General features: G+C 37.4%; 1 protein-coding gene across 1 annotated transcript; it reads right to left on the bottom strand.

Moving 5' to 3' along the window:
- Positions 1-10719: 10719 nt before the first annotated feature.
- On the bottom strand, positions 10720-28346 carry lmo4b (LIM domain only 4b). The gene is made up of 5 exons (XM_056459792.1): positions 27989-28346; positions 25285-25525; positions 19407-19503; positions 18911-19066; positions 10720-11648 (listed from the first exon to the last, which is right to left on the bottom strand). The coding sequence occupies exons 2-5, from the start codon at positions 25518-25520 to the stop codon at positions 11640-11642; spliced, it is 498 nt and encodes a 165-aa protein (XP_056315767.1). The 5' UTR covers positions 25521-25525; positions 27989-28346; the 3' UTR covers positions 10720-11639.
- Positions 28347-61428: the final 33082 nt, after the last annotated feature.

The following is a 61428-nucleotide window of genomic DNA, read 5'->3' as shown; positions in this document are numbered from 1 at the left end:
CTATTCACAGCCCAATATATCACTCTCAGCACCTATCAGAGGAAAATCCTGCTGTGATTTTTTTCTCTCTCTTTTTTTTATTTCCTCTTCTTAATCCTTTCTCTTTTATTCTGTATGTACTCTGTCTTCAACAAGCAAGCTGTGACCTGTTCAAATATCACAGCATTACAGGCCCAAACATGCCAAACACCCATTCATTCGCTGCTAAGAGATTCTCCTCACATCTGTTTTATTGTCTCCATGTATATCCCAATATACCGTTGTTCAAACATCCACATATAAGAAACCTGGCCAATAATTAGACTCTTTATCTGCTCTGTTCAGCATAACTAACAGAGATTTGTGAATCAGAGGGAGGTTTTGTCTGACCTGTTTCTCCCTGCGCTGTAAAGTCATTTGTGTGGCTGTGTTGTGGTTGCTGAGCTCCATTAACTCGCCTTCTTCTGGTCCACATCAAAGCCACATCTGACATATGGATTATGAATGTAGAAATGACGTTTCTGAAATATGTCGCTCACTATCTTCCATTCATTGAGTTTTGCTCTGGGAGTGGAAAACATTAATATTTCATGGCAACATTCTTCATTCATATGACACTGGAAGTAGAGTGATAAAGGCAGAGGTAGAATACAATCAAACATGAAATATAGACGTAACTCTTTATATATTAAATTTTAAGTATATTTTGTGCAGTCATATTGTTGTAGATGTTACAAATAATTAACATTAAATATATAAATCTTATAAACCTTACATTTATGTATAACTTTTTTTAAATACACACATACTTTATCATTTTTAGATAGATGAAACATCACATTTTTGACTTGTTTATGAATCAATCAAATTTTGAAATGTATTTCAAAATGTATTTTATATCCTTAATAAAATGTTTTTAATATGCATTTGTCAAGAATATTTTAGATTATGTAGAAATAAAGATCACACTTTATTTTGATGGTCTGTTTGTTGAATTTAAATAACATTGCAATTAATTCTCATTAAATTATAGACAGTTAGGTTGGGGTTAGGGCTGGGGTTAGGGTTAGTGTAAGTTGACATGTACTTGCAAAGTTTCTTATAGTCAGTTAAATGTCTGTTAAATGTCTGTGTCAACAGATATTAAGCAGACAGTCTACTAATACTCAAATGGACCATAAAAATAAAGTGTTACCGAAATAAATACTAATATTAATCAATTTAGTAGTACACAGTTAGGTCCATAAATATTTGGACGTCGACACAATTCTAACATTTTTGGCTGTATATACCAACACAATGGATTTGAAATGAAACAAACAAGATGTGCTTTAACTGCAAACTGTCAGCTTTAATTTACATCCAAATTAGGTGAACACTGTGGGAGTTACAACAGTCCAAATGTGTCTCCCACTTGTTAAGAGTCCAAAAGTAATTCGACAGAATTAATCAAACTTTCACTTTTTTAATACTTGGTTGCAAATTCTTTGCAGTCAATTACTGCCTAAATGTGGAACACATACAGTGCATCCGGCAAGTGTTCATAGCGCTCACTTTTTCCAAAAAATTTTTTTATGTTACAGCCTTTTTCCAAAATAAATTCATTTATTTCCTCAAACTTCTACTCTCAATACCCCATAATGACAATTTGAAAAAAGATTTTTTGAAGTTATTCAAAATCACATGTACATAAGTATTCACAGCCTTTGCCATGAAGCTTTAAATTGAGCTTAGGTACATTCTGTTTCCATTGATCATTTTTGAGATGTTTCAGCAGCTTAATTGGAGTTCACCTGTGGTAAATTCAGTTGATTGGACATGATTTGAAAAGGCCCCATGGTTGACAGTGCATGTCAAAGTACAAACCAAGCATGAAGACAAAGGAATTGTCTATAGACCTCCGAGACAGGATTGTCTCCATGCACAAGGCTGGGGAAGGTTATAGAAAAATTACTGATGCACTGAAAGTTTCAATGAGCACAGTGGCCTTTATCATTCGTAAGTGAAATATGTTTGGAACCACCAGGACTCTTCCAAGAGCTGGCCGGCCATCTAAGCTGAGTGATCAGGGGAGAAGGGCCTTAGTCAGGGAGGTGATCAATAACCCGATGGTCACTCTTTCTGAGCTCCAGCGTTCTTCTGTGGAGAGAGGAGAATCTTACAGAAGGACAACCATCTGTGCACCACCAATCAGGCCTGTATGGTAGAGTAGCCAGATGGAAGCCACTCCCCACCTGGAATTTGCTAAAAGGCATTTGAAGGACTCTCAGACCATAAGAAACTAAATTCTCTGGTCTGATGAGACTAAAATGGAATTCTTTGGAGTAAATGCCAGGCGTTACTTTTGGAGAAAACCAGGCACCGCTCATCACCAGGCTAATACCATCCCTACAGTGAACCATGGTGGTGGCAGCATCATGCTGTGGGTATGTTTTTCAGCAGCAGGAGCTGAAGGACTAGTCAGGATAGTGGGAAAGATCATTGCAGCAATGTACAGAGACATCCTGAATGAAAACCTGCTTTAGAGTGCTCTTGACCTCAGACTGGGACGACGGTGCATCTTCCAGCAGGACAATGACCCAAAGCACACCACCAAAATATCAATGGAGTGGCTTCACAACAACTCGGTGAATGGCCTTGAGTGGCCCAGCCAGAGCCCAGACCTAAATCCTATTGAACATCTCTGGAGAGATCTGAAAATGGCTGTACACCGTCGCTTACCATCGAAGCTGATAGAGCTTGAGAGGTACTGCAAGGAGGAATTGGCAAAAATTCCCAAAGACAGGTGTGCCAAGCTTGTGGCATCATATTCAAAAATACTTGAGGCTGTAATTGCTGCCAAAGGTGCATCAACAAATAATTGAGCAAAGGCTGTGAATACTTCTGTACATGTGATTTAAAAAAAAATATTTTTTTATTTTTTTATTTGCAATAATTTCAAAAAATCTTCTTTCACATTGTCATTATGGGGTATTGTATGTAGAATTTTGAGGAAATAAATTTATTTAATGCATTTTGGAATAAAGCTGTAACAAAAAAAATTTGGAAAAAGTGAAGCGCTATGAATACTTTCCGGATGCCTTGTAGACATCACCAGACGCTGGGTTTCATTCCTGATGGTGCTCTGCCAGGCCTCTACAGCAACTGTCCTCAGTTCCTACTTGTTCTTGGGGCATTTTCCCTTCAGTTTTGTCTTCAGCAAGTGAAATGCTTGCTCAATCGGATTCAGGTTTGGTCACCACTACACTTTATATGTTAGAGATTATCATTTTTAGTATTGTACATTCATAAACTTACATTTTTAAAATATTAAACAGTTCATTGAATTATACTTTTTTGTTTATTAAATAATATAAAACATTAATTAAATGCAGATGTTAAATTACAGTATGTTTCCCAGTGATGGGTTGCAGCTGGAAGGGCATCTGCTGTGTATTACATATGCTGGATAAGTTGGCGATTCATTTCACTGTGGCGGTCCCTGGTTAATAAAGGGAATAAGCCGAAAAGAAAATTAATGCATGAAATTACATTATAAACTATAAAATACACTAATATATATATATATATATATATATATATATATATATATATATATATATATATATATATATATATATATATATATATATATATATATATATATATATATAATCTAATGTATTTACCCCATGCTTTTAAATCTGTAATAGACACCGCACATACAGACACACAAAATATATATAAATATAATGCAATTATACAACAGTCTTTCCACGTGAGGACATTTTAATTGGAAAAACATGAATGCTGAAAAAAAAAATCTTGAATTCATTTCCATTTATTAGGATCAATTTACTCCAGTAATTGCTTTAACATTAGCAGATAATTGTCACATACAGGGCCCTCGTGTTTGCAGTTAAAACACTAAATTACTTGAACAGATGTGAGGCTGACCTTTGTTCCAGTGAAACAAGCGAGCCGCGTTCAACTATCTCAGCTATGTTGTGCACAGTATACCGACATTAAAGCGTATCTATATATATATAACTGGAAAGACAACACATTATAATCAAGTAATTATTATCGCAACTGTTTCTTCTGCTGAAATGAGGAGAGTTGTTGTTTAACACCAGCTGTTGCTGGACTACAATCACCTGTTGCTCATAAAAGTATTTGGGAGATCCTGTATCCGTTACACATTATACCGGCACCACAAAGTAAAAATAACCAGAGGACGCTTTTAAACTTGAAGGTTAGATGAGCATTTGATCACTGGACAACTGTTATGGTTTCACAACAAGACATTGTTTTGTTTTAACTCGCACAGAAAAGAAAAGAAAAGAAAAACGTCTTTGGAGCTCTGTGATTTTCCCCTGGAATCGCTTTGTTGAGAGTTATTTAAATGTACTTTAGCTCGGTTCTCTCTACAAAAGAGACCAAAAGACATTCCTTGAGTTTTACAACTGAGGCAAACTCTGCTAAAGCGTTCAGGAGATGGCTGTGTTTTTAGACCGGCTAATTTGAATTCCTGATGGTCTGAGAAAAAAAAAAGGCAAAGCCTTGCACCTGTTATGACTACACTCTCCATGTTGATTTAATAAAGGCATTTAAAAAGTGTATTTCCAGAAAATAAATGTACATAGTCCATTAAGACAGTGCAGTTCCAGTGTCTGACAAAAAATTTAGCAATATTATTATGAATGAAGATGCCAGGAACAGCCTAAAATAGCACCATATGAGACACTTTGAACATTTTAGTTTTATGGTGTGAAGTCCATTTGGGTAATCTATAAAACATTTTGGGAAATGACATGGTTTTGTGGATATTAAAGGTTCTTTGTGGAATCATTGATGACAATAAATAACCTTTTAAAATCTATCTTGGGTGAGGAATAGGAATGGAGAAAGTTAAAGGCCTAGTGAAGTGCTTCAAAATCTGCAAGTTTTTATTCAAAGTTTGATGTAATCTCAACTGAAACATGAAGACTGGGATGTACAGTAGCTCCTCCCCTTTTAAAAAATAGTCAATAGTATTTTGTTTGATCTCGGACAGTGGGATTGGTTGAGCTCAAGTGCATCAAAGGTGAAGGCTGTCTCCGAAATTGCCTACTACTCATTAGATACTGCATTTGAATTTGAATTTACTACTCAACTGTTAGAAAAGTACATTCTATACAGTATGAATGGGAGTAGTAGGGTTGCACGATTTATCAGTACTTTGGTAGCATCGCCATACTATGACTCCAAAATACTGGTGGTACTGGTCTGTAAACAGTAGTATTGTCATTACAGTTGTGCCAGAAAATAATCAATAGACAACTTTATTTTACTTTTATTTTAACTGTCTGCATACGGGTCGTAGTTGGCTGCTGTCATGACAGATCATATGGCATGATCAATAATTTATTCATTTAGTTAGTCTATTATTATTATTGCAATAACAACAAAAGAGTCACAGTATATACAAAAAAAAACAAAAACAGAAATGTTTACCCATAACTGTTATTCAGATGTACAAATAAATCATTTAAGCCTCCTAGTCATTGACTTTTACTAAAATTGCCTTATTTACAATTCCCAGATTTTAAAAATAGTTTAGATAAAAATAGATTAAAAAGTGGGACATTTATACCTATAAGCTCCAGCGTTGGTCAAATTTACTATCTATAAAAAATGCCTGTATTTATGCACTGCTTATTTTTTTAATTACTCACCAATGACTTTTACTTTCAATTTTACTCACTGAATTGGTGGTTATAATAAATTAATAAAGTCACAGTGACTAAAAGAAGGCAATTCGTAGAGCTATTAAAAATGCAAACAGCAATAAATGATGGAGAGTCTGGAGAAAAAAAGCTATGCATCAGAGTATAATAGCTCAAATTGAGATATTTTTAACCTACTCATAACCTACTCCTAAAATAATCTTGTTATCCTGAAATAAGTCTAGATACTTTTTGTTAACTGACAAAAAGCTGTGAAATAGTATGTTTGTTTTTTAGCAATTTCTAAACATTCAAAAACAATATGCGAGATCGAAGTAGTTGGATGACCTACTACTTCTGGAAAAATTCTGAAGTGCGCATTCAATGGGTGCTATGCTATCATATGATGTCACGTGAGAGAATTCATGAATGGGAGTAAATTGAAGCAACTGGGTAGGTCAAGTGATCATGACAAAATGGTGGACATGGTAAATCCAAATTCCTTTACCACTCACATTCATACTGTGTAGAACATACTTTTCTAACGGTTGAGTAGTATGTAGTATGTTCTAATTTTAATAGTACTATTAACATTCATAATATATAGAACATACATTTAATTTACTCAAAAAGTAAAGTCAAATTCAAATGTAGTATGCAGCTATGATGTCAAAAAAAAAAAAAAGTTGATCTGTTTAGGTGAATCTGCAACTCATTTGGATGTTTATTTCTTCTAAATGGGAATGTTAGCACTGTTTTGGAGAACACTTGCTTATAGATTTCCTGAAGACAAACATACCGATACTAACATAAAAAAAAATGTGGACCTTTATGTGTACCTCAGCATGCAAATGAACAGTAAGATGAATTTCAGCAAAATACACATTTTCACGTCAGGTCAGTAAAGATGTAAGTTTTAGTTTTTTTCAAAGTTACTTTCTTAGGGATATGTAAAGTCTGTGTAAACCTGAATTTGCTATACTTTTATTGTGGAAACATGCACAAAAGCCTGCTCAACAAAAAGTACAAAAATTATTCATAAATGTAGCAACACCAAAGCTCAAAAAATATAAATGTATTAACTTTAAAAAGGATGTTTTCATCTGATGAAGTCTGCTCAAAACGTCATTTTTCAAGTTAACAAATTAATGTTTTTGGAGCTTTGTTATTGCCACCCCTTTGAATAATTTTTATACTTTTATTGGGTAAATAATGTTCTGTATATCATTTTGTAATATATTTCATTTGCTGACTTAAAGTGCCACTTTTTCAGTCTATATGAAAAACTAGTTTTGTGTTTTTTTAAAAAAATGGGGGGCTCAAATGCAAATGGTGACAAAATGAAATGCACATGTATTTGATGGTCTGTCTAAAGCACGTATCAGTCACACAAGTTCAACAATTTATAGACTACTGGACTGTATGTGCACAGGTTTGTAGTGTTTCTTTATAAATTAACATTGCCAACTAGTGTCCTGGCACACATAATACACAGTTTTTAAATTTTTGTCAATATGAATTGATATAACTGAGTATTTGTTTTTGTGTGGACTGTGTATTAGGTGCAAACTTTTTTATTAAATTGATTTATTGTTTATCTATTTATTAGCTAGTTGGCAAGAAAAGATTTGTCATGGTCATTTGGTTGAACTTGATATTTAATAATAACTAAACCTAAAATAAAGTTAAAGTTTTCAAAATAAAAAGTAACAAAAGTTATTTCTATAGGAACCACTCACTACAACATTTTTAATGAACCTAGAATACCATCTACCAGTAATACAACTAAAAGTCACTGTCAGAACGTTCATTTTTAGGACCATATAAATAACTAATTATTTGCAGTTTATCAAAGATGCAGTTTTAGACTAGTTTTAGCCACAAGCTATATAACGCAATTTAAAAAAGAAAAAGAAATGATGGATATGATGAAAGATTGTCACCATGCTTCTTGTCCACCTGTCTAACAACTGAGTGCGGATTATAGCAGGGCATTCTGGGAATGCAAATCAGGCCCTCTTCATACCCATTAAGTCGAGCAACAGCTTCAAACGGCGATTTGTTCTGCAAATAGCCCATTCAGACCAGGCCCAAAAAGCTGCAACACCTTTCTCTCCCCCTTCGGTAATTGAATCTTCAAAGAGGGCATTTCAACCCCCCCACCCAGTCCTCCGTCCTACAAGCACCGCCGAGTGAATAGCATGTTCATATGAAAAGGGAAGAAAGTATACATGTTTATCCATGTTCAATTAGCCACCCCATCATCTGCATTCATAATTGCGGCATAAGAACACGCAGACACACAATTAAGGAACAGATAGATGGCACTGCATTCATCAAAAAAAAACAAGCATAGTTTTGCTAATGAGCACTGAAACTCGGCGAGATGAATTACAACGAACATACAATCCCCCTTTGGTCTCCTGAAGGAAAATTGGACGTTCTTTGAGATTCTGTATATGGTTCATATTGAGTGATTTGAGAAAAGAACACCTGTAAGAGATTCAGGACCAACCCAAACGTACATAAAGCTGCTTAAGACAAGACTCTGCAAGAAGAAACAGACATTCACTTGTCAATTTTGAGTTATCCGCTTGTTAAGTCGTGATGTATGGAATACTGTTTTTGGGTCCAAGCCACTACTCATTTGAATAGACCCTGTTCACATTTCTGAGTTTCTCAAGGGTGGAAGTCGTCATAGTTGGGTAAACTTAGAGCGCAGTGAATGGGAGAGTACAGCAAATAATTTTTTACAAACTTATTTGCTGAAATAATAAAAGAAAAACTCCTTGATGGTGTTATCAAGACTTTCAGAAAAAGGAAAAAAAAAAAATAGTGTGAGACTGATAACGTCAGCCAGAGGAGAGAATAACACCAAATTTACTCTCTGCCCCATAGACGTCGCATTAGAAACACTTTGCACAAGCGGTAATTTGTTTATTGTAATTTGAAGCAAAGATTATGTAGTACATTCATAAGTGCATATAAATGTTCATGTTTTTTTTTAATCTAAATTATTTAAGAAGTAAAAACAAAAAACGCGTCTTAACAGTCTTGTGAAAAGGGTCCATTGAGGAAAAAACTCATTTATGACCAGTTTTTAGTCATATCACATAGTCATACCTGCCAACATTTCTCTTAAAATTTGGTAGACCGGAAAGGGGGAGGGGGTGGGGTGTTCGGGGGTGAGGTGTCTGAATAATACTGTTAAGAACCGGGTTGATAACTATACTGTGGTGTTATTAACTGTACTATGGAGCGTGTTTTGGGCGGCCGCTGCTATCGGATACTATACCAAAGTTGGCGACCACTTTCTGGCCATCAGATATTAGGCATGGATATATATATTGCAATCATGATTTTTGAAAGTAATATATCAATTTGTAACAGTTTATTACCATTTGTTGAGACTCAATACAGTTTGATGTGTGACGTCCCACTTAACAAGCAGATTCTGGCATGTTTTGTTTTTAGTTCAATGGTAAGAAAATGTACAAATTACAATTTTAAAAGTAGCTTCTGTGGCATTTTATTTGTTTTATCTATTGTCTGTAGATTAGGCTTGGGCAGTAATACAGTAATATGGTACACCGCAAGATTTAAAAATAGAAAAGGTATCAGTTTCAATAACGTTATACCGTCACAAAAAATGCACTTATACAGAAGACAAGGATTAAATATTAAATACAATTTATTTAACGCCTTAAAATGCATAGGCGTGGTTGTCATCACAGGACAGTGTGGAGAAGGAGAGAGCTGGTGATAAATGGTGAGTCGCACACCATGTAACCTGGTCTAGAAAAAGAACACAACTTCTGTAGTTTGGCAGTATTTTTGGCTTCGACCAAATGAGATGGGAGAGGTGGTAAATACAGACGAGGCAATTTTCAAATTGTGCAACAAATAGGTGACCACGAGAGATGGAAATACCTTAAACCCAAGCTCGCATTTACGAAACCACCATGCTGCGAGGATGGACCAGAGTTCACTTAGTGCAACTGTTTTAACGCCTCCTGATGCAGGACCAACAACATCTAGGTCCACCGCCAGTATATATGCAGCCGACAATAATGGGGGCCTTCGGTAAATAAAACAAAAAAGTACAAAATGTACTATGTCTATTGGAAAATCTGTACTGATGCATTGAAAATATACTTGGTGCAGGAAATGGTCTCTTTCCACACAGTGGAAAAACATTCTGTCTGAGCCTTACGACATATATTTTTTAAATTATTCACGGTAGTACCATATATCGAGGAAAAATAAGGAGGAGGTTTTGACGGTATCTAAATTTGCATTCCGCCCAAGCCTACTGTAGATTTAAATTAGATAAATATATATGTATTTTTATAATTATAATGTTTATAAAAGCAGTTTTTTCCAATTTAGTTTTTTTTCCCATTTGCAGTGTGTCATAAACATCCACTTCGGCAGTACACCAAACCTTACAGTATTTAAACCTTATATTCTAAAGATTTGTACAGAGCGATACGTTCAAATGCACTCTGCCTGATTATACACACAGCATTTTATTCTACAAAAAACAAACAAACAAACAAAAAACAAACAATTGGAGGTAAAAATAAATAAACCTGGCTGTTTGCAATTCTGAAATATGTCCCAACTACCTCTGTAAATATTTTGTCAAAATTAAATAAATAAATACTACTAATAATAAAAATAATAGTAGCAGTAGTAATAGTAGTAAAAGTAATAAGATAGCAATATCATCATCATCATCATTATTATTATTAACTTGTTAGATTTTAAATATTAACTTGTTCATTATTATTAAGAATATCATTATTCATAATAATAGTAATAGCAATGACACTAATAAATAAAATAAACAAGATTTCTTTATCCAACGTTCAGACTTTTGTGCTACAAAATATATGCAAATGAGTGCATACATAATGCCTTGTATGCATATTACAGAAAATGTTTTACCCTAGTAGCCTGCAGTGCCTTTAAACACATAATCCACAAACATCACAGAGCATAAAGACTCATTTGTTTGCCAGATTTCAAGAACGTTTGAGACAGAAACACAAGATTTATATAGGATTAAAAAAGGGATTTTTTAATCTCATTTTTTTATTAATTAAATACACCATATTGGAGCAAATGTCTCTGGAAAATATCACAAATAGATTCTCTCTCATTCCTCATTTATAGATCGACAGCTATGAGCTTCATTATTATTTTTTTTTATGCTTGTTTGTTTGTCTGCGTGATTTTTAGGTTCGAAAAGGGAAAAGGAAACAGGATTAGCTGCTGTGTAGTATGTACGGTAGCCACAATGGGACAAAAACATTTACATGCATACATACTGTACATGGTAAGTTTTACAAATACACCAAGAGTGTTCATGATTTGATTTTTTTCCACAAAAAAAGCCACGGATACTTCTTTGAATCCAGTCCTCGGGATTTTTATATCATCCGAAATGAAACACATTCCCTTTACAACATCTAAAATATAGAAAGAGAAGATACCATGTTGTGAAGAAAAGGAGAATAGACAAGGTAGGAGAAAAAAATAATAAAGAAAACATCAAAAAAAAAAAAAAAGAAGTTCAGTGTTCCCCCACTACATTTTCAAACAGGTTTTATGAAAGCATATTTCAAAAAAACGGCTTTCTCGTTCTGTCTGTTTTTACCCCCGAAAAACGTCCTCCGTCTTTGAGTCGCTCGGGATCAGAGGTCTCTCTTGGGTCAGTTCATGGAGTCCTCAGTTTTCCCCCTCCAGGGCCTCATGGGTATTTTTCATCCATGATTCAGGAGTTTTAGGGGTAAAGGGTGACTGTTGCAGGTCTGCGGTAGAGCTCAAGCCTGAGATTGGCGCTCTGGTTCGGAGTAGCGGAGCATTAAGAAGTGGGATGAGGGTCCAATCCGAAAAAAAAGTCTTCGGTGGCAATGAGCGAGGGGCTGAAATGAAGGCACACATCCTGCTTGGAGCAACACCTACGTCCTAACACACCTAAAAAACACAGAGAGAGAGAGACTTGTTAGACAAACCAACACTCAAAAAAAGATTTTTGCTGCTTGTTCAAACTACAGGCTGGTTTATACTTCTGTGTCGAGTGATCATCATGACCCACAGTGCTTGCCTTGCGTGTTCCCTAGCATTTATATTTCTGCATGCTGTTTGTGTTGCTCTGCATTAACACTTCTGAAATGCTAGCTGGCAGTAGGTATTTATATGTTCCACCATGTCGAGTTTCTTCGCTGGTGTTTTGTTTTTTCTGAATGCTACCTTAATGTACAAGTAGCTAAAACTCGCTCATTCAGGCAGGAACCAGCAGATGTGCAACAACTTTAATCATAAGGTAAACACAAAAGAAAACTTTCCACCTGGAGCTCCTTCATGGGACTCCACACTTGTAAATACTGGTTGTCAACACTAAGTTGTCAATTAATAAGAATATGTCAATAACTCAATTTTGACAAAAATGTCAGATAGAACCTTATAATTCTAAGGTGATGATTTGTAACTGTATTTTGAGGAGCCACTAACATTTCCTCAGCAAGTTGATAACAGTTTAGAGCAGTGTTTCTCAACCACATTCCTGGAGGACCACCAACACTGCATGTTTTGGATATCTCCTTCGTCTGTCACTCCCATTACAGGTCTTTAAGTCTCTGCTAATGAGCTGATGATTTGAATCAGGTGTGTTTGGTTAAGGAGACATGGGCTGTTTCTCAATAGGTGTTCTTCAGCGTTCTTGTGTTCACTTGTCATGTCATCATCAACTGCCAAAGTTCAGTTACAAATCTCAAGACCATAAGAAAGGAGGACGCGTGAAATTTCCTGGATGTGTTCTTGATATCAAGGATGCATCAATGAAGAAGTCCCAGAAATCATGAGGTGGGAAGCACAGCATTTTATATAGATGTATTTATTTAAAGTTCAGAGACATAATTTATTTATCTCAGAAGATTCCCTAAATGAGACTGTGAATGTAAACATTAACATGGAAAATCTTAATCGAGGCATAAACACATTAAGGGTGTTTATTTGCTGAAATTCATATTAAAATTAGTTTAATTTGTATCGTACAAAGTACATTTATATGGTTTTCATGCATAGTATATATTGTGGAAAGGGGAAAAACAATACAATTATGTATGAATGCTGTAATGTTTAAACAACTTTCTGTTAAAAACGCGTGAAGGTCATGTGACCACCAGGAAGAATGCAGCATCTCATTTCTAACAGGACGCGTTCTGTGTTCTCGCAATCTCCCGAGTTCGTTCTTCTGAGGAAACTTGGCAAGAACGATCTCCACAAGAACACCAGTCCGTTTTCAGTGTTTATGGAATTGAGAAACAGCCATGGAAAAAGTGCAGAGCTGGTGGTCCTCCAGGAACGTGGTTGAGAAACACTGGTTTAGACCAGTCATTTTAACTATAAAAATCTGAAGCACAGCACTGTCATCTTTTTAACATGATCCAATGATGATAATAGTGTTTTCAGTGTTAAAGCTTCACGATTATTCTTATCATAAAATATATTTAATAATTATATGTTCTGTATACAGTGTGATATTTTGCTACACGAAGAAGATAATTAGCTTTGAATGCTGGCCTTGACATAATTATGAAAATTAAATAACTACAAAATTATTACATTAATTAAAAAAAAAACTGCTTTAAAATCTATCATTTTATTAGTCTAACAACTTATATAAAGCAAAGAAATATCAGTCAAAAACAAATGTCAAAAAAAAGCATGTCCTTTTAAACCCTTCAATTTCTTTTGTCAAACGAAGACCGCCCGCTCTGCTAAAGCCCCCTGCTTAACTTATTGATCAGTAAGGCTTTCCAATCCATCTGCTGCCCTATTTCCTCAGCATTTGAAGCACATATTGTAAAGTAAGTCTCTTTTGTGTCTCATTTCTAACAATGATGTGCCACAGTCCCCAGGGTGCTAAGTTCTTGCGCAGCCGACACAATTATCCCAATATCCAAGTGCTGCTTTCACAGACAGTTACGGCAAACTTTTTCCCCCCTAACATTCTCCTTCCTTTTGTTTTTTAAACATTCTAGGGGGGCAATTAGTTACTAAGGGGTTTCAGACTACTGTAATAGTAATTGCAAGCCCCCCACGCCACCCCACATTGGAGGGCTAATTAAAGAGACGGAGGCTGTGAAGGTTTGGATCCCCTGGGTTCAGGCTCAGCATGAGAAAGGTAATTTGTCTGTCCTGAACAAAGAGATTAGGAAGAAGCCGGGGAGCTACTTAATAAATGAGCATCAAATGTCCTCAGCCGTGGACACGGACAGCACCAATTATGTCACCATGAAATTGCACATAATAAAAACAATGGCTGCCGGACGAGGCCTCCTATCTGTCTGGGGAAACGTTCAGTCGCTTCTCTCCCTCTCTCTCTCTCTCTCATACACACACACAAACGCAAGCGCCATTCTCTACTGGTTTACCTCAATTTCCAGCTCAATTTTAATCCACTTTTTTCAGCATGTGATTACTGCATTTCAAATTACAGGTTGCACATTCAGTTTGGGAGACTTACATTCAAAAAGAACTGAAACAATCACTTCATTTATAAAGGTTGTGCTACAAATAATCCATAATTGTGGGGAAAATGGACTTTGTATCACTGCACAGTAGAATTTGATGTAGCAAGGGGGGATTCAGGTGATTCGGAAGACCCACCCCTCACTGACAAAGGTTCAGAATATGTCTCATACATGAGCTCATTTGTCCTATTTTCACTGCTATGCCATTAAAAATAGTGAAAATTTTCAATTGAAAAAGGCTTTAAGACCAAGCGGAATCCTCTGTTGGCTGTTGTGACTTCAGCTAATCAGTTTTGTTCAATGCAAACTGTTATTTTTCATCAGTCCAACATCCAGCAGTACAAGACAACATACAATCGGATGTAAGTGAAGTCATCTTTCGCTACTGTATTGTTCTTAAATTTAATTTAAATTGTTCTTAAAGTAACTTTTATTAAATCTTGGACCTTATTCTTGAAACAAAAAAATGACCAATAAAAGGCCCATATTAAAATTAAGTTGAACACCAATTTGACTATTGTTGTTATCTATGAATTTTCAAATGTACTTTTTTTACAAGAGAGGCTCATTTATTTTTTCTAATGATAACTGATATGATAAATTAGTATTTTAAAAATAAGTATTGTATTCATATTTCTTTATTCGAAATATTTAGGAAACATTTTTTGTACATGAAAAAGTTTGGTTATGATGACCATCCGACAAGCTAATCCGGCTTAATGTCACTAAAATGCAATATTTAAAGCTCATAAATAAATAGAAAGGTTACACTTTTTATTTGATGGTCCATTGGACAACTTACACTATCCCTAACCCCGACCCTAACCCCAACCCCAACCAGTCTACTCATAATCTAATGAAAATTAAATTCAACAAACAGACTAAAAATTCAACTTAAATTCAATCAAAATAAAGTGTGATAACTGCAAAAATCATATGAACATTTTCATATTAGTCAATAATATTACTGAAAATAATTTAAAACTGAATAAATAAAAGTTACACAAGTAAATAAATAGACTCAATGATGGGCTAAAAATCTGTGGAAATCAGCAGATTTCTGCGTGTGTAGATTGCGTGTGGGCCTACTTATGAGTCATTTAAACTGAAATGACATTAAACTGACTTAAAGGGATAGTTCACCCAAAACTGAAAATTCTGTCATCATTTACTTGTTCCAAACCTGTTTGACTTTCTTTCTTCTGTTGAATACAAAAGAAGATATTTAGGAAAAAGTTGAAAGCCTGTAACCATTAACTTTTGTAGTATTTCATTTGCTGCTATGGAAGTCAACGGTTACAGGTTTTAATCTTCTTCAAAATATCTTCTTTAGTGTTTATCAGAATAAAGACACATAAAGAACCACCTGGTGAGGGTGAGTAAATGTCAAGTAAATGTTTATTGTTGAGCAAACTATCCATTTAAAACAGCTTGTTTTAACAGCTTAAAATTCAAGTTATAAAAAACAAATATCTTAGTTTAATAAGTAATACTTTACATAACTGTTATCATTACTAATCATATCATATTTACAGTTGAAGTCAGATTTATTAGCTCCCCCTTTGAATTTTTTTTCTTTTTTAAATATTTCCCAAATGATGTTTAACAGAGCTTTCTTCTGGAGAAAGTCTTATTTGTTTTATTTTGGCTAGAATAAAAGCAGATTTTATTTTTTTAAAAACAATTTTAAGGTCAAAATGATTGGCCCCTTGGGTTTAATAATTCTGATTTAATTCTTAATTCTGACTATATAGTGCACGATTACCGCAAAACATCACAGGACGTAGAAAAAAACCTAAACTGCCATATTTGAGCACTGCAATCTCAGAAACGATGCACAGCGAATCTTTCACAGCAGCTCGGCATGGCTAAGGTTTCATCATAAGCATTTAAATCTCTTAGCATCAAGCGAAAAGGCGACTGTTTAAATATCTCCCGAGGACACGTGGACCTTCTCCACTCCTGCCGGTGAAAAAGGGCGTCTGGGTGTATTTAAGAACTCTCTCTCTACTATAATTAAAGCAGCGCGGCCAATATTCAGATTGCATTTTAGCATTAATAATTCAGCTGTTTTCACTACAATTGATGTCGGCACATAAATAAACAATGAGGCCTCATATTTACACAGCGCCAGCCGCCGAGCGAGAGCAGGAGGAGGAATGGAGGGACGGGGGCTTAAACAGACATTTAAAATTAAGCTTGATAATGCGAAGGCTTTCAATTTGAAACGCAACACGCTCTTGGAGCTAATTTGTAAAAGTGACGATGCCTTAAAAGGCCTCTAACGGAGCACTGAGCTTAATGGAGCTCTTTCTCCGCTCTTTCATCCAACTATTTTTTTCCCCCTGTTGAAGGTGAAATAAATGTTCACTAGGAGACTCAACAACTGTCCGATCACTCTCTCTCTCTCTCTCGTACGCACTCCCATATCCCTGTTGTCTCCATATCAATACTGATTATGTGTCACTGAGCCGTTATTTTCAGTGCTGCCGAGTGATACAATCGGCTGGTGGCTGACTGCACAATGAAGTCTTATTGCAGACGGTCCCAAAGGCGAGAAGGGGAATTAGGTAAATAATTTGCCTGCTTGGCGTCTGGTTTTGTTTATTTAAAGCTTGCTGTGCAGCGTCAGAGGAGCAAATAGTCAGACAGAACTATGGCGGTGAAAACATGGCTGAAAAATGGAACAGAATGCTTTATGCAAGCTAGCTATTATATTGTTATAGAAGCCTTCTTGTAAAACCAAAACAAAGAAAAGAAAAGACACCATCTTTTTGCTGCATCTTTAGTGAGCATATAAGGGATATAAATTGGTTATGGAAATCTGTGACAAATAATTTTGCATCTGCACATGAATTATATAGAATCGGTACTGAATATGGGTCGTGGTTAGGAAGAGGAGAGAATAATTTTTACTTTGCTTACCTACCCTAGTACTTAAAGACTTACATTAGCTGTGATCTCATTTGAGAAAGTTAGCATTAATAGTGATAAATTGTCTTTTAGCTGGGATGAAATACGCTCGGGCTGCACGGTGATGCAGTGGATAGCACATTCGCCTCATGGCAAGAATGTTTTTGGTTCGAGCCCCAGCTGGGTTAGTTGGCGTTTCTGTGTGGAGTTTGCATGTTCTTCCCGTATTCGCGTGGGTTTCCTCCAGGTGCTCCGGTTTCCCCCACAAGTCCAAAGACATGCAGAATACAGTAGGTGAATTGGGTAGGCTAAATTGTCCGTAGTGTATATGTGTGAATGGATGTGCAGGGATGTTTCCCAGTGATGGGTTGCTGCTGAAAGGGCATCCGCTGCGTAAAACATATGCTGGATAAGTTGGCGGTTCATTCCACTGTGGCGACCCTAGATTAATAAAGAAACTGAGCCAAAAAGAAATTGAATGAATGAATGAATTACGCTCGTCCTCCAGATCTGATTATAGGTTAGGAGCTCAGCATTACATATATTGTTTTTTTAACATATTCTTTAATATTATAAAATGTGTACATAAAAACAAAAGCAATTTAATAGAAGACTGATTCAATGATTGTGCTTGGCTAAATAATGTCTGTGTCAGATGGATTTTTTTTCAGTCAGAACAGTTTTTTCATAAATCAGTGCTGTAACTAAAGCAAATTGTCGGCAAAACCTCAAATCTCTGCCCCATCTCCATTTTGAATAAATTGCAGTTTGGCAGATCACAGAGCTTGTTTGCAGTGCAAAAGTAAATAAAAACTGTTTTTTTTTTTTTCACATACATACAGTGCATTTTTTGTTTTTTAACCTAGAATTTGTCTGCTTGTCACCACCAATATTATCCTATATAAGTTTCTTTCAATAAACTTATAGATATTTTAAGAACAGAAAAACTGGGCACCCATTTTAATACAATGTATATATATAATTTAGAATTAGCAGATCACAAATATATATATATATATATATATATATATATATATATATATATATATATATATATATATATATATATATATATATATATATATATATATATATATATATATATATATATATATATATATATATATCCGCTGTCGCCACTGGCTTGCATGGTTCAGGATCTGTAGAGCTGCGCATCGTTGGATTTGCTCTTCAATATTTGGACTCTCAGTAGTGATTATTAAACCACACTGAACTGAGCTAAACTGAACTGAACTTAAACACTACAAACTTAACTACACTGTTCCTATTTACTGTGACCTTTTATGTGAAGCTGCTTTGACACAATCTACATTGTATAAGCGCTATACAAATAAAGGTGAATTGAATTGAATTGAATATATATATATATATATATATATATATAATTGATATATAGTTGCGGAAAGACATTGGAGTTGCAGTTATTTCTGGATGAATTGTGTGGAGAACAATGCCATCGCGGTGTACCCTGTTTTTTTCTTCATAATTTTTTTTGTCTAACAGAAGTTACTTCAACAATGCAAAAAAACATCTGGTTGTCTTAATTTCCACTGATTAACCTTATGAGACATTTTTGATTTTACATTTAAGCTCCATTTAACTTTGATTTAGGTGAACTGTTATCACACAAGAAACTTTCTGCATATATGTGAAGCCATGCTAACAAGTAGCAGGTTTGGAGTTTTTCATCCAGGAGTGGTATGCGGATATATGAAGTGATTAGAAAAATGTAAGTGTAAAACTTAGATGACAGACTATGGCTCTTACTTTCTGGTCAGGCAGTAGAGGGTTAGTCTGCAGTGAACTCAAATGGCCATTGATGAGTGCTGTGGGTCTGTCGTGTTCGCAAAACAAGCTGCCGTTGATGTAGTGAAACCGGTCACCAGGGACCAGCCGGTTCCGGCAGGTAGAACATGTGAAACACTGCAGGAAACAAAGAATAGGACTATATTACCAACAATCCTCAGCACATTATTACCAACACATAACCTACAGAACATTTTCTCGAAAGGTGGAGCTATTATCCAATTAATTATATTAATTTGCAATTATTTCTGCTGAGGGTTCTACAAGGACACTTAAAACCCTAATTAAAATGTACATAAAATACATTTGATTTGGTATCAATCATAAGCTTATGAAAAACTTTTCAATAGAATGCCTTCAAACAATCAGCAAACTCTATGGAGTGTGAAAGGATTCTGTAATGCAATTGAGCATTTAATTTCAGAGCAGAAGTGGTCACTTCAAGATAAAAGGTTACCTTGAGATGGTACACGTTTCCCTGTGCCCTCATAACCAGTTCACTGGCTGGGATGGACTGACCACATGCACTGCATGCCCCACTGTTCCCAAATAACCTAGAACAAGAAACAGAAAACATGTTAGTAGTTCCAATGCAACATATATCCAGAGCACTGAATATGTCTTAGATGAAATAGCGGACATCTGTGAAATTGTGATAACATGTAAATGACCATCAGCAAAATATGGCAGAAGATATCCATCAATCAATATAATGTCACACCAAGATATCATGACCAATATTTTAAACATTAATGATCCATTTTAATATATATATAACAAGTGTAAACAAAGGCAGTTGTCTGCAAAAACTATTTATTTATTTGCATTTTTTTCCAATTCAGTGACATTTTATAAATAACAAATTGGATGCCGTTCTTTAAATAAACCTACTGTATAAGAATTATTATTGTTATACTACTGTTTGAAACATAACATTAACAACTACATGCACAAAAAAAACAAAACATTTTGGTAGGGCATATATTGCATACAGGCTCCCTTGTTGTTCATTACGAAATATTGCTACACTACTATTCAAAAGTTTAAGTTGTTTTTATTTTTTAAAGAATTTATTTCTGGTCAGGTTAATGTGTAGCTGCTGAATAACAGTACCAAATGCATGTACAAATGCAATTAAAAGTGTATACATTGCATACAGACTGTTTTTTTTTTTTTTTCTAATTTTGGAGCTTAAAAGCTATGGTCACCATTCACTTTCATTGTATGGAAAAGAACAGCATTAGCATTTATCAAAATCTCTCCTTTTGGCTTTTATGTTTGAAAGTCAGTCATTTGGCATAATAACACCCTACTGTTGACTAAATGACAAAACTATTAATTTACTGATGACTGAGATTGAAAATAAAACACAACGGATATGGATAGCGCAGTCATTAATATAATGAATACTTCCATGTGCATCAGCAAGGTTTATTAACCTGTTTGGCCTTGTTTTACTGTAACAATGAAATCCTTGAGCAAGTACAGGTTAAATCATTTCAATCTTGTTCCAGGGCCTCTTCCTCTCCCTCTCTCAGTCTCTCTCTCTCACACGCACACACAAACAGAACAAATTACATCTTCAATATTCTGATGTAGGAAAAATAAAATCATAGTAATATCGCAAACCAAATGAAAAAATCCTGCATCCTGTCCTCCAAAAGCCTCTACCACTGGGACTAAGTATTACCTTTGGTGCTCATTTTTTGCAACCTAATAATAACCTAGAACATAAGCAATCAGGGCCTAAGAATATTTGATTGTACATCTAGGCGGAGACACAGCGCTTTTGCCATTAGGACTCAAGCGAGTGCTCAGTCACTGCCGCCTTTCCATTAGAAACCCTCGGCTACCCGGGTTGATATATAATGTGCATGGGTTAACCTTTTCAATCATGGTGTCAACACTTTAGATTTGCTTCTGCTCATCTCTTTCGTCTCTAACCTTCCCTCTCTCTCTCTCTCCCTCTCTCACTCAGTCTCTTGATAATGAAATGCTTGCTCCTGCTTCCTTTCTATCTGCCTTCTGAGTCCACAATTTAGATTACTTCATCTTGCCGAGCAACAAACTGAATGAAATTTCGATTTGAGCAGAAAGTAATTTACTGGGATCTGGACCCATTTGTCATCATATCTCACTGGCTGTTTGCTCTATCACTGCACTTTTCCTATGCAATCAAATAAGACCACAGCATCTGACAAGCTCCAGAGAGAGGGAGAGAGAGAGAGAGAGAGAGAGAGAGAGGGAGGGAGGGAAATATGAGGAAGGAAGCAAGAAAGAAAAAGACTGTTAAAAGGAAAGAGGGAGGGTAATGGGGAAAAGACACAAAAAATAAAGAAGGAAAGGGGAAGCATTGCGAGTACCTTCCGCATGCACACGGTTACAGATTAATCTAAAAGTTCAAGGATGATTTGGTCCCTTAAGAAGCTTCCAACTGGTAAACGTGCATTGTGTGGACGCTGATACTACATCTGCCACGCATTAGAACATGTGCGTTCCGACACTGAAACAGCTGTCACCTGCGACGTTCTGCATACGCGCGTGGTGTTTACTGAGGCCGCTACACAACGAGCAAGTGAAGCTTCAAGAGTTTCTCTTCAGCGGCGGCTGTAGGGTGAAGGGGGGGAGGGGAAAACAAATTTGGCTGTGGCATCGATTGGAGCAGCTCAATCAAAACTCAATTTCAAACGTAATTAGCTGTAGGCTTGTGACAACAGCGCGGCTTCAATGGCGTCGATGGGCCAGTCATGCTAGGCAAATGTCAGGGGGGGAAGGTCTTTAAAACGCTGCAGTTTGATTCACCTGTAAAATGACATCTTCCCCCGGCCTTGAAAAAGCAATCAGCCGAGCCACGACGTGCACTTGATTCGACAATCCCCGAGCGCTCGCACCTAAATTCGCTTACAAGTTTGCATTATTTGGGATCCGGACTCCCCTTTTAATTGCACCAGTTGTCTTCCAGAGAAAAAGCCTGAAGATTCTCCAAGGCAACCTTTTTATTTTCTCGCAGCTCTGTATACGTAGCAGGTTAATTATTTGAGCGGGGGAAAGCTGCTGATAGCATTTGATTTAAAGGCCTGAAGGTTTTAGGTGCTCAATTAAGTTGCTATCAGTCTGCTCCTCACCTCTAATGGTCTCTCTCACCATTGAACTCCTGTGCTGACGAGGGAAGCGTAGAGCAGCAATATCACGGGTCACCATAATTAAGGCCAAGGGACTCTTTAATTGCAATGACACCACCAGTTTTGGCTTCCTTCTCCTCAAATCAGCCTTTCCCTTTGTTGCTTTTCCCACTTTCTAGGTATTCAGCCTCTTGATCAATCAGAGGAGGAGGATTTTGTCAGCGAAACATTGCGGAATGCTGATTTATCGACTTGCTCGGCCTCGAAAAGGGTGGAATAAAGAAGGGCTACAATCTACGGCTGTCTTTCATTACGAAAGTAAGACAAGAAATCTGTCTGCGCTCCATAGGCAATGTCTAGAGGATTTAATTTGGATACCGACTGTGAAGTAAAATACAACCTAGCAGGGCTGTTTTGGGCCATCTGGCAGAAGCTCTGCCTTTTAAGCGGAACCTTTTGAGTGGAGTGATGTAAGTTGGTACAACAATGATTTCTGCAACACAGTCCATTATAAAAATGCCTCTCAACATTAGCAGGCAAAGCACCTTAAAAGCACTGGGCCATATTGATACTTAAGCAGGGCTTTGCATAATGGCAGTGTTACATTAGGCAGAGAGAGAGAGAGAGAGAGAGAGAGAGAGAGAGAGAGCGAAAGAGAGAGAAAGAGAGAGAGAGAGAGAGAGAGCGAAAGAGAGAGAGAGAGAGAGAGAGAGGGTGGGGTGGAAGGGAAGGGTTGGGTAGGGGGGGATTTCAGGCAAAAAAAGCGGACTGGGTTGGGTGGAGGGGGGTGAAAGCAGCCAAATGACACTCGGTTAATTCAGAGTAACAGATCTAGTCCCAAGTGGATTGAAGGCCTTGAATTAATTCTGTTATGACAAATCAAGATAAACGTTTCCCCTAAATTGCATGCGATTTAATTAATTTCTGAGATCCAAGTATTTCCTGGCTTAATAGTTCACATGCTCCCGTGCTGTCATAGTGCTTGAGTGGGCAGACTTTAAAGTGATATTAAATAACCAACTATTAGATTTACCTAGCACGTTCTATTGGAAAAGTGCCATTTAATTACCTGGCTCTATTCAATTAAAAGGACAGTGTTTTTCCCTACGACCTAACGGTCACATGATTTCTCTCTCCCCAAATTAATTCTCTCGCCCTCCCTCGCTTCACAACAGCTCAGACAAAACATTGGGGATGGCTGTAGGACAACATGATTCGATGGGGCTGAAACTGCTGAAATCTACAACTCACGGCTGTTGCCCTTGTAGTTGGCGCTGGTGGCCTCGAGCTGAGTGGTATCACAAGCCTATCATCCCATGTCATTTTCCTCCCATCTGCCATTAGGGAAAATGGGATGCGCTTTCGTCTGCGCCTTCCCAATCAATCGTTAAGCCTTTTTGCATCAGTGGTATTAATATAATTCTGGATATGTAACTTCATTATTTACACAGCAAGGGCAATTTAATAATCCATTACAAAAATAAGGGAGGCCCCTTTAAAATCCCCTAAGGGGACTGGCCTTCGCAATAATCCCCTCTTCTCTCTCTTTCTCTCCCTCGCTCTCCTGCGCTCTCAAAAGCCAATTTGGTTAATTAAATGTTTTGTTTGCAATGTGGCTCTCATTCATTTCGGACACGTCATTGGAAGCGGATAGGAGCCAGGCACTAGATCTCATTAGATAAAACCCATCAGGACTAAAGGAAAATGGAGGGGGACTCTAATTAAAGCTTTTAATTGTGTGGACTCACTGTCAGATGTTATTTTCCCCCTCTCTCTTATCTCTCCTCAGATCACAGGCTCGGGCGAGCTGCGTTTTAGCTCCGTTCTCCCGCCTGACGCGCTCTCATTACAAGGAGAAAGGTGTAGCTACTTTTTCCTCCCTGCTCATTTTAATTAGGCTCGCAGGCCCGATTCTAGCGGCAAGTCTTGTGGACTTGATCCCTTCAGATCAGGTGGAGTGGAAAGAGTGAAGGCACTCTTCACATTTGGACTGGTCGTCTCAGGTTTGCTCTGGTTGACACCTGTTGTTCCAGCCCGCCGGCAGCAGTGTCAGCACGAGGCTTCGCTGAATTATCCAGGGCGTAGCGCATGCCAAGGTAAATACACGCTAATGACTGCTCTTCTGCCAAAAAGCACTATTTTCCGGCAGGAAGTGTGGAATATATCATGAATACTCCACTTTATGAATTACCTTTAAAATTGGTCTGTCTGTTTTAATAAGAAAAATACAGTTGCTATCAACTATTAAAGTCGCTCACATTGGATTCGCCCATTCCTCAAAACCGAAGAAACAATCCAAGGTGGCTGCAAAGTTTGGAAGCGTTTTCGCTTTGCCCTTGCAGAGGTCAGTGTTCAAGGATGTCAGCCTGTCAAATCAGGCCATGCACATCAGCTGAGTGAGACTGCCAGGACGTCACCCGCTTTGGGTGTCAGACTTACTTGCATTAATATTTAAAAAGGTCTTTTTGCTAATTAAATGGTCTCTTTGTGATAAACAAAACATTCCGGAGAGGATGTGAAAACTCTTTTAAATTCCTGCAGAGTCGAAGGTCAGCTCTGCCTTACCAATCGAGTTTTCTAGCATCTCGTAAAGCAAACACACACACGGTTCTAGCAGCACGGCTCCTTTTGCTTAAGAATGAAATATGGCCAGAGAGACAGACTTGCAGATGTTCTGAAGAAAGAATCTCCTTCGTCTTCAGCACTGTCAACATGTCAGTGGCTTGACCTCTTTTTTAAGAGTGTCCCGTTGAGGGTTTAACCAGCACGTTTTAACGAGGGCCGCTGACGGCACAATCTGAGACACATGTTCTCAATGGAAAATATGCTCTGCTCCGTGAGAAGCTCCATGGCTTGTAACTTTTTCCTTAGTATCTTTTTTTTTTCCCTGACAACCATCACTTCATCTAATCATTACATGCCTAATGTCATTTCATGTGGTCGGTGGACTGTCATAATGTCCAGATGTATGAACTATCTGAAGCTTGGTTTCAAGGACTTTGAAAAAAATAAAAATCAGCCAAACTATTCTCAAAAGCTCAGAACACATTACTGAAGAGCCCATTTCAAATCAATGTCGCAAGCACACCAGAAAGCAAAATCAAACTTGAGAGGATGAAGACAAAAAAAAACCTCACTGCCTCACACCTTTCTCAAACACATGAGTGTGGTTGTGACTGTGACAGATTAAAATCAATAATAGATGTGTCTAACCTGATGTAGTCGTTTCTACATAGGATCATGCCACTCTTGGTGTAGCAGGATGTGCCGATCTCTCCGAGCTGGGCCTGGCAGCAGGAACATTTTAGACAGCGGCTGTGCCAATAGCTGTCCATGGCATAGAGGAGAAACCGATCAGCAATCTTTCCCCCACAGCCCGCGCAGCGCTTCCACGACAGAGATCCCGCTCCAACAGGTGGGGGCTGGGTACTTCCTCCAGGGTTCACCATTGTGTCTGCAGAAACATAAAGAGACAGGGAGACACATTTAGAGCAGTCAGTCAAGAGTTAAGAAGTTTTGTTTTATGCGAGTGCAAGAGTACTAATTTATATTCTAGTTTTGTAGCTAAATACAATTCAAAAGCCCTTTCAAAAATTATATATAGTTGAAGTCAGAATTATTAGCCATACCCCCCCCCTATTTTTTTTTTCCTTTTTTAAATATTTTCTAACTAATGTTTAACAGAGCAAGGACATTTTCACAGTATGTCTGATAATATATTATTCGCCTGGAGAAAGTCTTATTCGTTTTATTTCAGCTAGAATAAAAGCAGTTTTAATAATGATAATAATAAAAAAAAAACATTTTAAGGTCAATATTATTAGCTCCTTTAAGCTATTTTTGTTTTTGATAGTCTACAGAACAAACCATCATTATACAATAACTTGTCTAATTACCCTAACCTGCCTAGTTAACCCAATTAACCTAGTTAATAAATATTTAAATATTATTTACTGCCATCATGGCAAAGATAAAATAAATCTTTTTGTTTTTTAGAAATGAGTTATTAACACTATAATGTTTTGAAATGTGCTGAAAAAATCTTCTTAAACAGAATTTGGGGAAAGAAAAAAAAAATCAACAGGGGGCTAATATATCAGGGGGTTTAATAATTCTGACTTCAACAGTATTTACACTATTTACAGTATACAACAGTATTTTTTACACACAGTTAAAAATAAAAATGAATAGTAACACTAAAAGCATTCATCATTACTTTAATCCACACCTTACAAAGCAAACACACCAAAGTTTCCTCAACTTCTGTCAGAAGTTTTGTCTTTGCAATATCTAAAACACCTGGAGCCTGAACGGTGACCCGAAACACTGAATGTTTTGGGAGGCACGCTTCCTAAAAGCTCTTTTGAAATAATTGAAATGCATATAATGCCTTCAAGCAAGTCTGAGAATTGTTTTAAGTGGCAGGCTGTCCTTGATCTTTATCTAAGTGCTGAAGTTAGCTCCTTTGGTCCATTTGTGATAAATGTCTGTTCACTGATAACATTAAAAGTCGCTGGAACAGTTAAAAGGCGCTGGCTTTTGTTAGGTCGTCTACATTGTTTTAAAAATACATTTACCTGAACTTTCATGAGAGAGAGAGGGTGGAATCCAAATGCTACTGTGGCCAGAACTGGAGAAGTTAATTGGGGAAGCCTTAAAGTTGTACAACCCATTCAGAGGTCGACATATTCCAATTGCTTTCACTAAGGTTATCAGATGACAGATTTCCAGCCAACATCATGAAGAACATTCAGCAGCATTCACTTTGGGGACTGGTCACTGCTGCGTGAAATTACCCCTGCTATGTTGGATCATTCTGCATATGCAAGAATCAGTAATGCCGGCCTACAGAAATATCTGCCTCTGACAGAAATCACATTAACCACAAACCCTCATTTACGATTGCAGTTCTGTGCTTTGCTCTGTTGATCCATCAGTACTGTGTGTGTGCACTTCTGCTCCATCTTTCCACGAATACATCTCAAATTTTAATGTTTCCCAGGTTTCACGAGGAGGGCTGCTGGACCGAAGTGGGAAAGATTAAAATTTAAGATATATTCGTGAAAGGCTGTAAGCCAAATCTTTGTTGAAAGGTAATTAGAGGAGAAGAGAGAGGCGGGGGGTAGAAAACATTGCACTGAGAGAGAAAGAGAGAGAGAGAGGCATTCAGTAACCCCATTAGTGGAGGCTCTTAGGGACAAGCAATACCTTAGTGCTGATTAAATCTAAAGGGAGATGAATCAGAGACCGAAAGTGACTCCCCCAGATAAATAAGATCGGACCATCGTCAAGTTTCATTCCCTCGAAGAGGGAAGAGGGGAGATTTGAAGAGAGGGAGGGGGTGGCTTTTAAGTCAAATGGGCAAACTCAAGTAATTACACGGACAGGCAATTTAAGAGAGGGGATGTGCAGAAATATAAAACAGATCAGCAGCCCATGGCCAGTAATACAGATCGCGGTGCTGGAGACTAAATACAGCTGCTCCTGCCAGAATGCACAATGCAACATGGACAGAATTGCACTTGTGTTATGGTTTGTTGATCATCTGTTCAGCACGCGCGCACTTAAGATGCACTAATAAGATATTAAACTCGAAATGCCAGCAATTTCCATCAAGATTACGCCTAAATATGTGGTCTTCTTATGAGTAAACAACGCGCATCTCTCATGTTTAATTCACTACATTATTACGGTATACGTCCGTGACATGCAACACAATTCGCAAAAAAAAAAAAAAAAAAAACACACACAATACATAAAATATAATCAATAGGTAATTGTCATCTTTTATGCTTGCATGTGTGATGTTTTTCTGCATTAATTCTGTCGCTCCGTAACAAACGTGTCTCGTCATACTACGAAATGCTACCATTATTTATAAAGCAAAATACGATTAGTTGTAGAGAAGTGCACTTACCTCTTTGAAATGTAATGGCTGAATGGAGGTGAGAAATGTACAGCAGTCTGTTTTCTCTGTAGATAATATAAAAAAATTACGCGCACAGTCCAACAAACTCAGACGGAGCAGCGCGTGGATGAACACTTCTCACTGCTGTGAAAGAGTCAAGCAAATGGAGTTTTCAGATTGTATTTCCACTGTTGCCGTCACCTTTTTTTCTCAGATGCTCTGGTTATCACTGTAAAGCTCGGCAGCGGGTTTGTTGACGGAGCTGTCGGAAAGGTCTTCGGTAATTTCCATAGATGAAGAGAGCGCTTGTGTTTGTAACTGTCCTCTCTCGCGCGCTGATGTCTCGCCGCTGCTTGTCGCTTGTGCTCTACATGTGTCAGTGACAGAAAAAAGCCCAGAGTAAACCTCCTCTCGCAGGATGACGTCAATCAGGCTGCGGCCAATCACGACGCACCCCATTCAAGCGGAATGAGGAATCCAGCCAATCAAAAGAAGGCAAGGTTGACTTCGACACACACTATTCAAAGAAGGAAAGATTGCGGTTGAGTGGCTCTGTCTGCTTGTTGAGGTTGGACAGGGCAGAGGTGCTCAACCGCCGGGACCGGGTCCCACTAGAGGGCCTCGGTAAACGCACAAGGGGTTTCCAAAATGAAAAAAAAAAAAATAAAATAATAATAATAAAATGACATTTTATTCTGAATTAATTCCTCATTTACAGTGTAAGATCAGCAAGAACCATACATTCATAATATCAATAATTCAAAAGAGAATGCGGTTTTCATATCACTATTACAACAGCTTCAAAAAAAAAAAAAACTGCAAAAAATGTCTTTTTCACTCTTTGCTCAAATTTTCTTTCCTTAAAACAGTTGAAACAGGGGAAGCAATTAAATCAGAGCTCCCTAAATTTTATCTTGCATGTGCAAGAACCCCCATTCTAAAATGTAAAAATCATTGCTATAATTTATTGTATTAAGACCCATTTTTAGTGTCAGAAATTAATATTATAAATGGTTCTATATTTGGAAAATATTTTGTTACAGTTAAATTACATTATTCATTGGTTTTCACTTCTTAATGTTATTGATTTAAATGTATTTGTGTGTTTGTTTTAATCTATTTTTAATAAAATGTAATTAATTTATTTGTTTCAAACTTATTTAATCAGTTTTGTATATTAATTATATATAATTCTACGTTGACATTATATTTTCTAACTTTACATTAGTTTTCTATTTAATATATATTTTATGTATATTTTAGTTTTGTTTAGTTTAGTTTTTTTTTGTTATTATTATTAGTTGGTATTACTTTTATCAGTTTACTTAATACCAATGTGGTATTGAAATAATAATAATCTAATTAAGTATATATTTTTATTAATTTAGATATTAATTATAATAAATTTCCTTTAAAACTGTTATCCCCTTTCTTCAAACATTTCTCCACAGACTGCCAGCACTCCTTGGTTTAAGTAAAGAAGAATGTCTGCAGAGCAAGTCCTTAATCTGGAGAACTTCTGCTCCATATCCACAAAACTGATTGTGGCAGATTCGTATATTAGTAAGTATTCCAGTGTTTAAATTTTCCTATAGAAAAAAAAAATCATTTGTTTTATATTAGGTTGACTGAGGGCTGTGTTAACCATACAAAAGTCCATTTGGTTTCCTGGACAAAGTAAAAATTCACTACACCACTATATGCCTCACGCTCATGTTCTTATAACAGTGGCGCCATCCCCTGGTATAAAGGAAAACTACAACAATAGATTTGTTGGGCTCCTTTCCTAAGACTTAGCTTTGTGACTTAGCATAACCTGAATAAATTCTTTAAATGATAAGATTAACATGTGATGCACTTCATTGTGTCACAAAATCATGAAAAACATGATGGTGGTGTTCTATTTATTTACAAAGGTCTCCCTGAATACCCCACCATTCACAAATATACCAAAAAAGAATATCATTGTATATTTCCGTAGGCTTTCAGAGATGATTTGTTTGTTTGTTAAGGCAATTGCTCATGTAGTGGCCGTTTATTTATTTATTTATTTTTTGGGCAAGGAAGTGATTTCACAATAAAACGAATCTTAAACTGGTTGCTTTTCTTAGCAAGAATATCCTTAAAAATGACTAACACGTGTACTCACAATTTGTGAACATTTATATTTTACTGTCCTCTTTCGTGAAAACACGAAGACAATAAATTAAAGAAGAGTGTCCACTCTGCAATGTCCCTGACTAGCCCCCCTTTTATATATTTTTTGTGATATCTTAGTTTCCAATTGACACTCGGAGACCTGTCTTCATTCAGCCTAAAGGAGCAGCGAGTGAAGCGTTATACGTGATGTTCAGCCGAGTTTCAGTGGGCAGCTAATCTTTACAAGACAAAACTGTGTAATTATGAGTTGCCTCTGGATTCATTAGTAAGATGTACATTGTGTAAAGAGTCTCCTATACCAGATACTAATGGTTTAATTGTCGCTGGTCCTGCCTGATTGCAGCGAGCAGTTTGATTTCCCTGCAGGAAAGGCAACTCTATTTCTCCCAGGATTGGGCTCGATTCTCTCCAACAAGAACAATGAGCCAAAGATGGCAAAGAATGTATTTTCCACGAAGGAATAATTAATTTATCTCAACTATTAAAACTAGTGGGAAATTATGGGATGACTCTGAATGGGGGCCTCGGAGGAGAAGCTTTGTTTGTTCTTGGGCTGTTTTAATGAGCTTTTCACAAATGGCCAAGAAAAAATACTTCTTTCTCTTTTTCTTTTTTTTTTTTTTTTTTTTGCAATATGATAGTCGCACACAATAATGAGGAAGGGGGTGCTTGGGGGATCCGAAGGAAAAGAGCAACACCGAACCCCTCTCTTTCTGATCTCCTGATGTCCTACAGCGCAGCGGTGTTGTGATTACAAACAGCCATCGAGAAACAGCACTGTTTAAACAGCAGAGAGACGGTATAAAGTATTGATACCTCAACACAGGCAGAGAAAGAGCTCATAATGAAGTTTGTGTCCTCTGGGGGAAACCAATTGAAGCCGGTAAGAGATATAGTGTATTCACCGTGATGCTTCATTTCAGAGAAGAAATCTAGCCCTCGTGATATTACATTATTATGCTGTTAAACTGAGTGGCTCTCCATCAGGCAGCCGCAGAAAAAGGGCCAAAAAAGCCTTTAAGATCCATAAAAACACAACATGATATGATTCAGGTATGATAGAGGAACAGAAATAGGACAAACGCTGTTCTGAGTCAACATTCCCACACGCAGAGCAGTCACGCTATAGCGGTGTTCGTGTCAAGGCCTTGCATTAATACAGAGATAATGGATTATTGATTTGTAAATACAAATGCCTTTTATGAAATGTTGGAGGGTAGTGGTTGGAAATTGATACTTTTTCCAGCGAATTTAGCATTATGGCGTCTACTTCCCAATCAGCAGACTGCCCTTCGTTGAGGGCCGATCTATGGCCGAGCGGAATGAAAAGTCAACTGGCTATAGAAACACTTTCTCAAATGTGAATTCAATGGTGCCGGAGGTCTTTGGTCTCATATCATCTGTGTGAGGATATGTCGCTAACCCTTCTCCGTTTTCCATTACGAGCATGGCGAGTGTGCTTTACCCAGGTGAGTGTAACGTGCCTGCAGCACCTAGATGGGTGGCGTGACACCGACAAATATCGAGTTGCATATTTCAAGACAGATTGTTTGTTCATAAAGATTGAGGGGGGGAAATCTCAAAGTCATTTCTTTAATATGCTGTTATTGACTGCTTTGATCAATCTTGTGTCAGCAGCGAGCAAGTAAGTGAGCTTAATTAAATACAAATCGATAATTCCTTAACAAATAGCGCATGGACTGGAGAAAACAGAGGCAGCCGAATTAATAGGGAGAGAGTTTGTGTAGCTAAACGTTTGGGAAACTTCATCAAGAATTCAGCTCTCCGTCTTTTGCCGAACATTTATACATTATGCATGTCATTTAAATGCAATTAGAGGTCCTAATATGTTAATCTCTTTAATTTATTTGGCAAAGCTTTTTTTGTAATTACATTGTTGTAAACAATGATAAAACTGTGTCCTCATGCGTGCAATTGGATAATTGGCTACTCGCAACACATTTAGTAGATTAGACTAAAACTATTACACAATCATATCTGGGAAACTGGCTGCAAGATGCCCACTGTGTCTTAATTTCCAGTCATGGGAAGCTGATGTAATGGAGAAACACATACTTATGGGTGATTTGTGATGTTGTGCGTGTGGGGGAGTTTACTTTTAGTCTCTTTTATTTGCACAGACAGGAAATCATGGGGCTGACTAGATTCAAACCTACATCTCCCAAAAGGGCACAGCAGCTCAGCTGCTAGGCATTTGTCTGTGTTTTAAAATGCACATGCTACATGAACTTTAAAAACTGAAAATAGTACAATTGCAGTTGATATGTTAAATAAACACTGGAGCATAACTAAATTTGTATAACTTTACTCACATAGCAAGGTATAACAAAATATCAAGGTATAACATAGCAAAAAACAATATGCTATTATATATATTGTAAAAATAGATAAAAATAGAAGCTTGGATTACCAGAAATACAACAATAAATGAATTAATCTATAATCAATCAACCAATCAACCAATCAATCAATCAATCGATCGATCAATCAATCAATCAATCAATCAATCAATCAATCAATCAATCAATCAATCAATCAATCAATCAATCAATCAATCAATCAATCAATCAATCAATCAAGTGATCAATCAATCAATCAATCAATCAATTAAATCAAATCAAATCAAACACAGTACTATTGGAATGGTGTATTGGTACCTTAACATTTACCTTTAAATCTACTAATAACTACCATAATAACACAGGTATTACAATAATAAAATTTATATATATATATATATATCATTATGAATTAGAGCTTAACTGTTGATTAAACATGGTTATTATTTTATAGACAGAATGCATTTACTACACTAAAGTACTACAAGATGCAGTAAGACAAATATAAAAATAAAATAAATAAATGGTACATTCTTCCGAGTTCACTTATACCATTCATACGACCATTTTTAAGACCATACCATATGCTGATGTCGTGTTGGAGGTTTCATGGCTAAATCTGATCAGCCTAATGACCAATCTTCAATGATTGCACACTCCACCAGTAAGAGCAGAGCAATAATTGAAAAGTTGCAATGCACACAACATTATGGGTGGCAAAACAGAGTTCAAAAGAGGACAAATTGTTGGCTTGCATCTCGCTGGTGCATCTGTGACTATAAGACAGCAAGTCTTTGTGATGTATCAAGAGCTACGGTAAACAGAGTAAAGTCTGTATACCACCAAAAAAAGACAAGCCACATCCAAAAGGAGTAACTGTGGACGCAAATGTCTAAAAGATATGTCTGGGTGCTAACCTAATTAAATGTGCACCTCAACTCTCCTGTTTCCAACCAAACTGTTCATCGGGAGGTCCACAGGGTCAATATTCATGGCCGGGCTGCTATATCCAAAACTTCACAACTGGTCACTCGTGCCAATACCAGACGTCAGTTTCAATTGTGTTCTCTGATGAGTCTACCTTCACTGTTTTTCTCAAATCCAGGAGAGTTACGGTGTGGAGAAGCCCCAAAAAAGCAGACTTGCAAGCCCAGAGTGAAGCATGGGGATGAATCGGTGATGGTTTGGGCTGCAATATCATGGCATTTCTTAGACCCATTACTTGTGCTAGATGGGCATATCAATAGCAAAGACTATCATGTGGACTAACTGGAAGACCATGTGCACTCTGATGGTTCAAAAATTGAATCCTGAAGGTGGTGCCTAAATATTATTGAGCCACTTTAGGGTGTCTTGGAGGAGCGAGTCAGAAAACATTTTCTTCCATCAGCGTCACGTAGTGACCTGGCCACTATTCTGCAAGAAGAATGGCTCACAATCCCCCTGGCCATTGTATCAAGACAAACTTTGATGATGTAATGGCCTCAAAAGGAGGTCCTACACCACACTAATGTATTATTGTGGTCTAAAACTAGACGTTTTGGTTTCATTGTCCAACCGCTGTATACATATAAATACTATAAGTGCCTTACTCTGTGCTGAGCTATTTTTATAATTGAAAAGTTGTCTAAAATGTGTAAAAAAAAAGTCAAACCAGTGCCATAAATGATGCTGCCATACACAAACAAGAATCTGCTGCAATGAGACACATTCATTCATTTTCTTTTCGGCTTAGTCCCTTTAATAATCCGGGGTCGCCACAGCGATATGAACTGCCAACTTATCCAGCACATGTTTATGCAGCGGATGCCCTTCCAGCTTCAAACCATCTCTGAGAAACATCCATACTCTCCTATTCACACACATACACCATAGACAATTTAGCCTACCCAATTCACCTGTACCGCATGTCTTGGGACTGTGGGGGAAACCGGAGCACCCGGAGGAAACCCACGCAGGGAGAACATGCAAACTCCACACAGAAATGCCAACTGGCTCAGCTGAGGCTCAAACCAGCAACCTTCTTGCTATGAGGCGACAGCACTACCTACTGTGCCACCGCGTCGCCTCGATGAGACACATATGTATAATAAATAAACTATAATGAGAAACATTGTTTGTGACTATGATGAGGAAAAAACAGGCATATGTGTACATATGTTCTTTGGTCATATCTTGTCATCTTGATTCTACTTTATGACATGCTGACACAACTTTCCTGAGCTCTCAATTGGCTTGTGTGGTGGAAAACAACGGTTGCAAGGCAGTGTTCAAACTTACTTAAATCAACCGTATTGTCGCATTAGATTTCACTTTGAATCAAGCAAACCTGCCAAGTGTGAACATAACCTAAATGACTGAAATCAAATTCAATTCAATTAATTCAAAACAAAGCAATATTTATACACAGTTATAATGTATGTCACTGACAAAAATTAAACAAGCTATTAAATAAAATACAATAATCATAGTGTAAACATAACCTAAAACTGTTTGGTTCATTTTCACAGGAAATATTCTAAACAGACCAAAATTACTCTCATGCAAGTATGCAACTATCATTCCCATTGGTCAAATGATGCTTTTTGTTTGTTTTTGCTGTCATTATATGATTTTTTATCATTTTGAGCAAGAACTAAGTCTTCATCAATATTTATCGGTTTGAGACAGTTGTTTTGAAATATATTCTTCAATTAAATTCCACATAATCTTTGCTCCAGGTTAACCCACAATTAATTTTAAGAAGCATTAGAAAAACAAACACTGCTATTTCCCATGCAGTGGGAAAAACTAAGAACTTGTATACTGTGATTAGGTCGGATCCGATTTGCTTTCTCACCTCAAGCAAACCACACTAAAGGTGGATTCTAAATGAGCCAAAACCGCTTTGTTCAGACAATCTCAGACTGATTGTTTAATGCAGATCACAGCATGGCCGCCATGTTCATATGTGCCTAAAAGAACCAAGGTAAGGGAAAGAAACAATGACCTTTTCTCATTATGTAATTTTGTGCTCTCATGCTACATCATCATCAACTGCTAATTCTAACAATTAAGTTAAATATAGTTCAATTTCAATACTCAAACAGCTAGCACTTCTTTATTCACCTTTATTTACAGTTAGATATTTAAAGAGATATACCTTGTTTATATGAGGAGTTTCTCACTGTATGAAATGAAAGTAAACATTCATAAGTTTTAAATACATTCAATTCAGTTCAATTCAGCTTTATTTCTATAGCGCTTTTACAATGTAGATTGTGTCAAAGCAGCTTCACATAGAAGACCATAGTAAATTGAAACAGTGTCAGGTCAGTTTTAGTGTGATTTAATATTCACTGCTGAGAGTCAAAACACTGAAGAGTAAATCCATCGATGCGCAGCTCTGCTTATCCCGAACCATGCAAGCCAGTGGCGAGGAAAAAACTTCACCAGTTGGCGAAAGTGAAGAATTAAAAAAAACTGGAGAGAAACCAGGCTCAGTTGGGCACGACCATTTCTTCTATGGCCAAACTTTGTGTGCAGAGCTACAGTCAAGGCGCTGGAGAAGCTGGTCCCTGGAGCGTCACAGGAATCAGTCTCATGCTCTCCGCTCCTCCATGACCACCACAGCAGCTGCTCAGGATACGGCCTGGTCCAGGATTATGGAAATCTTGGGATCACCTTGTAGCTGGTCTTGGATCGAATCAGTGGCATGTACAGTAAAAGTTTTTATTCAGTTTATTTATCATAGTACAAAGTATCTTTGTTGACAAGACACTGGCGTGTATTATTTATTTTATATATTAATTTTCTTTTCAGCTTAGTCCTTTTATTAATCTGGGGTCACCACAGCAGAATGAACTGCCAACTTATCCAGCATATGTTTTACGCAGCAGCTTCCAGCTGCAACCTATCACTGGGAAACATCCATACACACTCATTTACACACATTCACTATACGGACAATTTAGCTTAACCAATTCACCCATACCACATGTCTTTGAACTTGTTGTGGAAACAGGAGCACCTGGAGGAAACCCACGCAAACACAGGGAGAACATGCAAACACACAGAAATGCCAACTGACCCAGTTGCACGAACCAGCAACCTTCTTGCTGTGAGGCAATCATACTACCCACTGCATCACCGTGACAACCTATTTTATGTATTGCATTATTATTATTAGGCTTATGATGTTATCACATTTTCTTGATTAATTTCTGAAGTTGTTATCATGATATACAGTATCATCAGTATCACAATATTGACTGAAGCTGCCAAAAAGGTATAATAAACAAAAAAATGTGTATTGTTGTCACATGTGAGAAACAAAGTGAAGAACAACAGAGCCAAGGATCCAAGTGCAGGTAAAATAAGATTATATTTAAGACAAATAGGGACAAACAGAAGTGGCTGGTACAAAAAGGGCAATCCAAAAACCTGGTCCAAAACCAGCAAACAGGCAAAACCAATAAATACAAATGTACATCTACATTAAAATCTCCATGCTAAACTGGTGTATGTGTGCTGTATAAATAGTCTGAATGATCAGTGATCACAAGTCTCAGATGTGTGTGCCTCATCAGCTGTGATCAGCAACTGGTGTGGGTGACATGGCCTGATAGGATTTGTAGTTCCTAAACATGTAGTTCACAAGCGATCTGTCATGAGTGGATCGCTGGTGATGGTGACAATTGTATTGAGTGTATTGCATGTGCATGTTCAGACTTGATAAATGTTTAAAACTAATTAAATTTCAAAAGGATCATAAAGCTTTATAAACAAATTACACATATTATTAGTTATTAACATAATTTAACAAAGAACTTTGAATGTATTATCAGGCGTTAACTAAGAAACTCGAACATCACCTAAGATTGATATAAACTTTTGTTGTTTTCATCATGAGGTTAGTTAAATTATTGTTAATTGTAATGTGTTAGTGAACAATAGCCCCATAAATAGTCTATGATTAAAATAATAATAACTTGGTATCAATATTTTAGCATGTTGTTTGACATTTTACACTTTCATTTTGTGTGCATGATACACCAATCCTTCCCGTTTACTTTTATTGAGAACCAATGCAATTTGAAAATTTGATTTAGTGGACAATTTGTATTAACTTGTATGACGATGTATATTTTAATATGAATGAGGGGTAAGTTTAGGAGTAGGGTTTGAGGACATGGATCCGTTTAAAATTGTAAGTTTTCATACTAATCAAATTGTAGGAATTTGTACTAATTAGCCACTTTTTCTGACAATATACATAAAATAGTTATACTTCCTCAAGATATCAAGAATCGATGATTGAGCAATGTATAAAACCAATGCGGCATCAAGCACTGCAAGTGTTTTTTGCTAATTTCAGTCCGGCGCAGGTATAATTTTCACGTTTTGTTCCATGTTGTTTAAATAGAAAAGGCCTTTGCACCCATTTGTGTGTTAAAACACATTGGCATTGCTATTTTGAGGCATAGACATAGACATATTTGTTACTTAAAGCGCACGTTAGTGTATGTGCCTATGCAGGTCCAAAAAATGCATGTACACATTGCTTAATATGCACACATGGATACAGCAAAATACAAATATCTTTAAATATGAAAAATAAAGGATTAAAATGTAAAAAAAAACATTATTGTCTACAAAAATATAAAAACCGCTAGCCTTTTTCACCTTGGGGTGTAGAGGGTGGAAGCCAGCTCTGATGTAGCCAGTTTATTAATGACAATTTTATTATTCGTATTTATTTTATGCATATTTATATTAGTTTTGTTTAGACGTGTCCACCTGTTGGGCTTTAGAGGCATATGCATCACCATATGGGGCATAGGAATAGGAAGTGTGTTTGGATATAACTTTTTTGACAACACTTCGTTGGGATTGTTCATTTATTCGGTTTCTGGAAATTAGAACTAAATGTAGAAATAGTTTTGAAAGAATTCTTTATGCTTAACAAAAAAATTACAAAATTTATTGTGTAATGGATGTCTTCAGTAGAGTGCCTCCACCACCGTTTCCCAAATGTATTGTCAAATGTATTGTCATCTATAGATGGTGTTTTACTATTTTCTCACAGGTGAATCATTCGGTTTTCTGCTTACAAAGCCCACAATGTAAATAATGCAACATGACTGACTCTTAAAGGGAATGGAAGACTCTGATTGGTTTATTGAACATTATACCCAGACCACACTCATAACTCATTAAGAGAATAAGGGCAACACTTTTAAACATACACTTGGTGCAAAAAAAAAGTTTTTTTTTTAATCCTTAAAATAGCAAAATGGATTTGGCTTTAAGGTTATCCACTTCAGACTTCGCACTTAATTAAAATAGAGCCCTATAAATGTAGCCTTTTTTAAATCTACAAAATTACATTATATGTAAATTAGCTGATAAAAGTATAGCTATCACAAGCATTATAGAGTTCAATTTACTATTCATTTCTGGTGATTTATTCATTCATTCATTCATTTTCTTTTTGGCTTAGTCCCTTTATTAATCTTGGGTCGCCACAGCGGAATGAACTGCCAACTTATCCAACATATGTTTTACACAGCGGATGCCCTTCCAGCTGCAACCCATCACTGGGAAATATCCATACACACTCATTCACACACATACACTACATGTTTGTCTTCGGACTTGTGGGGGACACCGGAGACCCCGGGGAAACCTATGCAAACCACGGGGAGAGAACATGCAAACTCCACACAGAAATGCCAACTGACCAGCTGAGGCTCGAACCAGCGACCTTATTGCTGTGAGGCGATTGTGCTACTCACTGCACTACCGTGCAGCCTGGTGATATATTAGCCATTATATATTAGACATACAGGGCTCTATTTTAACGAACTAAGCACAAAGTCTAAAGTGCATGGCGCAAAAGCATTAAGGGCATGTCCTAATCCACTTTTGCTATTTTAAGGATGAAAAAAACACTGCACCGCCATGCATAGTCTAACAGTCTAACAGGGTTGTTTTTATTCTCCTAATGAGTTATGGGTGTGTTTTGAGCATAACATGCATTAAGCCAATCAGAGTCTCTTCTCCCATTCCCTTTAAGAGTCAGTTGCGTTGCGCCATGGTACATTTGCTATTTACATGGCGGACTTTTGTAAGTGAAAAAATTAACGCTTTACTAGCGAGAAAACAGTTAAACAGGACCATCTGCGTGAGGATAAAGAAGGAGCCTCCTCCATTCGGCCTATTTACTTTCTCTTTATTTTTACGTTTATTATTCTGGATAAGGAAACGGTTGTTGTACGCACTCCCACTAAAGACATTCATTTAATTTAGTTTGTTAAGCGCAAAGATTTGTTTCAAAACTATTTCTAAATTCAGTTCTAATTCCAGCAAACGAAATAAAAGAACATAAATAATGAAGTGTGGTCAAAAACTGAGTTATATACAAAAACAAGTCCTAGTCTTATGCCCCATATGGTGATGCATACGTCTCCAAAACCCGATCAAACAAATCGAAACTTGTTTTTATTAAAACAAATATAAATATGCATATAATAAATACTACTACTAATAATAATAACCTTTTACAAAAGCAAATTGTGGAGGCATGGAAGCAGTGTTTTTTACATTTATGTAGAAAATAATAATTTTTGGGATATTTTAATCTGTTCATTCTTTTAATTTGTAAAGATATTTGCACATCACTGTACATCCTGTGTGTATTAAGCAATGTGTAGGTGTTTAAGGCGCATAACTAATGCGCTCTGCGCTGGACTTTAGACCCGCTTTCAGCTGGTCAATTGCGCAGTCTATTTTAATTCAAAATAGCAACGCGCCAGCAATGCGCCTTAACACACCTCCTTTCTAGACCGGAACACCCATGAGTCCACAAAGTGGTGCAAATGAATTTACTATTTAAACCACCTGGTGAAAAGCAGGACAATTAGGGTTGCATTGGTCTGAAAATAGCAACAAATCGCACCAAAAAAGTCTTGCCCCTTATTGCGCCGGGTGTACGATAGAGCTCACCATGTTGCATAGGTTTAGTGTGTATGTCCTCTTGACCACACACACAAAGGTGCATTGCCTGGTCCTCCCCTCTGTAGGGCCCCTAATTATGCTGATCAGAACAGCCACGGCCCTCGAACAACATCACTCTAATGAAAGCTCGCTAATCCTTAATGAGTCGCTATGTCTTGTGATAAATTTCATAATTATTCAACCCAGCGCGACGGGAGACAAAAATTCATCAGTCAAAGCAAATTAGCCCGGCTCCATTATAGTGCAGCGTCTTGTAGAGACGTTCACTTTATTAGGCCTCTACAGCCATCGCAGTAATTGGGAGCATATTTCACTTGGCTGTAGCCCCACTTCATTCAAGGACTGCTTTTATCCTTTTATTTACACGGACTCCCTTTCTAAAAATGTTTTGCAGCTCATACCTGAGAAAATCAGAGTATTTCACAGCTTTTGAGAAGAGAATAAACGACCAAAGCTTAGAGATCAGCAGGGTTACCTGGGTTTCAAGCTTTACTTGGATATCACATTTTGGTTATGTTCCCATCGCTTCTTTTTTTTTTTTTTTTTTTTTTTTTTTCGACAAGCACAGAAAATTCTCAAGCAACTAAAATGTACACATTCAACACAAGGAAATAAAGTTATGTCTCTTTAATGTTTTCAGATGTTTAAAATTTTAATCCAATAATAAAATTCTAATCAAAAAAGCAGAGAATAAGAATACAAGTTTCATTAATATCTTTTTATTTCTATTTGTTTTGTTTCTTTCAATCAATCATTAAGTACAAACAAGAACAATATTTTGAAATTTGGTTAATTTTATAAATTCGTCGCCTAAGAATTGTAAGGTTCTATCTGCGTTCTAAATGATTTTGAGATATGAGCTTCAACGTTTTTGCATTCCATATAACAAACAATATGTGTGTAACAGTTATCTTTCTTACATTACCATGACAGAGACCCTAAATGTACTCTAAATGTAAATGATCAAAATTCTCTACATTTGCTTATTGGGGTAAAAACAGAGCAAATGCAGATAGAACCTTTTAATTCTTAAAAGTCATTTTCTGCTTTCTATAACATTTAATTAATGTTTTAGGATAAATATTTTTCAAATTAAACATACTGTTTCTTTTTCAACAATGTAAAATTTAACATTTGATCTCAATGTTAAAAAAAATGCTTCTAAATCATCACATTTACACACTTTTTCAGTTTCAGGTTTCTTCTCAATTTTAAGTGGTGCATCCATTATTTAGTCGACTCTGATTTTGGGTTTTTTTTCTGGTCTTTCCCACTGTCAATGGAGTAATCTGGCAATGGCAAATGACAAGAAAGCTGATCCTGATTGGTCCTTGTGCATGCATTCGAAATGCTGATTGGCTTACAAAAGCTTCATAGATAAAAACTTTTTTGTTTTTTTAAATAAAATCTTAAAATGTAAACAACTTATCAAATAAAAAAAAACATGTAATGTAAATAAGTTGTCATTTAATATGAATATGTGAATAACTTAATTTTGACAAAAGTGTCAGATAGAACCTTATAATTCTAAGGTGATAAATTATGTAAATAAACTTGACAATAAAAGACAGAAAGAAAGAAAGAAAGAAAGAAAGTTCATCAGTTTACTTGATGATATTGTCTATTAATAAAGATAAACAGCTTGATCGCACATTTTTTAGGTAGCACCAACTTTTGCATGACCTCTGTTCGTGTTTGTGTGTGTAAAAATAAAAAATAAATAAAAATAAACAAATACTCTTTTTTTTCCCCAAGAACATGATCAAAAAAAATATCCAATAATAATTGTATCTAAATTAATATTGAAAGTTTACTGGGATCACAGGGACCCAAAATAAGCTATAATTCAATCTCAACGGTCAAAACTTAACACAACTGCATTAAATTCTATTTTTCCTGTGCCATGTCTTCAAAATATGATTTTTTTTACCCCAGTATTTTCAATGGAGTTTCTGCACTCTCCTGCTGATCCTGACAAGCGTGTGCATGTAAATGGCTTTTCATCTTGTTTTACACTTAAACAACTAAATGAATGCTGAAGTCAATCTAACTGGTTATATTTTAATTACAATACAGCATCAATGCTGTAAATGGAACCGTATAAAATTGAAAAAAGTCACATAACCGTTCCCTGAAAGTTTATCGGTATGGAAGAAAACACTAGCTGTGCATGCCCTGTTGTCCATGGCTATTCTCTAGCTTCTCTTGTAAGACATCTTCAACAGGCCTCACCTCTCATCCGCTCTAATTACCATTCTTTCTGTCATTAGGAGCTTCTACCTCAGGAAAAGATGAGAAAATGTGATTTCCCCAGTTCTCTAATGCTGATTAAAACGAGGACAGTATGAAGGGGTGTGTATTGTCTCATTGTGAGTGTGTGTGGGTGAGGGGGTGTCTGTAGATCAGTGGCTGCAACAGGAGGGATAATTTCAGCAGGATGATGGACATTCGGGCGCCCCTCACACACACCAGCCTTGTTTGTTCCTCAACTGCCTAAGGCTGTCTCTGTGTGTGTTTGCGTGCGTGTGTGAGCGTGTGTGTGTGTGTGTGTCCAGCAGTGTGTGTGTGTGTGTGTGTGTGTGTGTGTGTGTGTGTGTGTGTGTGTGTGTGTGTGTAGAGCAGGATTCCTCTAACGCTCCACATAACCTGAAGACACATCTAACCAACACAACTGGACTTGCTGAGTCACTCACACGTCACACCATAAATCACCAGAATGGCTCCTGTAAAATATAAAAAAATGCAGTTTTGTCCATTCAGACCCTCACACCCCACCCCTAGTTGAAGGCTAAATTATTTTTAGCCCCACTATGATTTTTTTATTCTTTTTCAAATATTTTATATGTTTCATTTAACAGAGCAAGTAAACTTTCACAGTATAACCGATGATGTTTTTTCTTCTGGAAAATTTATTATTTCTGGCTGGAATAAATTTTTGTTTATTTTTATTTTTTTGTGATTGTCCACTTTACTTGCTTAGTTAACCTAATAAGGTTAATTGCGCTTTAATCTGAATACTAGTATCTTGCGAAATAACTTGTATATTGTCAAATATTATGCCATTATGGAAAAGACAAAACAATGTAGTTATGAGAAATTAATTATTAAAGCTCTTTTGTTTAAATTGTGTTGAAAATAGTTATTCTTTGTTAAACAGCACTTGAACATTAAAAATAAAAATAAAAGAACATTTTAACAGGATATATATATATATATATATATATATATATATATATATATATATATATATATATATATATATATATATATACAGTAATATGAGTTAAACATTACAATGTATAAACTATAAACATTAAAACATTTGTAAAAGCAGTAAATGTCAAATATAAAACAAATTATTATGCTAATTATATTTGTTCATGCTAATTAAGGCTGCATTTAGTCTTCCCTGTAGCAATATCATTCAGAAATTTATTCAGAAATTCATTTTCTTTTTGGCTTAGTTCCTTTATTAATTAGGGGTTGCCACAGCGGAATGAACCCGCAACTAATTCAGCATATGTTTTATGCAGCGGTTGCCCTTCCAGACGCAACCCAACACTGGGAAACACCCATACACCTTTCACACATTCATGTGTATGAATGCAACCATTCACACACATACACCACGGCCAATTTTGCTTATTCAATTCACCTATAGCACTTGTATTTGGACTGTAGGGGCAAACCAGAGCACCCAGAGGAAACCCACACGAACACATGGAGAACATGCAAACTCTACACAGAAATGACAACTGAGCTAGCCAGGGGTCAACCAGTGACCTTCTTGCTGTGTGCTACCCACTGCACCACCATGACGCTCCATTCAGAAATGTATTCTTTTTCTTTTCGGCTTAGTCCCTTTATTAATCCGAGGTCGCCACAGCGGAATGAACCTCCAACTTATACAACACATGTTTTATGCAGCGGATGCCCTTCCAGCTGCAACCCATCTCTGGAAAACATCCATACACACTCACTCACACTCAAACACTATGGACTATTAAGCCTACCCAATTCGCCTTTACTGCATGTCTTTGGACTTGTGGGGGAAACCGGAGCACCCGGAGGACCATTCAGAAACTATTATAATAAATTTACTTGGTGATCAAGAAATGTTTTATTGTTATAACCACAGTTGTCCTGCTCAATATTTTAGTGGACATTTAATGAATTCAAAGGTTTTGAGAACAAACGAAGTACAAAATAATGCTCACATTTTTATTCTTCTTCCTTATAAATATAATTTTCTTTAAAAAAAAAAGAGTATATTAAATCTTTTTAATAGGTTTTAATCTATCGTGCCATTCCTTCTGGAAAACATCTCATTGATAATGCTTTTATTCCAAAAACTGTAAATGTAGTGAAATCATCTGAAGCTGATGAAACAAACAGTCATAAATGGCCTCTACAGAGCCCAGACCTGAATTCAATTCAATTCATCTTTATTTCTATAGCGCTTTTACAATGTAGATTGTGTCAAAGCAGCTTCACATAGAAGAATATCGTAAATTGAAACAGTGTTAGTTCAGTTTTCAGAGTTTAAGTTCAGTTTGGTTTAATTTTCTAAACACTGAAGATCAAATTCATTGATGCGCAGCTCTACAAGTCCTGAACCATGCATACAAGTGGTGACAACGGCAATTTCTCTTAAGACCAAACGTCTTGTAAGGAACTGCAGTCTAGGCACCAGAGGCTGGAGAACGCTGGATGTCCATTGTGGGAAAGCTGCAGGTGGGAGAGGTCACTGGCTGATGTACAGGCTGGCCCACAGGATCAATGCAAAGACTTGTCTGTCACTGGGATCTTATAGAAATAAGTCTCATGCTCTCCACTCCTCCATGACCATCACAGCAGCTGCTCAGGATACTGCCTGGTCCAGGATTATGGAAACCTCGGGAATAATAAAAAAAGACTAACATAAGCGGAGATGCCATTCAAATTATAATGTCTTTTGGGAAGTGTTCCCGGCTCCAGTTGCCCTAAATAATGCACACTAACAATTCTTAGAGGATTTTGATTTTCAAAAGCATTTGTGTTTTATGTGCATGCTAATGCAAAGAGATGTGCAGATCTAGTTTTATGCAGAATTTTTTTGCAGATTATGTGCAGATGTAATCTCGTTTTTTAAACTGACAGAGTGTGTCTGCTTCCCGAACAGTGCTAGGAAGGCTGTTCCGGAGTTTAGGTGCCAGATATGAGAAAGATCTACCGCCTACAGTTGATTTTGATATTCTGGGAGTAATCAATTGTCTAAAATTAATTGAGCGTAGAGGACGTGATGGGCTATAATACACCAGGAGCTACCTCAAATACTGGTGAGCTAAGCTGTTCAGGGCTTTGTAGGTAGTCAATAAAATGTTAAATTTATATGTTATTTAATAGGGAGCCAGTGATGAAAGATCATTGGTAATACGATCATACAGTATTTCTTTGTTCTAGAAAGCACTCTAGCAGCTGCATTTTGAACTAGCTGAAGTTTGTTAATTAGGCCACCAAGTCAACCGCCTAGTAACCCATTACAATAATCTAATCGAGAGGTCATGAAAGCATGAATAAGCTTTTCCGCATCAGACATTGATAGCATATGGCGAAGTTTGGCAACATTTTTAGAATGAAAAAATGCAGTTTTACAGATGCTTGAAATCTGGCCTTCAAATGACAGGTTGCTGTCAAAAATCACGTCCAAATTTTTGACTGAAGATGAGGGTCTGAACTAAGAATCCATCAAAGGTTTTTGATCAAGAGGGTTTTGAATATTATAGAGTGATCAATCCTAAATGACTTACTTAATGTACACTTGTGTACTATAGACCCACAACAGCTCTATGTTTCTTCTTCTGCCAGGGAAGATTTATGGTGCCAGTTGAGATTACACAACAAGGAGTGTTCCATTCTTAAAGACTCATACCAGTGCCCTAATTCCTTTGAGTTTACCCTACAGAAAAGTATGGTGTCAAGTACCAAAAGAACTGTTTCTGAAATAACTACGAAACTTGTAAATTAAACATGAAAAGTTGAAAGTGTCCATCAGTTTTACCGTTCAAATTTCTTCATTCCGAATGGCTCTTAAAGTGACCAGGTTTGAGCACTTCAATTTGGAATGACCCTTCAGTGTGGTAGCATTGATTGTTCCCACTCCAAAGTGCCCTTCCGAGATTTATCCTGTTTGGAATGCAGCAAAACTGAGGCCTACAGAGTACACTTGTAAAATGTGCATTTTATATTTTGTCCAAACCTTTGCAATGCCGCAATACATCCAGAGTTCTGCACAGAAGAGAAAAAGAGGACAGAGTTTATGAGATGAATGGTTTGGGCAAATGAATTTAAGAGAAACAATGCAGTCAGGGTACAAAAGACTGCAGTTACAAGGTAGATCAGTCAAGACCAGACCAGAGATGAGCCTACAGTGCATCCGTAAGGTATTATAGCATAGTTACAGTCTTATTCCAAAATGAATTAAATTAATGTATTTCCTCTAAATTCTACACACAATACCCCATAATGACAATGTTAAAAAATATTTTTTTAAATTGTAGCAAATTTATTAAAAATAAAAAACCTGAAATCACATGTACATAAGTATTCACAGCCTTTGCTCAATATTTTGTTGACGCAACTTTGGCAGCAAATACAGCCTCAAGTCTTTTTGAATATGATGCCACAAGCTTGGCACACCAGTCTTTGGGAATTTTTGCTCATTCCTCTTTGCAGTACCTCTCAAGCTCTATCAGGTTGGATAGGAAGCGACGGTATACAGCCATTTTCAAATCTCTCCAGAGATGTTCAATAGAATTTAGGTCTGGGCTCTGGCTGTGCCACTCAAGGATATTCACCAAGTTATTGTCAGGCCACTCCATTGATATTTTGACGGTGTGCTTTGGGTCATTGTCCTGCTGGAAGATCAACTGTCACCCCAGTCTAAGGTCAAGAGCACTCTGAAGCAGGTTTTCATTCAGGATGTCTCTGTACATTGCTGCATTCATCTTTCCCTCTATCCTGACTAGTCTTCCAGTTCCTGCTGCTGAAAAACATCCCCACAGCATGTTGCTGCCACCACCATGCTTCACTGGTATAAGCCTAGTGATGAGCGGTGCCTGGTTTTCTCTAAACGTAACGCCTGGCATTCACTCCAAAGAGTTTAATTTTAGTCTCATCAGACCAGATAATTTTGTTTATTATGGTCTGAGAGTCCTTCAAATGCCTTTTGGCAAATTCCAGTGGCTTCCATCTGGCCACTCTACCATACAGGCCTGATTGGTGGATTGCTGCACAGATGGTTGTCCTTCTGTAAGGTTCTCTTCCCTCCCCAGAAGAACGTTGGAGCTCAGAAAGAGTGACCATCGAGTTATTGATCACCTCCCTGACTAAGGCCCTTCTCCCCTGATCACTCAGCTTGCATGACCAGCCAGCTCAAGGAAGAGTCCTGGTGGTTCCAAACATCTTCCGCTTATAGATGATGGAGGCCATTGTGCTCATTGGGACTTTTAGAGCAGCAGAATTTTTTCTGTAACCTTCCCCAGCCTTGTGCCTCGAGACAATCCTGTCTCGAAGATCTACAGACAATTCCTTTGTTATCATGCTTGGTTTGTGCTATGACATGTACTGTCAACTCTGCACCTTATATAGACAGGTGTATGCCTATTCAAATCATGTCCAGTCAACTAAATTACCACAGGTGAACTCCAATTAAGCTGCTGAAACATCTCAAGAATGATCAGTGGAACAGAATGTACCCGAGCTCAATTTAGAGCTTCATGGCAAAGGCTGTCAATACTTACGTACATGTGATTTTCAGGTTTTTATTTTAATACATTTGCAACAATTTCAACAAATCTTTTTTTCACATTGTCATTATAGGGTATTGTGTGTAGAATTTTGAGGAAATAAATGAATTTAATCCATTTTGAAATAAGGCTGTAACATCAAGCGAAGCTCTATGAATACTTTCCGGAAGCACTGCATAAATCTAAGGTTGCGGTCAACCTTGCGTAGAAATCAGGTTGTTGTTTTTTTTCTTTTGCAGATTCTAAAAGTTTATGTCAAACCTACTGTACACAACCTGACAAAAGTATTGTCGCCCATCCAAGTTTTTGGAACAACAAATAATAACTTGACTTCAAGTTGATCATTCGGTATCAAAGTGGCTTGTATGAAAGGCAAAGGCCTTTAGATTACATTTATCTTACCAAAATAAAATATGATCATGCCTTGATTATTAATTATTTAATTAGGACAGTAAGGTCTGACTTTACTTAGACAAAAGTCTTGTCACTTAACAGAAATAATGTACAGTATAGAATATAAAGTCATGGTGCAGTGGAAAAATAATTAACAATGTATATGACTCCCATGAGCTTAAACAACTGCATCAATACATCTCTGTAATGACTCAAATAACTGTAATGTCAAAGAAAGCATTCTTGCAGGACTCCCAGAGTTCATCAAGATTCTTTGGATTCATCTTCAATGCCTCCTCCTTCATCTTACCCCAGACATACTCAACAGTGTTCATGTCTGGTGACTGGGCTGGGCAATCCTGAAGCACTGTGACCTTCTTTGCTTTCAGAAACTTTGGGGTGGAGGCTGAAATATGAGAAGGAGTGCTATAATGCTGAGGAATTTGCCCTATCCTGTGGTTTGCAATGTAATGGCAGCTCAAATGTCAGGCTGTTGAAGCTGCAGATCTCTCACACGCCCCCATACTGAATGTAACCTCAAATCATAATTTTTCCTTCATAAAAACTTGACTGATTTTTGTGAGAATCTTGGGTCCATGTGGGTTCCAATAGGTCTTCTGCAGGATATGTGATGATTGAGATGCAGTTCAACAGATGATTCATCTGAAAAATCTACCACTTTTCCAAAGGATCAACTGCAAGTCAAGTTACTATTTGTTGCTCTTACAACTGGGATTGACACCTAGACTTTTTGTCAGGTAGTGTACATATGGAACTGTAAACAAACACAGACAGCCGCAGGATACATTAAAATACAGGTATATACAGTGAGCATTCACATTAAGTCCTTCTTCACCACACTAAGTACAGACACTAACAGGTTACAGTGGTGTTTTTTTTTTTAATACCTGAAGTGTATATTTGCTATTATTGCATCTCTGCTGGTCGTCTAGTAGATTCAGCATCAACAGGTTTTGTTGTAATAGTGCTAATATCAATATTAAACAGCACCTGCAGCACAAAAGTAGCCTTGTAATCTGCCATTGTTGTTGCTACTGTAGCAATGGTTACATGCAGGGTTCTTCTTTTTTCTTATTTTCACATGGTAGTCTGACATCATTGTTTCCAGAAAGTAGCAGTTACAGTTGAAATCAGAATTATTAGCCCCTGAATTATTAACCCCCTAACCCCCCCCCCCCCCCCCCCCCCGGCCCTTTTTTTATTTTTTCCTCAATTTCTTTTTAATGTAGATTTAATGTAGATTTTCTGTTTAATGGAAAGATTTCTAAACAAAATAGTTTTAGTTTTATAACTCATTTCTAATAACGGATTTATTTTAATTTGCCATGATGACAGTAAATAATATTTTACTAGAAATTTTTCAAGACACTTCTATACAGCTTAAAGTGACATTTAAATGTTTAAGGTTACTTGGGTTAACTAGGCAGGTTAGGGTAATTAGGCAAGTTATTGTATATATTGTGTGTTTGTTCTGTAGATTATAAAAAATAATAATCTAGCTTAAAGGGGTTAATAATTTTGACCTTAAAATGTTTCTTAAAAAATTAAAAATTGCTTATATTGTAGCCGAAATAAAACAAATAAGACTCATCAAATCAGACACACTGTGAAAATTGCCTTGCTCTGCAAAACACCATTTTGGAAATATATATATATAAAATTGAAAGGGGGCCTAATAATTCTGACTTCAACTATATATATACTTTTACCCTTGTGTGCTGTTGGATATGTTTTCATCCACTCTTTGGTGATTTTGAATATTAATTTTGTAAACACTTTTCTGGGTTTCATCGAATGGAAGGATTTTTGGTGACAAATCTTATTTTGACACCAAAAACACTTTCCAAAATGTAGAAAAAAATCAACAAAACATCATTCTGGGCATATTTACTACCCTTTTGTTATATTCATGGATGTTTTTGCCCAATTGACTTGCATTATAATGCCATTTTTTGATTGCAATATTGATATGCATATGAATATATATATTATCTGTTTTTTGTCCTGTCTCTGTAATGCTGTTGCACTGTAGAAGCTTTGTCATGAAAACAAATTCCTCGTATGTGTGAACATACCTGGCAATAAAGCTCTTTCTGATTCTGATCAGGTGTTCTTGATTGTTGCTGACTTTCCCTGTTGGGAAGAGGTAAAATGTGTATTTTCACGTTTGATCTTCAGATGCAATTCAAAAAAGTTAAAGGTAAAACTTAAAGTATTTTGTTCACCTCCAAAATTTTTCTTATATCAAAAATCTGTTGCTTCAGGCACCACTTAAAACCTGATTATAGTACAAACAAAATTAAACAAAATCAAGCCAAAACAAAGTTCATTTTGTGTTCTTTCGAGAGTTAATTTTGGCTTCTAAACATCATTGAGCTGCAGTATATTGCTCCATGACTGTCAAATAATGGGTCTGTGTTTTCTGGAATTCTCTTTTATTTATTGTACAATTGATTCATATCTCATATGGGTCAGACAGAAGAACAACATTCAGCACAACAACACCAAGTTAGCAATATGAATAAACAGGAGTTACTCTCCAGTAGCAGAGTTGGTAGAGATGTTTCAACAGCTGTATATCATAGTGAGATTTTAAAGACCTACAGCGAGATCACACATTGGACGAGAAGAGCCACTGTTCCATTCAACCCAGGCTCATTCTGAGAACGTAGTCCCGGGGACGTTTCTGGAGACCGCGAAATACGTAGCCGGGGGTACGTGCGGCTGCATTTCATTTTTTTAAGCGAACGCTGCGGGGCGGTGTGACGCCGTTCCCTTCGGCGCTCGCCGGCCGGCCAGCCGGCCGTTCGCCTCCGTGTGGAGGGCTTTCCCGCTGCAACCAGTTTGTCCGGTTAGCTCTTCGTGTACTCTAGGCGCAGAGAGGGGCTGACCACGACGACGACGACGACCGGGTTCGAGTCCGGGGAAGAGCGATTCCAGGAATCAGGTAAGAAAACAAAAACAAAATCCAAAAAATGAAGCGAACACGTTCGTCACAGGGTGGGAATGTGGTCAAAATCCGAAAACGTGGTAAAAACCGGACGAGGGCTTTTCTTTTTCTGGACGGCTTTTGTGAACCGTCGTTGGTTGGGTTTGGGGACGGAGGAGGGCGGGTCAGCCGATTGGCCGGTCGCACGGTCAATCATTCCGTCATGAAGACAGGCAGACGGGCGGAAGGTCATTCGACAGCGGCCTCCAGCGGGTTTACGCGAGAACGGCGCGGGAAAAAGCGCGCACAGCGGCCTCTTGTGGACTCGCGAAAACAAAAACTGCACAAATACGTACCTCCCGGGACGTATTTCGCGGTCTCCAGAAACGTCCCCGGGACTACGTTCTCGGAATGAGCCTGGGTTGGTTCCATTGGTGTCTGTTTGATGCAAATAGAAAACAATGTAAAGATACTTCTTGCAAAACAGGCTAAAGCAAGCTGTTTGCCAGATGTTTATGAAGCTGTTCTTTTCTCACAAACAACATTTTTGAGCAGCATGACCACTATGAGTGTGACACATTTATAACCATGCTATTGGGTATGGGGTAGAAGTTTTGAAAACAGTATATCGTCATTCAGACTTTTCAAACTTCTTTTCAAATTAGGAAAGAGAAATAACATTGTTTGGGCCTTTTTAGGCACCAGTGTTATTTTAAGGCCCCATTTATACTAATCTGTTTTAGTTCTAAAACACTTACGTTTTGCTATGGTTTCGCCTTCCGTCTACACTACCCCAGAGTTTTTAAGGCCTGAAAAATGAGCTTTTTGAAAACGCTGAAGAGGCTGTTTTTGTTTGAAAACTCTGCTGCTCCCTGTCAGTGTGGATGGGGGAAAACAGAGACATCTGAAACGGAGGCATGGCTGCAGACATCTGATTGGGGCTTTTTCTCAATATTAAGTGCACAAAGTTCAGTCTTGCATCCTTTTTCTTAAGTTCAGACTTCGCAAGTTTGATATGGAGAACAAACTGCCAAGGACAGGTCGGGTAAAAACAGTGTACTCTATAACATCATTCGCATCACACTGGCTATGTTGTTTTACTTAACAATAAAATGAAAACATGATATAAGGAATTGTCAATTTTCATTTTTTATATTAACTTAACAGAAACTAAAAATGTTGAGGTGTCATGTAGCTACATATTTATATGACCGTCATCTTCACAGGATGTGAAGTTTATTTATAAACAAATTTCGAGAGGATCACATGATTACGATTAAACAGGTGGTCCTGCATTAGCTAATTCATGATTCACCAATCAGACAATTCCTAAGTCACCATAAATAACTTAAGTTCCATACCACAGCCATCTTCGTTTTGAAGAATCCCCCCTTCCACCCCTACTCCTCCTTTCCTTGATGGGTGGCATGATGGCCCAGTGGTTAGCACTGTTGCCTCACAGCAAGAACGTCACAGGTTCTAGTCCTTACCAATCCAGTCTATGTTTCTGTGCAGAGTTTACATGTTTTCCCTGTGCTCATGTGGGTTTCCCCTGCGTCCGATTTCCTCCCAATATCCAAACACATGCAACTTTAGTTTATTGACTAACCCAAATTGGCACCATAGACTTGCCCCTAGTAAGTAGCCATCTCTTTTTAGCAATCCCAATTTTTTTTTGCTACAACAGCAGGGGAGTTTCAAGACCTACCTGAGCTCAAACTCCCCTTTCACCCTGCAACAGGAGGGAGCCCTGGGCTTGAGGATCTTCTGAGCTCAGGGCTCTCTTCCCGGGACAGCATGTCAAACACACTTTATAATCAATCATCAGCTAAGTGTGAACTCTCAAAACATATAAAACAAAACAAAGCCTCTAACATAACTGCCTCTTTTCATTTTCTTCGAAAAATATGAAACACACCCTGTCTCTTTTGTTAAATATCAGTTTTATTAATCAATAATGGCCATTATGAAAGTATAATGTACAATAAGTTTATACAATATAGGAAATAACTGCAAGCAGTCAGTCAAATGTGCAGAATCTGTGTGTTTACATGAATTAATATATTAACTTATCTTTGCACTCAGCTAAAATGCACTCAGATGTGTGAGTGTGTGTGCAGTCATGTGATGTGCGTGTTCAGTAGTATAGTGTGGACAGCGATCTTTTCATAAATGCTAGGTGAAACGCCAGTGTGGACGTGGATCGTTTTCATTCTAAAACGCCATTTTAAAATGAAAATGTATTAGTGTAAACAGGGCCTGTAAGTGTCAATTCAGCACTTGTGGTTTAAAAAAAGGCCCAACCCTAGTTGTGGTAATTGTGAATACAGACTTAAGAATTTCCTGTTGATTAAAGCAACCAAGATGGTGTGCATATGGATCCACTAGTGGTGTGCAATAGTTAGTCCTTAATTGATCTGTTAGGCTAAAGTCATATGACAGATGATTTGTATGTTTTCTTACCAAGTGAAAAAATATACAATTATCAAAAATCAATGTAGTGCAAATGCTTTTTGGAATTTCTATTAAAAAAATTAAATATTTCACAAGGCACATACAAGGAAAGAAGTTTTATATTTTATAGCAGTGAAATGTGCTAAATTTCATCTGCAATGAAAATCATTCAGGGATCTCAAATGCTATATTCTCTCAAAAGTAACTTTTTGTAGTAGTTCCATTATAAAATAATCAATAAATATGTCTAAATTTTAGTTCAGAAGAGTTGGATTTGAGAGGATTTAGTGTGTTTGGTGTGTGTGTGTCTGTGTGTGAAATCCCTTCAGTCAGACCGTATCATTTGACCAGGCTAATCTCCTCTTCTTACAGCTCATTACAACTATGTTTGTCCAAAACAATGGCCTAAAGTAATGAAAAAAGCCGCTGTGAGGCTGAGCTGATTGGAAGGTAATAAAAAGTGAAAAAGGACAAAGTGAAAAGGCAATGCACACACTCGCTCTCACAAACACAGCCTGAAAATAGCATCCTTATCGTCCCTGTTTCATTTAGATTTGATTACTGTCGGATTATAATGCAATCACAACACTGTTTGAGAGGTAGCTATGGGAACGGCATATCTCGCTGCAGATCTTAATTTAGGTTTGAACACTCCAGATCACTTAGATACAAGAGATGAGGGGGATGGACAGAAAGGAACAAGGGCACGAGAGGAGGTGAGAGGTACACTGGGAATGAAGCATGTTGGGGGGGGAGACAGGACGTGGAGACAGGCGCTTTCTTGTTCTTTCGGTTGTATTTCATATGCCATTCATTTGTCTTTCAGGAGCAAAATCAATTTCTGATGACAATCCTGTGTGCTGCACTCAAAGGCACAGAGTTCCTGAGTCCTGGGAAAGTTGCTGTTGGAGACGGTGGCTAATCTCGGCAGAATGAATCATTCACTCTCTTATTTGGACATCTGTGTTAACATTTTCCCTCCCCTCCCTCATAAACTCTCCCTGACTGGCGATGGTTTCATTACAAGTTTTCGCAGGTGCTTGATAGTTTGGTGGGACAGAAATATGACGACGCTAACTTGCCTGAATTTCCTTGTGTAGTCTCTATGTCAACAGACTTAATTAAAATAATTGTGTTCTCGTATGTCTTTTTATATGTGAATAATATATTTTGCAGTTGAAGGAAAAATTATTAGCCTATATTAGAAATATTCAATATTTCCCAAGTGATGTTTAACAGAGCAGTTTTCAAAGTTACTATAATAGTTTTTATGTTCTGGAGAAAGTCTAATTTCTTATGATTAGCAGGTCAATATTATAAGCCATGGGGCAGCACGGTGGCTCAGTGGTTAGCACTGTCACCTCACAGCAAGAAGGTCGGTGGATAGAGTCCTGGCTGGACCAGTTGTTGTTTTTGAGTGAAGTTTGCATGTTCTCTCCTTGTTGGCGTGGGTTTCCTCCAGGTGCTCCGGTTTCCCCTACAGTCCAAAGACGTGCGCTATATTGTAGGTGAATTGGGTAAGCTAAATTGTCCATAGTGTATGAGTGTGAATGTGAGAGTGTATAGGTGTTTGCCAGTGCTGGGTTGCTGCTGGAAGAACATCAAGCATATGCTGGAATAGTTTGCGGTTCGATCTGCTGTGGTGACCTCTGAAATACAGACTAAGCCGAAGGTAAATTAATAAACAAATTATAAGCCACCTTAGGGAATGACAATATACAACAAACCACTGTTGTCCAGTGACTTGTCTAATTAACCCAGGGGTACCCAAACTTTTTTCCATAAAGGGCCAAAAAGTAAACTTGATTGAGGGCTGTGGGCCGAATATATACCAAATAGTATATATTGACTTGACACTAACACCCGCCAAATGCGGGTAGATTTCAGCTGTGGCGCGTGAGACAAACACCCTCATTAGCCACTTTGGCTGGTTGAAAATAATTTTCAAAACTGCCAGAGCTGCCTCGTCCCCAAAGATTAGAATTTTAGTTTAAGACCGCTTGTAAATACGCGTGCAAAAGTGCTCTTGGAATCGAGAAGTAGCAAGATTGACAACTGTTCGCGTGAGCAAAAGAAATCAGGTGAATACCAAATAAGAGGATGATCAGGTGCACAGTGAGACACCGGCACAGCTGATGTGATGCGCATGAATGCTTAAAAGCTACCGCTTTCTTGCGCAAAACAACCGTGCCTGGAAACGCAACCGGTGCAATCGTTTCTCTTTGAAATAGACTGGAAAAAGCAGTGCTCGTGCACACACAGTCCTGCTGCTTTCAAGAGCGCCAGATCTTTTGTATGCAGCAGCAGTTGCCGCTTTTGCTTTTACCATTCTTTGAACAGATTATTATGTTAATCATGTGCACATGACCATCCTTTCACTATTGCACACGTGATATTAACCTACTTTCTTTTGCTTGCAGTTATTTTTGTTAATATGGTTTAATTAGCATCCTTTACAATAACATTGCTTTAATAGGACATTAACTCTCCACTTATCTATAGTTAACTGATGATCTGGGACCTTTAGTCTGGACAAACTACTGTGTATAGTTTTAGATAAATGAGAATATATTTTTTAAATGTCAAATTATTATTTTTTTTTTGTTAATATTTTTGTTAAATAAAAAAGTGTACGTATACAGCTATATTTAGCTTGTTTTGACAACATTTTTGAAATGACAGTATTTACATTTTAAAAGTCTGATTCAAATATAGTATTAAATTTAATCATTTAATTTCAATTTTTTTTTGTTGTTGTTGTTGTTTTTGTAGCTCAGCAATAAATCAAAGAAACAAAAGGTACATTAAATTCCAAATGACAATCACTGTCAAAGGCATTTGCCCCAACCACCCCCCCATCATTCTCCCTCTCTTTTCAGATGGACAGGCCCTACTTTAGGCATACTTTTGGGCATTAACCAAACTTGACTAGATAACCTAATTAACCTAATTAAGCCTTTAAATAGCACTTTAAGATAAATAATAGTATCCTACAAAATAACTAAATAATATATTATTTATTGTCATCATGGCAAAGACAAAATAAATCACTTATTAAAACTAGTATGTTTAAAAACGTGCTTAAAAAACTTTATTAAAGAGCGCTTGGGAAATATTTTAAAAGTAATTAAAATTACACAGGAAAGCTAATACTGTTGACTGTACATGCATCATGATCATAGAATCTAATTTGAATGCCAGTTTTGCAATGGCGAATGCATTCGTGCCCATATAGTGCTGTCGTCATGGTGATGGTGAACTTGACCGTGGCAAAGGAAAGACACTGCAAACAGTGTGCACAACAACAATGACTTGAAAGCACCGAATGTCAGATCAATGGGAAGTTAATTAATGAAGTTAGCAGAACTGCCAGATGCTCTTGATTCCTATGGAGCACATGCTCTTCGCATTGCTGCAAGACAAAGAGGGGCTTCTTTTCATGATTCTCTATGGCTTGCAGTTCATTTAATCTCATATTTGTATTCATTTCAAAACTAAAAGAGAAAAACGAGTGCCTCAACCAGTAGGAAAAGGTGTCGCAGCTATAAATAAAGATTAAAAGTGACTGATTCTTAAAAGGTTAGTTTAGAAGAATATGGAAACTCTACCTCATGTTATTCGCAAATCATAATCTTGTTTATCTTTAAAACACATTAGAAAAAAAATTCATAATGAAAGCTGACAGAATTTATATCTATATTTAGAAATTTTATATAAAACAAGCTTCTTTACTGATCCAAGTTTAAATGGAAAATCATAACTTGTTGTTTCTGTCATTGTTGTTCATTTAACTCTAGTGAATTAATAAAATGAATATTATGATCACCAGGCAACATTCTTTATCAGACAAAAGGTTGTATAAAGTGTTTGAATCATGTTTACATCAAGAAGGTTTATATGTTAGTACTTTGAATGTCTGCCAAAACAATGCCAACCCAACGAGGTATGCGTTCTTCAGGAACACAGACAGTTTTTTGCAGTGTCTGTCACCTAGATGCTTGCAGCCAATCTTTCAAGTCTTGTAGTTTGTGAGGTGGAGACACTGTGAATTAAACATCCGAGAGTTGGACTGAACTCTGGGGAATTTGGAGGTTGGGGCATCACACTTCTCAAACCATTCCTGAACAATGATTGCAGTATCCTGCACAAAGAGACCAAACTTCCACCATGAAACACCATTGTCATGAAGGGATGTACCTGGTCTGCCACAATGTTTGATACTGTAGGTACTGTAGGTACACTGAAAACATGCGTAAATTAGCTGTAATTCGGGTTTTTATTTAATTTTCCTGCCATTTATTTATGCTTTTGAATTACATTATGGGACCTTGATCTTTCTTCCAACAACTTTCAACCTTCAAAAGTTTGAAAAGGTGACTTTTACGAACATTTTTAATGGTTGGTGTATATTACGGTACAGAAACCTTGTAATAAACTGCCAGTACATTTTCTGTTGTTTTATAGACTCATTTATCTATTTATTATACATGCTATTATTTCAAAATGTCAATAAAAGTCACTTTATTAAACTGCAGAGGGAAGTAAAAACACTTGTGAATCAAAATATGGAAACTGTTCATTAACAGACATTTTTTTTTTACAGTATGTACACTGTAAACCCTAAGAAGCTGAGACCAAAATGATTTAAGGAAAGTGATTCCCTCAGTTCGTTTGAGTAATGGGAAATCCAACCAAATGTGGTCTCTTCATTGAATTAACTTAAACATATAAGTTATCTGTACAGTAACTTAAAATCGCTAATAGACTAAACTTCCAGATTTTTTCAGTTTTTATATTACAGTATTTACTTACGTACTCCCAGGACTGTTTATATTGAGGTTGATATTTAGCAGCACCATGTTGGTGTTTTGTAACATCTAATTTTTATGTGGTAAGTCGTTTATGTGGATAATTCAGTAGGGGTGTCAAAATTAACCCTCTCCCTGTGAAGCTCCCTGTGATCTTAACTAGGTGCTGCTACACCTGACGCAGCGCCATGCGTTTTAGAATTCTAAACATAGGTTTCAAGGTCACACAACAACGCGATGATTCGGGACACTTCATGTTTCTGCCGCGCCACAGAGAGTGTCTGGTGTGCCGTGTCGCGGCTTCGAGCGACGCATCCCATGCCTCAGTCAAAGTTAATTCCAGCGTGCATGGTTATTAGTCTCGGTGTACAAGCTCGCTACTTGAAACTAGCACACAGTTGGCTGTAAAACTATACAAAGACACAAATGATTTTGTACTCTCTGCTTGGTATGTGTCCGAGTCGTATATGTACGATTGATTGCTGATCCTCTCACTCCTGCTCCTTCTCGCAGTCTGCCTGTCTCTGTTGCAAATGCAGAGCGGGTGAGCTCATGGCTCCGCCCCCTTGTTACGTTGGGCGGGAAACCGAAACTTATCTACATGTGAAGCAACACACCCCTAAATCAGCGAACTGTGGACACGCCCCTAACATGACACTTTTTAACACATTTACATTTACATTTAGTCATTTAGCAGACGCTTTTATCCAAAGTGACTTACAAATGAGGACAAGGAAGCAATTTACACAACTATAAGAGCAGCAGTGAACAAGTGCTATAGACAAGTTTCAGGTGTGTAAAGTCTAAGAAGCTAAGCATTAGTAATGTATTTTTTATTATTTCTTTTTTTTGAGAGAGTACAGTTAGTGGTATAGCTAGAGAGGCAGTTAAGATTAGGAAGGAAAGTGGAAACTAAATAAATGAGTTTTTAGTCGTTTCTTGAAGACAGCAAGTGACTCTGCTGTTCTGATGTAGTTTGGGAGTTCATTCCACCAACTGGGCAGATTGAATCCGAGAGTTCGGGAAAGTGATTTCTTCCCTCTTAGGGATGGAACTACGAGGCGACGTTCATTCACAGAACGCAAGTTTCTGGAGGGCACATAAATCTACAGAAGTGAGAGCAGATAAGGAGCAAAGCCAGAGGTCGCTCAAAGCCAGAGGTCTGGCAGCAACTGGCAGCCAGTGCAAACGGGTGAGTAGTGGAGTGACATGTGCTCTTTTGGGTTCATCAAAGACCACTCGTGCTGCTGCATTCTGAAGCAGCTGAAGAGGTTTGATAGAATTAGCTGGAAGCCCGGCTAGTAGAGAGTTGCAATAATCCAGTTTGGAGAGAACAAGAGCTTGAACAATAAGTTGAGCTGCATGTTCAGATATGAAGGGTCGGACCTTTCTGATGTTATAGAGTGCGAATCTGCAAGATCGAGCAGTTCTAGAAATGTGGTCAGAGAAGTTTAGTTGGTCATCAATCGTTACTCCAAGGCTTTTTACCATTTTGGATGCAGTAATGGTTGCCCCATCCATCTGGATTGAAAAGTTATGGTGTAGAGTCGGGTTGGCAGAAACTTCAAGCATTTCCGTTTCTGCGAGGTTAAGCTGAAAATGATGATCTTTCATCCAGTGTGAAATATCTGACAGGCAGGCTGAGATGCGAGCTGGAACCGAGGGATCATCAGGGTGAAAAGAGAGGTATAGCTGGGTATCATCAGCATAGCAGTGGTAGGAAAAATCCATGTTTCTGGATGACTGGTCCTAAAGAGGTCGTGTAGATGGAGAAGAGAAGTGGCCCAAAAACAGAGCCCTGAGGTACCCCCGTGTTTAAATGCTGTAGGTTGGACACCTCTCCCCCCCAAGACACCCTGAATGACCTGTCAGAGAGGTAAGATCTGAACCATTGAATAACAGTGCCTGCAACGTCCAGTGACTCAAGCGTAGATAGCAGGATCTGGTGGTTTACAGTGTCAAAAGCAGCTGATAAATCCAGCAAGATGAGGACAGATGATTTAGAGTCTGCTTTAGCCAGTCTGAGATCCTCCATGACCGAGAGCAGGGCAGTCTCAGTTGAGTGGCCTTTCTTAAAGCCAGATTGCTTGTTGTCCATGAGGTTGTTTTGAGTAAGAAAGTCCAGGACTTGATTGAACACTACTTTCTCCAAAATCTTGGCCATGAATGGAAGCAGGGATACCGGTCGGTAGTTTTCAAGTAGCGTTTGATCCAGGTTGGGTTTCTTTAGCAGTGGGGTTACCCTAGCCTGCTTAAATGAAGTAGGGAATAAACCAGAGTCAAGAGATGTGTTAATTATGCGAGTCAGTGATGGTATGACTGCAGGAGAAATGGCTTGCAAGAGATGAGAGGGAATGGGATCAAGCGGACAGGTGGTTGCATGGCTAGATAGCACGAGATTGGACACCTCAGACTCAGAGAGCTGGGAAAAAGAGGTGAGTGTGTTTTGTGTTGGTGGTGTATCTTGCGTGTTTGTTGTAGGTGCCACAAATTGACCACTGATTTTTGCAGTTTTGGTACAAAAGAATGTAGCAAGGTC

The sequence above is a fragment of the Danio aesculapii genome, chromosome 6 (genome assembly GCF_903798145.1).
Source record: "Danio aesculapii chromosome 6, fDanAes4.1, whole genome shotgun sequence".
NCBI lineage: Eukaryota > Metazoa > Chordata > Actinopteri > Cypriniformes > Danionidae > Danio > Danio aesculapii.
Note: the sequence above shows the minus strand (reverse complement) of the source record. Positions and strands in the feature narration are given on the sequence as shown.

Coding starts and splice junctions, on each gene's coding strand:
- lmo4b (XM_056459792.1), bottom strand. CDS start 25,520: ATGGTGAACCCTGGAGGAAGTACCCAGCCCCCACCTGTTGGAGCGGGA. Junction 19,504..25,284: donor TGTAGAAACGACTACATCAG/GTTAGACACATC, acceptor TTCTTGTTCTAG/GTTATTTGGGAACAGTGGGG. Junction 19,067..19,406: donor GAAACGTGTACCATCTCAAG/GTAACCTTTTAT, acceptor TGTTTCCTGCAG/TGTTTCACATGTTCTACCTG.